This window comes from Trachurus trachurus, assembly GCF_905171665.1.
Source record: "Trachurus trachurus genome assembly, chromosome: 4".
In the NCBI taxonomy this organism is placed as follows: domain Eukaryota; kingdom Metazoa; phylum Chordata; class Actinopteri; order Carangiformes; family Carangidae; genus Trachurus; species Trachurus trachurus.
Window position 1 is genome coordinate 22,809,070 of NC_139898.1, and position 72,089 is coordinate 22,881,158.

General features: G+C 40.2%; 4 protein-coding genes across 5 annotated transcripts; 1 reads left to right on the top strand and 3 right to left on the bottom strand.

Moving 5' to 3' along the window:
* Nucleotides 1–20,218: 20,218 nt before the first annotated feature.
* Nucleotides 20,219–24,883, bottom strand: cist1 (colon, intestine and stomach enriched 1). Its single transcript, XM_083969778.1, has 4 exons — nt 24,794–24,883; nt 22,846–23,208; nt 22,513–22,676; nt 20,219–20,486 (listed from the first exon to the last, which is right to left on the bottom strand). Exons 1-4 carry the CDS (start codon nt 24,861–24,863, stop codon nt 20,442–20,444), a joined length of 642 nt encoding a protein of 213 aa, XP_083825904.1. The 5' UTR covers nt 24,864–24,883; the 3' UTR covers nt 20,219–20,441.
* Nucleotides 24,884–25,431: 548 nt separating this feature from the next.
* Nucleotides 25,432–31,653, bottom strand: mpv17l2 (MPV17 mitochondrial inner membrane protein like 2). 2 transcript variants are annotated; one of them, XM_083970162.1, is made up of 6 exons: nt 31,405–31,653; nt 30,153–30,373; nt 28,400–28,561; nt 27,952–28,028; nt 26,880–27,008; nt 25,432–26,488 (listed from the first exon to the last, which is right to left on the bottom strand). In XM_083970162.1, exons 2-6 carry the CDS (start codon nt 30,340–30,342, stop codon nt 26,399–26,401), a joined length of 648 nt encoding a protein of 215 aa, XP_083826288.1. In that variant the 5' UTR covers nt 30,343–30,373; nt 31,405–31,653; the 3' UTR covers nt 25,432–26,398. The 2 variants fall into 2 exon arrangements, with proteins under 2 accessions (XP_083826288.1, XP_083826287.1); XM_083970161.1 differs by having other exon boundaries at nt 28,400–28,585.
* A 2,281-nt stretch (nt 31,654–33,934) lies between these two features.
* rab3ab (RAB3A, member RAS oncogene family, b) lies at nt 33,935–50,996 on the top strand (the record flags this gene model as incomplete). The annotated part of the gene is made up of 5 exons (XM_083970472.1): nt 33,935–33,979; nt 44,256–44,480; nt 49,117–49,235; nt 49,855–49,979; nt 50,806–50,996. The coding sequence occupies exons 2-5, from the start codon at nt 44,256–44,258 to the stop codon at nt 50,994–50,996; spliced, it is 660 nt and encodes a 219-aa protein (XP_083826598.1). The 5' UTR covers nt 33,935–33,979.
* A 6,362-nt stretch (nt 50,997–57,358) lies between these two features.
* LOC310985089 (transcription factor JunD-like) lies at nt 57,359–58,493 on the bottom strand. Its single transcript, XM_083970541.1, has one exon. The coding sequence runs from the start codon at nt 58,332–58,334 to the stop codon at nt 57,513–57,515; it is 822 nt and encodes a 273-aa protein (XP_083826667.1). The 5' UTR covers nt 58,335–58,493; the 3' UTR covers nt 57,359–57,512.
* Between the last annotated feature and the right edge of the window lie 13,596 nt (nt 58,494–72,089).

Sequence of the window (72,089 nt, forward strand, 5' to 3'; positions counted from 1 at the left end):
TTACTTTAAGAGCGGTTACCGTTTCAGCGAGGAGGGCCAAGACATGCGGGGCTTCCTCAGCCCGGGTCGCAGCTTCTCCAGGGTCCGGTTGCGGCACAGGTAGCGCTCGGTGTCCGAGTTGAAGCGCTGTTTGATCCGTATGTGAGTCCTGGGCTGTCGCCACAGATGTTTGGGCGGCTTGGCGAGCCCCGCTCCTTCTCTGCTCAGCGTGGTAGTACACTCCATTTTTATTTAGATTTTTCTCTTTTCTTTTCTTGTTTTTGTACTTTTTTTTTTTTTTTAATGACTGTTTTGTTGTTTTCAATTGAGATGAGGAGCAAATAAAAGCGGAGAGAAAGTAAGAGTGCGGAAAACAGACCGACTGCGAGTCAGAGGAGGAAACCGCGTTAACGGAGTGAGAGCGTCATGCTGCTGCTGCTGCTGCTGTCCACAAGCCGGAGTGCTGAAACCAGGCAGTCAGCCGCGCGCTCAGGACCATCTCTCTCTCTCTCTCTCTCTCTCTCTCTCTCTCTCTCTCTCTCTCTCTCTCTCTCTCTCTCTCTCTCCTGTCTGCTGTGTATATCCCTCCTTCACTCAACGCTCTGTGTCATCCCCTGCTCTCCATCGTCATCATCTCACCTCCTCTCCTTTTGGTTAAAATTTCAACTTAATTCTTTCCCCAATTAAATTTGCAGCTCTTATAGAAATCTTAACCCACCTGGATAATTCACGCGATATCAACACACTTTCCAGAGATATGGATGGATTGAGAAATGACGGGCTCAGAGAAGTAGACAAGAAAAGACCTCCACACAGTCAGGGGTCCTATAGGTGTCTGAAGTTGTTTTGACACAGTGGGTCAAGTTATCCACCCATGGACATTATTTGAAACAATGGCACCATGAGACTGAAGACTTCTCCACCGGTCCCCACCAATAAAAAGTCATGCTGATTTTGTTAAGGCTCTCGATGGGCAACAACAACATTTTAATTAGAAGGTAATCAAAAGTGAAAAGTCAGAAACAACCAGTAATTTCAGCCGAAGTCCTAATTGTAACATGCCATGTCACTAGATTTGGCTTCGCTGTTTTCATCACAGCAACTTGAGAAAATTATATATTATAACTAAATTTAACTGCTAACTTTAATAGGCCATGGTACATTTTATTTACTGTGTAGTCTACCACCAACAGGATGGATGAGGTGACAGTTCCTCTCAGAAACAACAAAAAGAGATTAAAATCAACTACACAGTCTCTTTCACTGTCCTATCGGCTGCTGCATGATAGGCCCATATTCAAATAAGTCTGCTTTAGTAGCACAGCAGGAAGCAACAGCAACATCGGCCCGTTCAAATTACTGGATGTCACCAAACCCACTGTTTACCAGCCTGGAGGAAAATCTGGGCTATATCATTAGCTAACAAGCTCTTTATCCAAAAAAAAAAAAAAAAGGGGGGGGGGGGGTTATCTCTAAAGTAAATCATTGTTATGTGACAGAGTCGAATCCTTTGTCATTATGGTCTGGACGGCACACAATGTGTCTAAAATGTCTCACCATGAATACAGTCAAAGTCTTTTTCCAAAGAGAAGGGGGAGATACAGTGGTGTACTCAAAGAGGTAGGGTGACACACACACACACACACACACACACCATGACCTTGCAGTGATCTCTTCCTGTTCCTGTAATTACGAGGCATTCTTTATCAGAAAGCTTTCATTGTCACCTGAAACCGCAAAACACATTCCCCCTAGAGCTGTTGGCTTTACTGTTGGTCAAAAAGTTTCAGTTCATCAGACAGAAACCCTGCTGTTTCCTCGGTGTCCACCTGGACTAAACCGAACACTGACATACAACAAAGAGACTGAGAGCTAATGAGCTGAGGTAACTCTGCCCTGCTGACCTTAGAGAGAAAGAAAGAAAGAAAGAAAGAAAGAAAGAAAGAAAGAAAGAAAGAAAGAAAGAAAGAAAGAAAGAAAGAAAGAGTCTATAATTATTGGATTTTCACTTGACTGATCAACCAAATATCCTGCCTACCAGAATAACAACGCCCAAGATGATCTGCGATAAACACAAGAAACCTTCCTCTGAGATAAACTTTTCACAAGATAATCAGCAGAAATCTTTACTGCACTAATGTGAATTAGTGTTAATCGAGCAGGAGAACCAACAGCATGAACACTTACTAACCAGATGTGCATTATTCACCCACACATCCATCAGAGCATCACAGCTCCATCTACACAACACATCAGGTTTCCTCAGTATTCATATTCAGCCCATTAAACCATTAAAAATAATTCCTCCCTCCATCCTGTTGCACTTTCTGTCAGCCTGACCATCATCGCCCCCATCTTCCCAAACACAGCTCATTCATTAGAAATGTGATATAGACACAGACATTTGTTGGCTGCAAACCCTCCCACGCATGAAGGAGGAGCTCATGAAGACGGAGAGAGAGAGAGACAAGGAGAGTGATATAGTGTTTGTGTTTTACTGACCGGTGCTCATCGTGGCTGGCCAACGCTTTGCTGTACAACACTTCCAGTCGTTCCAGGGGCAGGCCGTGTGCTCCAGATGGACGTCGGGCGTCGAGCGGGCGATCCTGGCAGGAGTGTCGTCTCCACAGTGGAGGGAGGAGCAGTGGGCCGGAGAAACGCCGCCGCACGGCCTGCTGGGCCACGGGGAGAGACTCCCGACGACCCTGCACCACGAGAGAAGTGGAAGAAGAGTATGAGCGCCCAAACTGACAGTGCTGTCTACAGTAATACACAGGATTAATGGAGTAGGACTTAGAAACCATATTTTGTGCAATTCAAATTATAGTAGATCCACCTGGTTGATACAGCCTAAGACAAACATCGATCCTGCAATCAATGTATTATGAAAGAGGCCGTTCTGGAGGCTGCAGTTTGTTTACAATGCTGTTTAATTGTACTGAATTATACACATACTTTAACCTACTTCATTTATATTAGTGAACAGACAAAATATTTGTAATAGCAGAAACAATAATGTTCCCAAACAGCTTTTTTTCTGCTTCACCTACCTACTTCTACATTCAGCAGAATAATCTTTATTATTACTGATATGTTTCATATGGCCACCAAGCAAATTGTGTAGTCTATCATATAAATTAGTGAACAGCGATACAAATTAACGAGAGGTCCATAAATAAAAGATTGGAGATGAGACTTTAGTGTGCAGAAACGAACGATGGACGTTACCATATGTTTCCAAAACATCACTGTTGATGCATGAATGCATTATGTATACATACATAATTTATTTTCCTGCCATAATAAATTCAAGGCTGAAAATAGTTTTTGTTTTCTCACCAAGAAGATAGTTCAACAAATAACTTGGAGAATCGACAATGAATCAACCTGTAACTCTGGGACATGTGGCGCTGTGGGCGCTGCAGGTGTAACACACTTTTCACATCTGACACTAAGTAAGCAGTTTGTCTTTTTGCCCGAGCAATAAATTGGCCTCTTTTGCATTCTCTCTCCTTGCAAATCCATTTCACATCCACACTGAGGCAGTTTAATGGATAGCAGCAATGAGGGACGACAGGTGGAGAGACAGCAGCTTTGTCTGCCTGCATGAAGATGTGTGTGTGGGTATGTGACCAAAATGACATCTCCCCATTAAAAAATACCAAAAGAGATTGAAGCACCTAAGAAAACACAGACACCCCTGAAAATCCATGTCTGTTGTGGCCGAGCCCCCGACAGCTCAGACCCCCTGTGTCTTTGTAATCGGTGCTGCAGCAGAGTTCAAGAAGTTGTCACCTGGAGCTTCAGTGAGAACTGAGTTATTGATCTGCTTCTCTACTGGCTACAAAAGTTTTTCCCGACCGGTGCTGCCAAACATCAAAAAACAAACGTGGCATCCATCCCGTCAGACACAGTCTTTGTCTCCAGCGCTACTGGATATCGAGCCGACATTTTATTCCTGAGCTTATTATTTTTGAAAGATGTGTTTTTCTCCACCTGCTGCACCATTGATTATTTTCTCCCCGTCAATACAAACAAAGTCAGCCCAAACAGAGTGTTTTAACCCATGTATTGCAAATAATGCTCTGCAAACTAAGCGAGCATTTAAGTATTTTATACCTGATTCAAATATAAAGCTGGACCCTCAGACTGCAGGAGGAGACGTGATATTGTTTAAATAACGGGGATGATGATGACGACGATGATGCACCTATCCAGACTGTCTCTTCTGGAAGATGCTCATGTTCTTGTAACAAGACAGAACACAACAAGTCAGTTGTGTAACGAATGAAAAAAGAGACATCGAGAGGGACGATCAAACACTTTCTCCCCTCTGCACAGCTGGTTAACCACAGTGTGAAGAGGGTTCGATTGTCAGGCACAACTCCCCCAATCACACATTGGAAAAGTGTGTGTGCGTGTTTGTTTTCCAAAGCTATTCAACTGTCGGATAAGCAGCTCCAATAACAATAATACACTGGCGTACGGGCAGGGCTAGCGCTGCATATATAATAAGGTTGGATTCCAGCATACAACCTATAGTGCCCATGAGCCTGACCTCACTTCAGAAGCATTTTATACTTGTGCTTGTTGAAGGAGTGAGTAATTGGACCACGAGTTGAAATAGTTCTATAGGCTGCTGTCGAACAAAAATGAAGCTCATCTTTAAAGCACAGACAGATGAGACAGAGCCAGAGTATCGAGTGTCAACTCCTGAAGTAGACTGTGTGTGATAAGGACACTCCACAACAAATGGACCTTGAGTTGAGGCCAGGAGGCAACCATCAATCTCTGGACATTGAGTTGTCATCAAGTTGAAGAAGTTGAGGGACTCGTATGGTCGCCAAGGCAGCCCAGGCCCAGGAATTAAACCGCAAAAAAAAAAGACAGAAAACAGAAAACAGAAAACAGAAAATAAACTTCTTAGTCTTTCATTATATCAAAATATAAAGATATCTCACTGCTTGTTACAATCTTTTCTTCCATCCAGTCGCTCATCTGTCACAACTCTGTTCTCACCATGTAGCCTTTGGCTTTTACAGCCGCAACGTTCAGTTATATAAAAATAAAACCTGTAAGAAAAACCCAACAACGACCTGGTTACCTATGCACACCTAAATACCCTGCTGGTTTTTGGGGTTGACACACACATACATAGCCTATTACAACCACCCAAACCTGAAAGAGGTTACTAATGTACTAACAAGAACATAGCGTGGTGGCTGCCTGCGGCTCAGGAGGTAGAGCAGGTCATTCACTAACCACAGGGTTGGAGGTTCAGTCTGCAGCTCATCTTGTTCATGTGTCAAAGTGTCCTGGTCCCCCACTTAGCTCCCTTGTGTGGCAGCTCCGTCGCTATCAGTGTGTGAATAGGTGAAAGAGACAATCTGTGACTTGTTGATTTAGGTAGACAAGTGCTATAATAGTAAAATGCATTATCATTTAATCTTCTCACTGGCACAGACTTTTGTTTTTAGTGTCACTGACTCAAAACGAAACTTCACAATCAGAGATACCATCATCTAGGTATTTATTTTTGCTCTTTCCCAAGCATTCATCTGATAATTTCTCTCTAAAAGTTGTCATTTTGTTGCGTATAAAGCAGCCCATTGACGTTTGCTTCAGCATTTTCTATTTCTCACCACATTTTCCTCCAGCCAATCAGCAGCAGAGAAGGAGCAGCTGGCTTGAGTTATCACCTGGCAGATCTCCCACCATGCCACAAACAGGACGTGAGAATGAGATGCAGGCAGTAAGACTGGCATTGTGTGTGTGTGTGTGTGTGTGTGTGTGTGTGTGTGTGTGTGTGTGTGTGTGTGTGTGTGTGTGTGTGTGTGTGTGTGTGTGTGTGTGTGTGTGTGTGTGTTCAGACAGGACGGGAGATTCTCAGTAGGCGTCTGCCTCGAAAAAAACCAATGAGCTGACGGCACTCGTCTTCGCTGCACACCTGTCCCTTAATCAAGAGCACAGCTCAGAATCGATGCTCACGACTCTCAATTCCTCCTAAACTGCCTGTTGTATTTTCAGTGTGGTGGCACACAGTGGGAGTCAAACCCCAAACCTCAACTTTCAACACTCTGGTAACTGAATCACACAGTCATTACTGCGCCAGCATCTGATTCTGCTGTACCTTTGTGCTTAAGGCTGTTAAAAACAGTCTGTGCCTCTATGTGTGATTTCTGAGCACTGCAGTAAAATTGCAGTCCTATAAATAAGCCTCTCCTTGTTAATACTGAGGGACCGGCGCCTAAACCTGATGTTAACCACTGATGTTTTAGGTCGCCAAACAGTTTCTTTTGTCGAACTCTGCTTCATTTATTGGTTTAGTCAGTGACAAATGTGTTTAATATAACATATCATGACATAACACTGTGTAGATATTCATGGTTTCCAGAGGATAAATCCTGCTGATGCTCATCTCTTAAAAGTTTAACTGTTAACTTTGTCATCGAGGTTGTCCTCCGATTCTGCACTCAACACATGTTTGGAGATGTGTAATGCTTTGGAGTTGACAGGTCTGTTTGAAATAACATGACATTTAAATGGCAAGATGAAAGTGGCAAAGGAAAGAAGAGGATATATACTGTAAGGAGTTACAGGTTCTTACAAATGACTGGAAATTTCAAGTGCATGGCCAAAATGTGAACAACCACTGCTGACTACATCCCACACTGATGATGTCATGTTTGACTGAAACACCATGCCAACAAGCAATAAATGCTCTAATATATCAATCAACATGAAAAAGCTCACTTTCAAGTTCATGCTTGAGTCTGAGCAGAACAGGTTTAACCACTTTTTCATGCATCACTACATGAAAACACACAACAGTCATGATTCAATCACAGACCCTTCACTGTGCACACCCATCCATGATAGATTTATCTAAGAAGCATCTTCTTCTGTCAGTCTGGGACAGTTGGATTGTTTTATTATACTCTGTCTGCCCAGTTGGCAAAATGATCCAAGTGGAACAATCCATTAGCATGCCTTCAATCTGTTGCAGCAAATACAGATTTAATTTAGCTGTAGCTTCTCAAGCAAATCACAATCTAAATTCATATCCATTTATCGTAATTATAGCTCATTTACATATTTATTTGTCGTCTTGGGTTTGTGATTTCATGAATCTTTTTCGCCCCTTTAATGTGTCTGACACTCTCTTGCTCTCTTTTTTTATTTTTGTAAATTTGTTGTTAGCCTGTGTAAATGTGGCAGCTGTCCTCCACTGCAGTAGATCTTCATCACAGCTCTTATGTCACAAAACAGATGCTTTCAATTTGGTCCTGGAAACTTTCCACTGCTCCTCATCATTTTCTTACAACACTTTACAGAAGGTCCATATAACTCAGCGTCTGAGCTCTGAACAAACAGCTCGATCGGTGTCAGGGGGCGTTTTTTTACCTAATCAGGCAGCGAGGCTGTGTAACATTTACGACTGGTCTGTTTCCTGTTATCAATAGGAGTAATACTATATAGAAAGGAGGATACTGGTTGAGATAGAAAGAAAACAAAAACGAGTGAAGGTTTTCTGCCATCTGAGGAGGCAGAGCCCAATAGTGTGTATTAGTATGTGTGTGTGTCGAGTGCCAACAGCTCAGGCATCTTCCCACTCTGACCATAGTTCATCTTACAAGTTTAACGCAGCAGTTATCCCACAGTCCACTGGGCTCCCATCTGCTCCACCCAGCATGCACTCACTAAAACGCTGTGTGCTCGTACATTAAACACATATGCTTACACATATAGACACACAGATTGTTGTTTCACTACACACACACATTCAGACAGCACACTGACACAGATCGGTGATGTAATCAGAGACGGTAACAGCATTTCATTATGACATGTTGATCTTTCATTAAATTATGAAAGCAATCAAAGCCCGTCGCTGTTTTCCTCATCAGGAAAATGAATATGAACTCATCATAAAGACGAGAGGAGCAGAGCTGCATGGATTAAACCTCCCACTGTGTCTGTGATGACATGTGAGTGTGAACAGCAGAAGGGCCAGAAGCTAAACCTGTAACATTCACCTGTAGGTATAATGAGTGTAAAGAGCATGATTAGCTCGTCTCCATGAATAGAGTTAGTCTCCAATCAACCGCGTCCTTCTCACCCTATAGGTTTGTGTGCCATGATTAACTCTGCAGGAGGACAGAAGGCTGAATGTTTTCACCAAAGAAGTTCACTTGGAGAGCAGTGAGAGAGGGGGAAACTCTCAGCTCAGTTTCTGGAAACTTGTCTGTGATGATAAATATGAGAGTGAGTCACAAGTCAAGAGTAACTTCTACAGTCATTGTGAACATTCAGCACCAAAAACCATGGATTGTGCAAGAAGAATGTATTTAGTTGTATTAGCTTTTACATTGCAGAGTTATGGATTTTATTGTAAATATACTGTATATAAATATAATTTTAATCAGCATCTGATATGAGCATGACCTGCTTGTGGGCAAGCTGAGTGCGTTTCTGTAACTTTTGAACCCAACCAGCACACGCCCTTGAAAACGGATTTGTGTCCTAGTTTCTACATCTACCTGACAAATTAGGCAAAACAGTGAAGCAAGATCAGCCTCCTGTGGAAAGGAATAATTAGAAGGCATCATTATAAAGCGCTTCTACTGTAGCTTTTCAACAAACCACAACAGATTTGACTCTGTTCATGTTCGTGTGTGTGTGTGTGTGTGTGTGTGTGTGTCCCTTGTGTCTTTATTAACTGTGAACAAAGCCCTGAAGTGGAGATAAAACTTTAATGGCTGTGAAGTAATCCAACTCCAAACCCACTCATCATCTGACAGAGACACAACGTGACGCACAGCTGCAGAGTCACACTGAGGTTTGGATCTCACGTACGACTTATCAGCAAAGTAAACTGCAGGCTTGATAAGACTGGTAAGAGGGTGTGTGTGCGTGCGTGTGTGTGTGTGTCTGTGTGTGTGTGTAAGAGGAGAAGCCATGAATTCATTTACCTCAAACCGAGACATTGGTGTTGGTAAGATGTTGCAGCAGAATGGCAGCAACTAAAAACAAAGATGAGAGGAGAATGAGAGGTGGTTTTTAAAATGACATCCATCACAGTTTTGTCAAAAGACATTGAGACACATTGATCATCATGCAGAATATTAATAGAACTGGTTCAGTCTTAGAGAAAACAAAAGAGACCGATAATGTCTCAGAGGACGAGACGAAGAGAGATCTTCTATTTTTACTCTCTGGCAAATTCATCATCTGTAACTGTCTATCTGCTGTTCAAATACAAATTATACTCCTCAAATCAAACTCACGTCATACTTTTACATTAGCAAAAGCACAGAGCATCAATAGGAACTTATAATAAAGATTTAAAACAACAAACAAAGAAGAATAAATGTGGTTTAAAAGGCCTATAAAAAAAAAAAACATTAATGGCTGTGACTTATCTATTAAGAATTCATATGACTCATCATCAACACCACCTGGCATTACCATGTGATTGAGTGAGTGATGAAGGATGGATGGATGGATGAGGATGCCAGAGACACCACAGAGGCTAAAAAGCTTTTTCTACCCAGACAGAAAATGAACTGGATACAAAGCACTTTTATTACTTTGATGGGCTCATTTATTGATTTTCAAGCCACACACATACCACTCAGCAGGCAACAAACATTTTAGTACAATACACACACATTACTCTACACACACTTGACAGCATGGACAAAAAGCGTGGTGTTGTCTTTTGAGCCAGATTAAATTAGGAGACACTAACGTCCTTTCTCGCTTCATATGAGGGATAATAACTCATAAAATGGTGGATGAACTGCACTTATGTAGAGCTTTTAACCCAAGATCAGTACAAAGTGCTTTCCAACGTGTCAACACTGAAGCTGTGCCCGCCATTAAGGATGCTGACGTCTTCTTCAGTATGTTTGTTTGGACTTTAACAACATGGCTGTGAAGTTTGTGACTGACTGACTGTAGTTCATCCATTGGTCAGTCAATCACCACGTGACTGAGTTGGAGATTGCCAATTGGCTGTCTCACTTTCCAAATTTATACTGGATCCTACTCTTTCCATACTGCAACAAAATACTGCTCATTCTTTGCTCAGAGGCGTCCTCCTAAAATTATTTTTATTCTGCCACCACTGGTTCATTTCATCATCAATATCTACACTGACCTTCAGTTTCCCTTAATACATGTTTAGTCATCATGATTTACAAACATAAATAGTATAATATTTGGCTAGGTTTAATGGCAAAATCTGAATATACTACCCATGAATATATTTGTATAAGTGTATAATCACTATAAATTAAAATTTGTTTGGTTTCGTAGCCTTATCATTATTCTTTTATATATACATATAGCAAGTGTCTTGCTTAGAGAGTCGCCATCTTGTGTCACCATGTTTGTATTGGCAGGCAGCCCAAACAGATTAATAACAGCGCATAAATAAACCAACAAAGAATAAGGCGGAAGGAAAGAAGAAAAAGGAGGAAACAGCAGAGAGAGTGAGTTGGTATCGGTAGAGAATAGTGAGATGTTTTTGAGTCATAAACATGAGAGTTTGTGAAGGGATCAACAATGCACACGTTTTTTTGTCCTCTGAGGCCACCGTCACTTTGCCGACGGGAGGGGTGAGCGTGCGCGAGCCAGTGAGCGATGCAAACTAGAATCTGAACACTATAGATGTCAAGGTTTCCCCCCATTTTACATAGTGGACCTTTAAGAAACCAGAATGCTTGTCAAATACCACATCCAAAAATGCACATGGCTGAAAAGTTCATCTTTGTTTGTAGCATCTTTATATGAATCGGCCAACTACATATCTGCATTTCATTCAATTCCAACTGGTGCTGGATAAAATATTTCAAAAAACATTCCCATATATCTATACTGTAGGGTATATGTAAAATCAGTGAGGTGCCCCTTAAACAGACAATTCCCTTCACCCACCTCCAGTCGTCTTTGTGCTGCTGTATTAATGCTTCACTTGATATTTCTGTTGTGGCTCCAGGTCCATTAGATTATTCTACACTGGAGTCCCAATCTGACTTTGTTTGCATAAGTTAAAACCTACTGTAGCTGCAGGCGACGAGACATGATGAGCTGAACCAGAGATTTGTGTCTGAGGTTTCAAATTTTATCTGAATAATTCGACAGGACTCTATAAAGGTCATGGATTATTTAACTTCCCTCTAGGCCACAATTGTCCATTCAATCTACCAGTTCGTTTTTCTTCTGCATACATAATAAAAACACAACATAGAAACTTTCACAATAAACTTCTTTATCGACGCTTGCCATCCAAATCTGTCAGCTAACGGCGTATCAAGTTCTCAGACATTGTCAGACAAATACAACTAAATCAACATTTATGCTTTTGCAGAGTTTAGCCGTTTAACATATCGTGGACTTTGCTTTCCATCTTTTATTCTCAACATTTGCTGCCTCCTGCTACTGAAGGTCTGCTTTGTCATAATGACATCCACTGTTGTTTCTACCAATGACACACAAGCTTTAGATCTACATGCTGCTCATCACTCTCCTGCAGCCTCTTTAACTAAACATGCACGGCTCTGTGGAAAAGCAACCTGCATGCGCACCTCCCCAAACCCAACAGTAAACAAACCCTGCTGCTCACATGCTGGAGGCAGATCTTTGATTACACATTCAACGTTTCTCAAGTATGATGTGGTGTGGGATTGATGATGTGGGATTGTCCGTTAAAAGGTAAAGGAATGTGGTGGAGAGTGACGGGGATGTTAAAGAGTTAATCCTGAATGTTAATCTTGAATCTTAACACAAAACTCTACAACAGTTTCAGTTTTGTGTGACTGAATTGAATGAATTCAAATATTGTTGATTTAATGTTTATTTAATGGAGAACAGACACTTCACTTCAGGGTTCTCCTCCCTCCACCAATGTTTTTGTTGGCACAATATCTCAGATTCTTGTGCACAGATTTCAGAAAAATGTTACTTCTGTCCCTGCTCAGTTATATCTTAAATATAATTAATTTTGACATGTCACAGTAATAAAATCAATGAGGGATGAATTCCATTAAGCTGCTACGGTTTTTTGCCCTTGGTATTGTTCATGCTGGTCACTGTCTCACTTTAAGACACTTTAACAGAGCCAAGTCTCTGTAAATGTTATTATAGTGGGAGGGTCAGGAAAATGCTTTTCCTTGAGTCTTTATCCCCCGTTTCAAAATGTTCTTTAACAACTTTAATTAACTGTGACTGTGAAAGGGAAAGTAAAGTGTCTTGAAGCCTCAGTAATGTGACATATTGAGTACCAGGGAATATGAACTCATTTACTTTAGAGTTGAATCATTCAATTTTGTTGCTCCAAAGCTTCTCAAGAAGTTTTTTAATCAGCTCTCTATGAATCATTAGTTTCTTTAGCTCCCAGACCCACGCATAACAAAAATTCAAGCTCTGTGATTGGACGTTTCTTAAGCAAATGCACTTTGGGAGTTGAAGTCGGTTTCTTCCCTTCCTACGTTTTTATGGATTGAAGATTCATTCAGTTTCATGCAGATTCAGGCCTATAGAAATGCTTCCAGCTGTCATGTAATAATGTCGATGAAAGAAATGAATGGGACTCTCACTTCCAGAACCAGAGGCGCCCCAAAATAGCTCCTCCAACGACTGTCAAAATGTCATCTGTGAAAAAGGCCTATTATTGAAATATCAAAGTTAACGAATTGTGCAGCTTTGACAGAAGTGTGTGCAATCTGAGATATCCCTCCTTGTATCTCACTGTATTCGTTATTTCTTTTGCCTCTAAGAAGAAAAAAAACCTAGAGTAGATCTTTGATGATTTCTGCAGTGTGCCGGCCTGGAAACCCTCTGCCTCCTGATCTGCTCCACAGCAGTCTGCCAGAACCTTTTTTGATCACAGCATCTTCCCAGCTTCAAGATGCTCTTTGACAGCGTCAGCCTCTGACAGCAGCCGTGACATTTTGGTCAGTTTCTTTTTAAAGAAGTCTCTCAGTTATTAAAACAGTGACACAGCCTGCCTTTTCTCTCTTTCTGTTTCGCTGCTGTCAAATTAGGACAACAACAACACATTGTGTTCAACCAGATCTCATTAATCATAGCCCACACACTTATTTATCTCATGTAAATAACAATTTAAACTCTGTTTTCTGTTTAGTTGGACCAGCTTAACGGAGCAAGGCCATTAATAATGTCATCAGCTTAATGCCTGCTGTGTGGTAGGTGTATAGCCCCTAATTGGTGAGCTCTCAAGTCCTAATGAGGGTATAATTAGTGCTTCACTGAAGGCTCGTGCATTAGGAAGGTCAACCAGTGAAGGTCTCATGATAAAACATGCAGTGCTCAACACTAACACAAACTGTTCTTTCTACAAGTAATTCATTCATTTTTAGAGCAAAAGATGGCGAATTGGAGAATGGAGAATACGTTCTGATTAAATAAATTCAAAGCAGCGTGCTCTGTGTGGTGGTGCAGCCGCGTCATGCTGAGCGAGTGCGTGCAGATTGAGCCGAGCGCTCCCCTCTTCCCCAGCACAGAGGAGTCTGTCTGTAATCATTAACTACCTCAGCAGCGGTGTCCTTAAATTCAACAATCAAACCACCATAAAGTGAACACCCAAGGCGTCTTGTGATGCCGTCCTCGTGGTGACGCACAGCAGATAGAAGATAGGCTTGTTTAAACCAGAGCTGATAAGGTCTGCAAAAGAGTCTGAGCAACGTTCAAGAGCTTCACTGTGGAGGGAAAAGGACTGAGAGCGTGATCCCCCCACCCCCCTACACACACACACACACACACACACACACACACACACACACACACACAGGGCTCTATGATTATAAACTATGGCTTAGCTCTAATTCAAATAGAATAATATTTATAATATATTAGAATAATATTCTAATAAAGTATTAAATTAATATTTATAGAGAAAGTATGCTCACCCGTTCTCTAACTGTCAATAGAAAGTTGTCAGTCAACTTTAGCAAAGTAACTGATGCAGCAGAGAAACGGTCTGAGTAAAACACATTCTTCTTACCCTTCCCCATTTTTTGTACATGCTAAACAAAGAATAATATAATGTGTGTGAGCTTTAGAGGTGCTGGTGGGTGGATTGTTTTACTTTTGGACAGATCCAGACTAGCTAGCTACCTGTATCTGTTTGTTTAAGCTGAACTAACCAGGTGTCTGCTGCATGGAGCTACATATACATCACACACATGCAGACATGGGTGGTGTCGACTTTCGACCTTTTAAATGTCAAACTTCAGTTTTTCTTGAACGTTTAGCTGCTGTAGACTTTTAGTTGTCATTTAACTGCTACAACATGATTTTGTATTCAGCTCCTTCACACTGCAAATGTCAGTTTATCTGAGTGTACTTTCACATCCACCGTCACTTCATCTGTGCTCTTCTCAGTTCAAGGCGACATGTCTCTTTTTTTTTCTTTTTTTTAATAACATTAATTTCATCTTTTATTTATATCTGTTAATTTGATTCGAATTAAATGTTGTTGTTGTGTGCTAAAAACAGTAGCGCATGTTAAGTTAAAATTTAACTAGTTTCAAGAGCGTATAATGAGAGCTGTCTGACCTCCACTGTGACCAAATGTCTGTGTATCATACAGGAAAGGGCTCAGCTATAATAAACACATGTGGGTTTTCCACCGAACACTGAGTGAGTGTTACTCAGACGTCAAACTCAAACAGAGGATAAAGTACCTTGTTCAGCTACGGGGGGATAGTAATGACTGAAGGGCCACGGTGAGTCACAGTCTATCTCTACAGGTGTGTGTTTCTTCTCTGTTTTCTCTTCTGGTTTGCTCTCTGCTCTAGTCGTACTTCCTCAGACTCATCTCAGCTCAGTCTGCTCTTACTTCTGGTTCTGAGTTTCACCCCTCTGCGTTTTCAAGTCACAATCTCCAACCTCCAGTTTGTCCTGTTGTTTCATCACTGCCTCCAAAACACACACGCAGCTACACATGCGATCTGACTGAGCACCACAAGGAATGTTGCAAAAGCCACAACAAATTGCCTCACTCCTCGTGAAACTGAAAACAAAAATGCTGCTGATGTGACAAACTTGAAAAACTGACAAACCAAATCTCTTTTAGTCACCTCCTCCTCCTCCTCCTCCTCCTCCCCTTATTCTTCTCACCGGTGATTTCTGAGGAAGTTGCAAGACAAAACCACTTTTTGGTTAAATTACTTAGTGAGTCACGCAAGAAGCAGACGAAAGCAGATTTAGGCTTTAGGCTCTGGAAATGTTTGCAGATGAAAGAGGCTGAGATTGTGATGGATGATAAGAACAGGCGTATAGCGCTGGAGGAGGATGCCATCTAATGGACGCCAACAGAACAGGCACGCTCGGCTTTTCTGTGCGTGTTGTTAAACTGATGACACTGAAGGATTCACAAAGTTTCCCACGATAAAGAAACGGCTCAGACAGAACAGGGTTTAACCCTGCAGAGACCTCTCAAGGCTCCGTGCTGAATTATGTAACTCCATGGGTGGATGGCTAGAGGCTGGAAACAATCACTGCTGGTCCGACAAAAACATTTCATAACTCACGACTTCACAAATGACATGAACACACCAACCGGCCCTGACTTCTTAGACGGATGAGTTATCACTGAACCTTTCTTTGAATGCGTGGATTTTTATTCAGACACGTTTTCTTGCTCAAAAAACAGCGAAATCCCATCTTGGATTTAACCCATAAAGCTGAAGGAAAACAACATTTGCAAGTCCAATGGGGAACATGCTGAAAACACATTGAATTCAAACAGGCTAAACACAGTCAGGACAAGTCTCTTCACGCTGAATCCAGAGAGAAATATATAATAATAATTCTTCCTCTTTGACATACAATTTGGAAAATGTGTCAGTGTGTGTGAAAGAAAGAAAGAGACACACAGTCATACAGAAATGACGATATAGCAAACAGAAGAAATGATGATAGCAAGATTAAATGAGATCAGATGTTTCGGCTAAATCTTTCCCTCTTCCCTTAAGGCACAAATAAAATTTAAAAAAAAAAAGAACGGAAGGGATCAGACTTTGTCAAAATGTGGAGAGACAGTGTCTCTGACCATCTGTGTGGGGGGTTATAAAGACAGAATGAAGGAAGCAGATATGGAGGAAGGAAGCAGATAAAGACAGGAGGAGGGAACGCATAAATATTTTGGGGAAATACATTCCATGTTGGTTCGGTCATGAAGCTGAATTATTCCAGCGGCTTCTCTGAGATGACCACGGCTTACATTACATCAAATACAGGACCACACAACACAGTGACTGGAGACTACTGCAACTGATACTAATGAATACGTGCTGCACTTATGTTATGATAAACACCACAGAGGATATTATACAAATATCAGTGCAGGGCGAGGCCATGTGGGAGTATTAACAATGATCCATAAATCCTGGGAAGAACTTCCATTCAAGTGTATCATGTTTTTTTTTTTTTAAGGCATATTATGGGAATATTAAAGAAAACACACTAAAATACAACACAAACACTTTATCAAATTATGTATAGTGTTTAAAAGTGATTGGCTTTTGCATTCATTGAGATAACATCCCTCAAAAAATCAATGTTAAGTGTCACAGACAGGCTTCATGACCCTATAGGAACTAAACAGGTTGTACAAGTTTCTCACAGAGACATCAGTGCTTTTAAGGAACTTAGCTCCGCAGCTTTCTCACACTGTTTTCATGGGATAGTTACGTTGTTTAGACACATCAACCGCATCTACGAGCGCATCTACCGCCACTGATGTGAGACTTTGGTGTTATTATGATACGTGTTAAAAGTCTCATTTGTTTTAAAACTCACCTCAGAGACCGCGAGCGTCTTCTCTCGCGGGGCTTTTTTCCTCGCAGGTAAAATGCTGCTCCACCAGCCCGGAGGTGTGTGTGTCTTTGTGTGTGTCTGTGTCAGGTAACGCTGCTACACTTATCGCCGTTGTCCATTTTTTATTGCTGCAACTTAAGTTCCTTACTTAGTAGACTTCAAACTCTGCGACATGCTGAGCGACGTGCCCCGAGCGTCACCGTGACGTCGGCCGTCGGGGGGGTCACATGACAGGAAACGTGGCGGTAGGACGTAAACAACTTTACTACACTAACCACGAGGTTTGCTGAAGCAGCGCTTTACTGGCGCACTCTGCTCAGCATTGGCCCTGGTGTTACATCCAGTAAATGAAATGACACTTCACACCTCACACATGCTGATCTGTCCTTTTGTCTGCTTATCTGAGGTTTATTTAGGTCACAAAGGCGTGTGTCGTCTTTTTCTCCATTAGTCATATTTTGACCTTCAGTCCCCAGTTTATGGCTCACAGCCACTTTATTTTTATTTTTATTTTATTTTTTGCAACAAATCCATATTTTATTCACAATAGAACATAAACAACATATCAGATGTTGAAACTGAGATGAGTTCATGAAAATATTAAATCATTTTGAATTTGACGGCAGCAACATGTCTCAGAAAAGTTGGGACAGGGGCAACAAAAGGCTGGAAACAAGGAGGAACATTTCACATCTAATGAGGTTTAGGTGGCAACAGGTCAGTAACATGACTGGGTATTAAAGGAGCATTTGAGAGAAGCCAAGGCTCTCTCCTGCTGTAAAGATGGGCAGAGGTTTACCCATCTCATATACAGTATGAAGCTATTGCTTAAAGAATCCACACTGGATCCACACAGCCACTTTATTAATACAATGTATAGTCCTGACTCAAAGAGTGTGGACTCTAGTCAGGCTATTCAGTAGTAAAATGCCAAGTTAGTAGTCTAAATGAATATATTGCACTTTTGATGTGTCCGATCTGCAAGGGCAGGTGAATATTTCTCAAGTAGCTGTGTGTGTATTCAACATTGACTGTGTGTGTATTCAACATTAGTCAATGCAGAAATGAGTTCATTCAGACTTGACAGAGTCTAAACACTGAAGTGAAGTTGTCTGTCCAGTATGAGGACTGTAAAAGTGACCGTGCCTGCAAAAATAGGCTATTGAGTCTCAAGCAAAAGTCTGTGTATGTTTTGAATAATGTGTGCATGTGGAAGTTATAAAAATAGCCATCAAGGTGGTCCACAGACAAGAAAACCATTTGCATGGCGAGGAAATAACACCTTCTTTCTATTTTCTTTTTTTTACTGTGTAGTGAGTCAGTGTGCAGCAGGATGTACGTTTCCTCCATAACCTCAGAGAACTAACCTCAAGATGCCAACCAAGATTCAAAAACAGTTACAGGCTACAAGTCACGCAGTTTGGACAACAACAAAAAATATCAACATTGTTCTGGGCACAAAATCAGCCTTTAAATCAAAATGGTGCATGGAGAAAAGTGAAAATTAAAAAAAAGGAACAGCTCAGGCCCCAAGGTCACAAACATGGTGCTTGCTTTAGGTTTGGCATACACAGGCATTTATTGATGATCCCTCTGTTGAAGGAAGTAACAGGGAGAATGCAGAGCAGCTGAGGTTTGCAGTGAAGGCCTGGGAGAGAGTGTCACCAGGGTAGATCAAAAGTTTTGGCTGATCTCTTTTTGTATCGATCATTTCTTTGTTGAGAAGGAAAATAAGGACAAGAAAATGCATTATTAAAGATCAATCCATTTACAGTCCTCATATGTTAGATGGAAATAATGTTTGTTGTTAGATGCAATTCCCTTGTGCTCACAAATGTTATCAAAAATATCTCAGTAGGTGAGTGAGGTTACACACCCAGCAAGACCAAGGCCATAATCAGATCAGACACACATCCAGTTTGACCACACAGAGACACAGGCATCCAGTGGCTCTTACCTTTTTCGGTAATCGACACAATCAAGCCCTGCAGCCAACATGCTTTATCGCTGAAGTCTGAGTCTCCTATCTGGGGAAACTTGATATGTTCAAGTGTGGCTGACAGCAGGTTTGTGGGAGTTGTGTCTCCTGTCCTGCACAAAGTGTACTGTAGGTCAGGGATCTGACAACCACATTACCAAAATACAACACATTAAAAGAAAGGAGAACAAGAAGAAGAGGCACATTTGGGGAATATTCCTTTTATTTCATTGAAAACATTAAAATTATGTACTTTACATTTCCCTTATGGTGAATGCATATGGCTGGGGTAAAACTCTTACTGTTTACCTGAGCATTTAAACACTGTGTAATATGATGTGTGAAAGAAAGAATGTGAAAAAAGAAAGTACCAGTAGATTCAATATTTCATTCTTGGAAGAGGAAGGCTCTGTGTGTTGGTCATCAATACAGAAAACTGTATGTTGGATTAAATTAAGCAAAAATAAAATTCAGTAAAAGGTCAGAATGACATTTTAACAGAGGGATAAAGACAATATAATATACCGAACAGTTGTAGACAGATCTTCACCTGATATTTCCTGGCCATAAACGCAGCATGCTGAAATTTACTGAAGGCAGTGACAAGTGAAAATAAAATTATAGTGGTTAATTTTGTAAGTCTTGTTTTATCTTCTGTCTTCATGACTGAAGAACAAGTTTTTACAGTCTTTCCAAGGATCTTAATTTTCTTTTAAATTTGAAAAAACGCAGAAAAAGTTTTTCCAGGTAGAAATAAAAACGCTGTCATTTCAAGACTAATTCTGGCCACAAGCAGCTTGAGTGCACTACTACCCCACTAGCTGTGGGCTATGATGAGCAATGGAGTCCACATATCAGGGAAGTGCTGAATGAGTGAATCAACTAGGAGGTTAAAGGCTATTTTGTTTTCCTTGACCATAAAAAAGAAAGAAAGATTTTCTAGGACTCTGAGAACTGTTTATAGGACTTAAATTACAATCTGCAGTGGAGTTCCCAGGCCAGAGAAGACATTATTTATATATCAAAGATGACAATAAATAATGGGATTTTCACATGCACTTGTATATTGTAATCTTATATTATTTTAACCCCAAATAAGTTTGGACTTTAATTGCCCAAAATGTATGCACATGCACATATGTTAATTTCTTGTGCATTTTCAATGCATCTTCTATTCTATTCATGACATGCAGGTGTGCATATCATTATGGAAATACAAAACATGTTACATGTAAGGGTGCATGAATTATAAGTGCTTATGTTGAAGACATATGTCACCATCTCACTAACACCATGTCATTCATCTGGGAAACATGACATTTACATTTCTAATTTCTAGGCCGAAGAAACTACAGGGGATAAACTCCAGAGCCTAAATCAGCACAATTACAAACAGCCATATTAACAGGTCAAAGGTCAGATCTACAGCAGAGACATTTCACCGTCAGTGACAAAAGTGCTTTGTAAAGAAATAAGAGCCTAAAAGAAAACCATAAAAGTTGTCTTTTTCTTGTGTTCCTTGAGTCAGAGTCTCTGCTGGTGTGGACGACTTGTCTGTTTTTGTGTTCAGAAACATCAGACTCCCACAGCAGACCAGACTCCTCCTGGACTCTGGTGTCTGATGAAGTCTCCTCTTTCATTTCGAGTACTGGGCAAAAGGAGAGTGTTCATTGACTTTGCTCTGCAGAGATGAAAGAGAGACACAGTAAAGAGAAGGGTTAAGAGAAAGAAACAACCCCTAATAACCTGCGACTTGATGCCGATGTCTGTACTGGACGTGTGATATTACAAACCTACTCTACCAAACTGAGTTTGTTTTACAGTGAGTGGGTGCGTATAACTGCTGCAGTGCCACATTTCAGTCCTTCTAGACATCCACCTTAAATAAATAGTGAAGTTGAGCAACAGCAGGGTACAGAATCTTCTTCTCTCAAGACCGACACTGACACTTTCCAACATACCTGAGATAGTTGGCGAATATTGTGAATATTCCCCTTGAAAAAATCTGGTAAATGTTAAAATGTGTTTGATTTTTGTTGAAGAGCTCCGCAGGCAAGGAAAATGAAATTCAACATGCCATAAAATTCCTTTGTGTTTTGTTAGTTTTTTAAAGGCACAAATCTTTTCTGTGTATTTGATTTTCTCATACAGATAAATATAAACAAAAATGTTTTGTCCTTTCTCGGGCAGAAAAAGATATAAGCAATATTAAAATAAACCAAGTTTGTTGACATACTGCAAGAAATTTAATCCATTCGATTCTTATTAAAAATAGTCCACCAACAACAAGACCTACTGCAATAGTCTGGTCCCTCACTTGTTTTTGGTGTGTGTGTGTTTTTTTTTTAAAGGTAACGGGTCCAGTCACTTATTAAACCTATAAGTTATCTTTAGACTCAAATATTGTTAATAATGAGCTGTGGTTTACATTGTACACTCTGTTCTAACCCAATGCAATGTCCTGAACATGTTTTACAGCATCTGCAGTCGTGTGGCAATAAAGATTTATAGACAGCTGCCAACAGGTCTCAATGGGGTGTTTTGCTTTTACTTCTGCAGAGACATTGTCTCATTTATGAGAAGCCCTGATTCTTAGTTACACTTTCACTTAAATCATTTAGGGTGTGTGAATACTTGCTGACACGCTGATGGAGAGCCAATGATAAACTTTCGTTTCCCAATGAGGTGCTTAGTGGTCACACGTTCACCATACACTGACCTGTTTGTTAAGACTTGAAGTCAGCTTTCCTGTTGTGTAAAAAATAAGAGAGCAACAAACCACTGTGCTCACTGCTGAGGGGAAAGGAAGAAATGACACATCCACTGCTTTAAATGCAAGCCTTCACACACTGCCAGGGTTCACAGTTCAGTATATGAAGTGAGACTAATGTACTGCTGCCAAGTTACACCTTGTGTGTGTTGTTGGTGTTGCCCCCTGCTGGTGTAGATACAAAAAGGTTGCACACACCAGGAAAAACCTTTCAATATTATTTTTGTCATATCATTGTTTACTGTGTTTTTCCCTTTGGGTTTTTAGTTTCATGCATTTTATTTGTTAGTTTCCTTCTTGCCTTGTCTAAATATGGTTGCAACTGGACAAGATGCTCAAGTGTTATGCAAGTTTGTGTCATGTGAAAATGGCATTACATAAATACACGGCCCGTCCCAAAAAAAAGTCACCACTTGGATTTAACTAAGCTAAAAGGTAAGAGCCTCCCATTGGATAATTACTGCATGGATGATTATGTTTCAGCTGGCAACAAGTTATTTAACCCTAACTGATGCAGTCTCATTTCTTAAACAACCATGTTGGAAGACGCACTCTGTGGTCGTGGAGAAGATGTTAATCAGTTTCAGAAGGGTCAAATAAAATAAAACATCTAAGGAGATTGCTGAGACTACTAAAATTGGGTTAAGAACTGTCCAACGCATTATTAAAGACTGAAAGGATAGTGAGGAACCATCATCTTCAAGGAAGAAAAGTGGTCCAATGTGACCACAGAGTCCAGTCCTTGACCCACTGAGAATATTTGAAAAATGAATGCAACTCTGGACGGAAATAAATGTTGTGACATTGCAGATATTGAATCAATGCCACATCAATTACGTGCGAAAATCAAAGCTAAAGGCGATCCAACAGAATATTAGGGTGTGTTACTTTTTTTTTTGGACGGGTAGTGTATAAAACAGTAAGTTTTCTAACTCACCATTGGCACATCTTCAAGCCTTTCAAAGTTTGGTCTTGATGATCTGACACATTTCACAGTGGCGACCACCAGCACGAGGGCGAGGATAATACAGAAGATGCAGATGATGGCCACGAGGCCGGGGTTTTCTGCCAAGTCACCTTTTTGTTGCTCGTGTGAAACACCTGAAGAAGACACAATCACATCATGAGCTCCTTAACAGATTAAATCGTGACCACTGGATGAAAATATCATCACCTCCATCCCACAAATAACACAGTTACATTTCAACTCAGTGCGGACAGATGGTGGTGATGGATGATGCAGAGTGATAAGTTAACCTTTGGCTCTGACCTGGGCTGGTCGTGTTCACGGTGGTTCCGGTGTTGTTCGGCGAAGCTGAGGCCTGTGGGGTTGTCGACCCGTGGGAAACTGTATCGTTGGGCGTCTGGTTGGTCGTAGTAGTCTCAGAAGGACGACTGGTCTGGGTCTCACTTGTCGTACTGGGTGTTTTTTGAGAAGTCGGCGGTGGTGGTGATGATGACATTTTTTCTGAAGTGACTGAAGATATACTCGGGTGCATGGTAGTTGGATCCTGCGTTGTGGCAGTTTTCATAGCTGATGAAGTGACATCAGTTTTCGTTATCGCTGACGAAGTAGCGGTGGGATTAGCATCTGTGGTTGAACTTGTCACAGGTTGAGTTTCAGGGGCGGTACCTGCAGAGAAACAAATCGCAATAAGTGATCAGACCTAATGGAGATAAGGCTGGAAAGAGTGTATTTGTAGGCCTTTCAAAGGCAAAGCTGAAATTTTATACTAAAAGCAGAGATGCAGCGGATGCACAGACGGCGGCTGTGGATCAACCTTAAGTCACAAAACTAATAGAAAAACTCCATACAGCTAAACTTAACTGAAAAAGAATAATTCCAGGAAGTGATTCAGTTTAGTTTGTTCACTCAAAAGATTCATTCTTATAAATTAATTGTTTGCAGATGACAAAACATGGTACATCACTGAAGTTCCACCACTGAACATCAACAAAGGCTTCACCGTCAGGTGGTGTTGACAAAAAGTGTTAATGTTATTGTGTTAATTAAGTGTTAATGCTGAACTTGCATCATTTATTTAAAGCTCTTGTTGTAGGCTTTAAAAAACAAACAAAAAAAAAACATGTTTTATTTTCCAGAGGATCCTCCTGTGCGTTTTTGATTTAATTGTTCACTGAATTACCTGCCACCACAGAAACTTTGTTACCGACACCTTGCTACTGTTGCTGTGACCTATTTACGGTTTCCTCAGACTCTTGTAACCATGTGGATTAAACCTGTTTCTAAGGATAGCTGGAATTGATTTATATCCTGGTTTTTGAAAAACACAGGTAAAATGTATGTAGAAATAGAGCAAGTTGGCAGAAGAACTAAACTATGACAATAGAGGAAGCATCCACTGGTGAAGACTGTGTGGTATGACCGAAAGTCACAGCTTGAAAATCAAACTTGAGGTGACGGTGACATTTTGTCTGTAGGGGCTGTATAGTAACAGTCCTGTGTTTGGTAGCTGTAAGGTGTTACTGGTGGTTTTCACAGTAGATGAAACGACATAGTTTTTCCTTATCACGGCCAAGGCGACTCCTGTCATTAGGTCTAACACGTCTTACTTTGAGATTCAGCTGAGACTGTTGACTGTGCTCAGTGAGGTAAAATTAATTAAAAGCCTGTAAGGTAATGATTTGTGGTCGCTCGTAACGCAGGTGGAACGCTGGTATTGTGTATGTGTGTGTGCATTTATGTGTTTGCATAAGTATCAGACACCGCAGTAAGTTTAACCAAGGAGCTCTCTCACTGATCAAATATTTGCATCAGCTTCCCGCCAGACGTGACCTTCCCATTTCCTTTAACGTCCTATGATTTACTGTTCGCAGTTCATATTTCACCATTGTGAAGTATATTGGATAAAATGCTGAGTGACAAACTTTGACATGGATTTAAGAGCAAAACATGTGCTTAAATAAAAAAGTTTTTGCATTAGTGTAAGAAAGGTTGTTTTAACAAAACCCTGGCCTCAACTACTGATAAATAATTTAATTCTAAGGTGTCAAAACTGTTAAAAAATCCAAGTATTTCCTGCATATTGAAGGAAAACCTGCAACCAGACTACCTCAGACAAACCGACTGAACCTCCCACTCACAGCGGTAAGTTTCCTGTTTGCATAACTTTGCATCTTTACAAGACTTAAACCTAACGTTTAGGCAAATTGTCAAACAAGCAAACCAACAGTGAAAGTGTGAAATATTGACTTACTTCTAGAAACTGTCACAGCAAACAGGAACACCAACACCAACACCACAGTGAGGTGCATCGCTGCAGGCATGTTGAGACAGGGAAAAGACTGACAATCATCACGGCTACGATCAACCACACACAGACGCACAAGCGCATTACATCCTTGACAGCAGGATGTGTTGAGCACCGGAGGAGGAGTGCTCTATAAGTTGGGTTGGTGCATATCAAACCTTTCATCAATGTTTAAACAGGGCTCTGTGTTTGCTAATAGCTCCATTCTGCTATTGTTATTCAGACCAATGCAGCCTGCAGGTTTCATTTCTAACACATTCAGATGACATTTAAGTTACATTCATGATTACTGCTGCTGCGTGCTCGAACGGGTGATGATCCAAATTACCCCAAGGTGAACACTGAAGCTTTTTTTCTGTTGCATATAACTTGATGTCTTATTTTCTGTGCAGAAGAAAGATGACGGAAAAGATTTAAAAAAAAAACAAACAAAAAAACATAACCATGATTTATGTTAAATGCAATTTATTTTACATTATGTGTTAAATTTCAAGTTGTTTTATTTTCTCGCTGCCATGTTTTTTTTTTTAAATAAATTAAACTGATCGTAAAATAAAAAAAAGCAAAAACAATAAAACCAGTATAATTAAATGCATGTAAGTCATTACAGACCTCTGACACACATAAAAGGTGCATATTTCCTGTTGACACAATTTCTGCAGTTTATTATTATCACGGAAACTGATTATGGTCTGAACTGCCAAAACTAAACTGGAGATATGGAGTACAGAGTATCATGAAATTTTTACAGTCACTGCTGTAAAACTACCGTTTGAAAATACTGTTAAGTAATTTCACATCTTCAGTCCATCAGGAATTCAGTTATACAGTTTAGGATTATGTGAAATATAAAATATAGACCTTCTTATATTTAACAATAACCAGGTATAGTTTCACAATCATGCAGCATCGCATAGGGACCTCAAAGAGATAAACTGAAGACCAGGTAGAGATCATTTGGCGTATAGCACTGACACTGGACCACATATTAAGGCAAAGGTTATTACAGGTAAGATCAGTTGGCATTAAAAACACAGCAGCTGTTTCACATCAATAATTATTCTTACATATCAAACCAGAAAAAAAACAACAAAAGGAATGATACTCTGTTAGATTTGAGCTGTTCAAAAGTTTGGGTACAACAACACAACAAAGACAATACTTTGTTTAGAAGTTAATCAGCCTCCCACTTTAACCAATCCAACAACTGGAAAGTGGATTCAGTTGCAGTGGTTTAGGGCAGTGAAGCAGCTTTTTCTTCCCTGAATGCTCCTACAGGAGTAAACATCAGTCAGACATAGAGAGAAACAAGGGCGATGTGCTCCGACACCTCAGTATCCACATGCCCTCCGAGTCCAGACAAACACATGGTCGATTTAAACATGAGAGAGGAGTGATTATGTTGGATGGAGAAAAAACCATCAGAATAATTTAAACTGTAGTGCAGCAGACAATGGTCTTACAGCATCTTGCAAAGGAGGAGACGAATTTAACAGAAACAGCAAAATGTTCTTTTGCTTCCAATGGAAACCTCACAGCTGAGCAGGACTGTTAAGTTTTCTCCTTCAGAGGTTCGGACGCTTCCTTCTTCACATCCACAGCGCTGCTGTCTGACGCCAGGTCAGCGTGCGGACTGTCGTCCTGTCGGCACAACACAAACCAGAACACACAGCAACCTAATCAATATCACATCACTCATTTAACTTATCAGCACGATGAACAACACAATTAATGAGAAAATTACAATGCGATTATTTTAAAAAGGAGTTACTCTTATAGTGATTTATTATTTTGCCACTTAAATTACTTGATGTTGTGTAGACAAAAGAGGCACAATGATAAACAAAAACAGTGTTAAAAACATATGATTTTAAATGGTTAAAATAATAATAATGATAATAATTCAAACACAAATTTCCCTGCAAGTTACATTTGTAGGTTAATGCTTCAGTTAAATAACAAGTGAATTATGGAAACTATCCAGAACACATTGAGGAGAATATCCCTTTATTCACCCGTGACACTGACTTACTCTGTGCTTGAGGTAGGAGAGGTACGTGTCCCACCCCAACGTGATAAAGTTGATGTACAGGACGCGATATTTGGGCGAGAGGAAGTAAAAGTTGATCATCTGAGCTGCAGGCCAAACACACCAGTCCGCCTGCCGGGGGAAGAACAACACTGATTAGCATAAACAAACCCGGACAGATTACCCAGCGCAAACATTGTTAAACTGTGAGAAGAGGAGGGAAGTGCACTCTGTCAGCTGCCCAAGCGAAGAAATCAATCCAGGACTCGGGCCAAACTGGTAAACATGGGCAGTGTCTGGGAGGTTGTATTTGCTCTGTCAGTCACTCTCCAACAAGCCGCCAAGATTTGGAGGAACAGGTGATTTAGAGGAAACCACCATTAATGTAGAAAAAACACGACTGTCAAGAATCAAATAAAAAGGCATTCATTTTATGTTATCACGTTCACAATTAGCGTATCAACTGTTCAGTGGTCATAGATCACTGACTTTGATGTTTTACCACTTTAAGTCAATTCATTGGTTCCCAACCTTTTCTCCCATCCACAACTCCTTCCTGCACAGATGCATCAATAGTATAAAGTGATCAGTTTCAGTCTTTTATTTACAAAAACAAACAGCAGTTGCAGGTTTTTGTTTCCATTATCTTGGTTTTTACATAATTTTGATTATCCAATTGGGTGTGTAATTAGGATTTTAAAAATGTTGATATGCACAAATCTAATTTTGATAACATCACAACCTCAGAACAGACAAAGCTCTGTGGACCCCTGAGAGGGGGGCCTGGACCCCAGGTTGGGAACAAATAATCAGTTCATATACTGAACAATTTGTGCTAAATTTAATGAAATCCCTTCGGGGAATTACTGAGATATTGGGTTCATGAGTAAGGGACAAACCCACATATGGACAACCCAAATTCCTCCAGTTATGACTCTTGCAGGTGTGGAGGTATGAAAAGCTGCCATGTCAACTTTCCATCGAGTGATAAGATGTGATGTGACGATAAGGTGAATGATAAGGTGTATGCGTGAGCATCTCCATCTGCAGGTCGGACCCCGACAGATGTACTTGCCTTATAGAATTCCCAGAACTTGTCTCTGAACTCCTCCCATCCTTCGGAGACGGTGTGCCCCTCCATGACTCCCATGCCTGCAATAACCAAAGTCGTCTGTCAGATGTGCGTCAGTGCCACGCTTCAGAAAAAACAACTTTAGATAAGCTTCGAGGCTGAGGATGGACTCTTATAAAACAATGACTGACGGTCTCAAACACAACATCGGTCAAATTTACAGTTTATCACAGACGGCCTTTGGACTCCACCTCTGATATTGACAAACGCCTTCTTTTGTCTTACCTCAGCCATGTCTTTAGGAGCGACCTTTGACTCTGTAGACTGTGTCTTACGTGTATGTGACTCTATGAGTCAACTGCTTGCGTGCTAACACCCTGGTGTACGTTGAGGGTGTGTATGTGTGCGCTGAGAGTGGAAAGGAGATGAATTCTTCTGAAAGTCTTCTCACCTATAAAATACCACAAGCCGATGGATGGCGAGGCGATCAGCTGGTCCACCAGAACCTTCTTTCCGACCGTGTGCATCGCTCTGCCCACGTAGACTCTGTCCAACCAGGAGTACCAGTAGTGCAGCAATGGACCCATGGAGCAACCCACTGCAATCATACGACCTGTAGAGGGACAGTGATAAGAGACTGATTGATTAATGGTAATGGATCAGTCAATCACAACTATCTCTTATTTTTTATTAGGAGATTTGAGAGGAGTGACGTTTACACTCGCGTTACTGTTTTGATTCAAAGTACACACAAAGCATACACCCAGGTCTGCTGCACCTGCAACTTAAGTCAGCAGTGAGTCACAAAGTTGCAGAGTGCACTCGTGCATCACTGGAACTACGGCTGACACAGTCATGAAATCTCAGTTGACGATTAATTGCCATACAAATAACTGCAATGAAACATTTAATTGTCTTTTTCTAATCATGTTATGCCACTATATTAGCCTAAATAAACCTAATTAATACACATACACCTTATGAAGAAGAAGAGCCATTTATGGGCTTTAAACATTAGAACACAATATAAAAACTGCATTTCTGTTTGACTTTAGGCTTTGCAACTAAATCCATGATAGATGCTTATCGAAATGCGGATGTCAATTATTAGAAATGAAGCCACTCGAGATAAACAGTTTATAGTGCTCCACTCATGTGTCATTAAACCATAGCAGAAGAAGGGGGCGCAACGTGATGATGTCATTAAAAGAGCGCGATTCAAGCCTCAAACAGTGGAAAATGACGAGGAAATAGTGATGGAAATATGACGTTTCTGTTTAGTTTCATCCAGCTGTTTTTATACAGATGAAAGGGAATGGATTGTGGACAAAATGCAAAAATAATTGAATTGGCCCAAATAATTGCAAGCAGGCAGTTGTATAATAATTGTGACAGGCCTAACTGTAACAAGGTGAGAAGTTCAGCAAAGACAAGATACGGAAAATGTTCTTTAAGAAACAAAAATGGGCTCAAAAAAACATGTACCCAAAAAAGATTAAAATAATTATGAATCACTATATAAAGACAATATTTATGGGTGCCACTAATTAGTGGACCAAAAATGAAGATAACTGAAAGTATCCAGGGAATTAAACATGGTATACTGGAGAGCGTTTGTGTGATAGTAGTTGAAGTAGCAGGTGGTCATTACTCAAATCTAAGAAATTTCACTGGACAACTGAGCAGCCACCCAGATGCTGATGCAACTGTAGGTATATTCATCATCATTAAAAGTGTATTCAACTTAACCTCAGTGTGCAATCATTGTTTGATTTATTACTACAGAAACTGTTTAATTCATCAAAATCACCAATATTGCCAAAAACTAAAAGCCATTACAAATGATTTCCAAAGCGACTGTGAGCTTTCAGCTTTTGTCAAAACCAATCTTTTATGAAGCTACAGCAACTCATTACAGGTCAGGAAATCTCTGGCGTCTCTTAAATGTCAGCCAAGAGAGGAGCTACTTCATCAGTTTAAGAGAGTCAGGGCCAAACACAGGACGCGTGACTGTGACAAGCTTGTTTTGTCTACACAGGATTGATTAGAAACAGTCTGAGAGGACTTTGACTGAAGGGCTAAATCTGAAGTTATTCTCTGGGTTATGTCAAAGAACGGAGATCAAAGAGAGATGCAAAAACAGAAAGATGTGAATGTTTGAGGATTGTGGCACAGTTGGTCGTTTCATGTGAGTTGTACATTACCTGTTCTGCCCCAGTCTCTGACTTTTCCTGGCTCCTTGCGGATCTCCCGGCTCTGCTGCAGCAGGTCTCCCAGCCCCAGCATGCCTCCTCCACTCAGGGTGTTGGTGAGCAGCAGGTACCGACCCTGGAAAAGTGGTCGCCAGAAGAACTGTATACGAACCAAGAACTCTTTACCCGCCTGGGGAAGCATGATGTCTGGACCGCAGAGGACAAACTGTCATCTGCAGAAGAAAAATGACTTACTATCATTTTCTGTTGATCTGCTTCAAAATACCACACACAATACAGATGTGCTTGTGCTCAGTGTGCGTGTACAAATGTATTACTTGTCTGTTGATATTGATGTTGGCAATATGCAATGCCTCCAACACAACGGTATCAAAATAAAAGTATCTAATATTCCACATGCCCCAGTCACAAAATATCATCACAAAAACATGATAAACAAATTAAACTATACAAGGACTTCAAACTGCTTTACTATATATAGGCTACATGTTTAATATAACATTATTTAAAAAGTAATTTTAGACAACTTTAAATATCTATTCACATAATTCATTTGGGAATCAGAGATTAATTATGTGAATAGATATTTAAAGTTGTCTAAAATTACTTTTTAAATAATGTTATATTAAACATGTGGCTTAATCAATTCAAGGAATTGATGATGGTCTCCCCTCTTGGTCCTAAACTGATCAATACCAATACAATTTATCAGTGAATGTTTAGTCTCAGTAATAAACCCACTAGTTAATTTCAAAGGTACCACTGTTTTTGTTAAACAGGTGATTGATTATACTGATATTTTTACATCTTGCTTGTGATTGGACAAATGAAGTGTTTGGTCTCTTCAGGTAATAAATACTGACACAGTTTTGAGTTAAGGTTTCATCAGTGCAGCAACAACGAAATTAAACTTTCACACATTATTTTCTTTAAATGGTGAAGAATGTGTTTCTGTTTCTATTCTATTTATATACACACATTGTTCTATATTGTGTGTGACTGTGTGAATAAGCCTTTAGAGTTAATTTGAGAGTTACTGTCAGACAGACGCTGTCAGTACCTAGCAGCTCCTTCTCCCGGTGCTCACGTAAAGTAATTCACGGCTCTGACCGTGGAGTCACGTTTTCTAACAGGCAAAACACAAGCACTGACACTGACCTCGGTGTACATACACAAATATATAAATTAATCCAGTTTGTTCTTTACAATAATAAGCACATGAACGTTGTTGCGTGAAACAAACCGATGAGTGACGTGAGGTCCAAGCCGGTGCTGCCGCTGAAGTCCGTTTCACAATCGATGCGTGTTTCCCGTCTCCTTCTCCCGGGTTTAACCTTCAACCACTCGTCTTTACGGTGTTTAGCCTGACTCCCACCTTAGTACAAAAACAAATAGCTATATTTACTTACACAAATATTTAACTTTACCTAAGCACTACCTACAATTTTCATGCGATGCACAATAGCTGAAGGTGGAACAGACTTCGGCGCAGACCCGGTTGACAGTGTTTGGTAAATGTTTGAGCGCCATCTGGTGGCGTGGAGGAACAATGGTCTGCTGCGCTCCCATAGTAAATACATAGTAGCCTATACTGTAAATGTAGCTCTGAAAATGAACTAAATTGTTGTTTTTACATGATTGATTTGAAAATTAGAAATAGAAAACATCTATTGGTGGGACAGCTTTTCAACAGAGAAGATATTTTACTAACCTATGAGAATTTAATAAGAAATGTTAGGTTGCCAGATTATGGAAAATTCTCCTCCTCCCCAAGCATGATGTTAATTACAGACCTCTCTGATTAAGTATGTGACCACTTATTTTTCCTCAGCGGAAACAGCTGCAGTAGGCCTACACCTGGACCAAAATTCATGCTTAAATTCAGATTTACAGTCGCTGACTTGATGGATTGTAAAACTACTGACAAACTCATGACTGCAGCTGACTAACTTTTTGATCATTAGCCACAATGACCCATTATTAATGTCAGACTAACATTTATCACCGTATACCTCCTTTAGAACAATATATTAAACTTTTTGCTGACATAACATTGCAGTCTGCAGGCGAGTGGCTCCTCCCTGTGTTTCCTCTCTGTAATTGCTGAAAATCATGAATAAAAGCAAAACTATCATCATCATTTTAATTTTTGAGATATGATTGTTGTTTTGCAATTATATGTTACTAACTTTAATATTGCAATGAGTGTATTATATTCCTGTCATGTTGCCCTAACTGTGCAGCAGGGTGAACTAAAGATTTTTTGTTTTATTTTCATCCCTCTGTTGTATGGTGGTGGTTGATCTATGGGCAAAAGTCCAATGCTCAACCCAAGAGTTTTAATCAAAGAAATCAAGGTAAAAATCCAATGACACTATACTGTTCCTATACTTATCTTGGAGTGCCCACATTGCCACCCAATTATTACAAAAATAAAACTAAATAGACCATATACCTATTATATAGCCTATACAAAAAAAACTCTAAGAAAAAATAGAACACTACAATACTAACTTAAATAGCCAACAAAATTAATCAAGACAAAGAAAATATTCAGGAAAATCTTATATTCAAGACAAATAAATATAATAAATACAGCAGACAACACTATTACTATTACTATTACTACCTACTATTACTACACTATTAGTAGCCTATAATTCATGAAATGTTTATGCAGTGATATTTTTACAGGCATAAGACAAGGGTCCGTTATTGGATGGAAATGGCAGTGGCTACTGCTGACCTCTTGATCAATAATTCAACCACTCAGCCAAAGCTCATCAATAATAAATGACAGGTTGAATATTTGAGGTAGAGTGTTTCAGGACAGTTGTGACGGCGCGTCTCTGGATTTGTCAGACAAGGCCGTCAATCTCCCACACAGCCTCCCCCACCGCCCCACCCACCTGTCACTCATTTTACGTCGACGTTTTCTGCCTGCGTAAAGATGGCGGAATTTCAAAAGGACAGAAATACATTTCCTTTCAAAATAAAAGAGTTAAGTTGTTTGCATTCAAATGCTGAAACATACGAAGATTCAACCCTGTAAAGAGGCTTCATGTGTGACTATTAACCCCCCACCCCCACCCCACCCAAAAAACAAACAAACAAACAAACAAAAACCTGCAGTAGCCTATCGATATAAAAAATAGCCTACCAGAAATCTCATCTGGCTCTATAGGGTTTAGCACCCCAAGGCTACATTAGCCACTGGTTACGACGGCTACACATCTATCCAACCACAAATGCATTGGACCAAAAAAAAAATTGGGGTAGGCCTAATGCTGCTTTATTTTTATATTAGCCTATCCATTAGCCTATTACTGTCATACTAAATTGATGGGGCTCTTTTTTGGCATGGAGTGGCAAGGTAAAAAGGCAATATAGCCTGTATGGAACCAGTAGTCTGTGGCCTACTATATTGGTTAATGATAGGCCTATGTTCATTGTTAGATCACTATCATATCAGGCATCAATTTTCCATTTTGAATTTGAATTTACATTTTGAGTTTAAAGCTAAGATTGATTGGATTTTGGTTCTGACACTTATATGTAGCCTAGTTTGCAAAAAAGACAATGCAGGAAGCAAACAGCAGGATACAGTAAAACAAGGATATCAATACGCATTGCTTCAGAAGAGTGACAGAGAGGAAATGACAAAAATTCTAACTGGCGCCTTACTTGCGCTCCTTTACAGGCTTTTATTTTGAAACTGGTACCCGGATGTAGTGTTGCGCGAGCTTCTGACTTGACTGTGGTGGTGTTTCTGCGGGTGCTGGACGCGGTGGATAGCAGCTGGATATAAATCTATAAAGGTGGGATTTCTCTCTTTATCTATCTATCGCACATGAAAAAAAAATCACGGTTATAATATTTAAACATATCACATCTTGTATTCATCGTTTGTGACTGCGTATACTGAAATATCAAGAGAAGGATTTCAGATTAAAGAACCAATAGCGTATAGATGCTCGCTGTAGAACAGCTGTTTTCGATGTGAAAACCCATTATATCGTCTCGGATGTATGAAGTAAATATTATTTGGTGATATGTGTATGGATGGATGTGTAGGCTGATGCTCGTTTAGTGCATCTCTGGTTTGACTTGGGGCCTGTCCTGCAGGAAAAGGCGTTTCACACCGTCCGATGGTCTGAATAATGAAAAACGGGGGGGTAGCCTATAAAAGAATATGGGCTAGGCACAAATAAATATAAAATCCAAACACCGATATTCATGCAAAACTGTAGGAGCGTAATCAAATGTCATTTTTGACATGCATGTGTCCAATTACCAGTCATTTAGTAGGCCTATTTAGTAGGGTAGATTAGATGAAAAGAGCACCGGGCCTATCGTGCTATAACCTAAGGTCACAGCTGAATTCACCATTAGTCCGAGTGAGGATGATTATAGGAATATAACTGAAATTTAACACATTGTGTTGAGCCATATTTACATGTAAGACCGCTGTGCTCCTTGGTAGCCTTCAACGATATGTGTCAGTACTTTCATATGAATGGGCTTGAAGGTGTGTGCTCGCAATAAACAGAAAAAAACGACACAGCAAAAGAAAACTGAGAAATTGACTGTATATTTTAGGAGCTCTCAAAAATTCACAATATATTGTTTTATAGTAGCCTCTATAACTTTGAAAATAGACATGTCCCTATATTGAGTATGGGCTGTACATGGATGAGAACTGGCAAATAAATGTTTTGTTCAGGATTTGCAGATTTTGAAATTGGTGTGCAGTTGAGGCGATAGATGAAAGTGTGTCCTGTGTGTCTAAGGGAGGGGGCATCTGTTGGCTTTAAATCGCCACCCCCAACTGTTTTCAAAGCTACACTGTTGAAAATTTATAATGAAATGATTCAAGCCTCAATGGTCTGTTTGTCTGTAAAGTTAAAAGATGTTGGATACTGCAAACATAAATGGATTACTTAACAGACCTATCTGGCACTGGCCCAGGGGCCCAAAGGATCAGGGGCCTAAACCTCAGTATGAAGTGACTGGAGATATTCATGATTTGTGAGTCAAAGAGCTGAAAACACCCACAGCGAGACACAAAGTGACTGCGAAGAGACTAAAAAAGAACACACAACGACCACAAACAGATGCAAATAAAAGTCACAGTCAACCGTATAGGCAAAAACAAAGCAAATGCAAAGAGACTCAAAGGGAGCACAAAGAGACACAAACGAGTACACAACGATGCCAAACTATCAGAGTGATTATGAGCTCACAGTCTACGAGCCGCATCTGCACTTCCTCTGCTGACGGTAAAGTTACTGGCAGTCAGACCTGAAGGCGAGAGTGACGCATCTGCTGTTTCTCATGGGAAAACAGAGGGGCGACATCCACACTGCCTGTGACGAACGCTGCTCGAGTACCAACCAGTGCCAGGCCGGTGCGATGGGTCGATATCTTGTATTGTGTTTTAGATGTTGAACTTCAGAGTCTGAGAGATGCTTGTCTGACCAGTGAAACCCTGTTAAGTATTTACCCGTCATGTCTGCGTGTCTAATGGAGCTGCTGCTACTGAAAGAATCATTTTCAGTGAATTGTCTAAAGCTGCTTGAGAAGCATTTTACATATTCATAAGAAAACCAAAACAGCCCTGAAATGGAAACAATTCTTGAATTCCTGTAGGTTGTAGAAAGAGAGAGATTAAAACGCTGGAACATAAACACAAAATATTAGATATCAACAGCTTTTGGGCAAAAACTATAAATTATTAGAACTGGTCTATACGATCTAATATATTACCATGACCAAATATTACGTGACCATTTGAAAGAAACACATTTTGATGAATGTGTTTTTGAATATTAAAACAAGAGACACATGCAGTAGGACGTATGTGAAGCCTATATTTGTGAAATAAAAATAAACCGGCTCACACAACAGACCCACGTCCTGGATTCACCTGCAGACTCTAGCGCCCAAAACCATCTCTCCCTCATCCTGCCTGCTCCCCGCTCCTCTTTCTGTTTGCCGTGAAAGAAAAAAAATGAAGTGATGCTATTTTTAGCTTCCCATCCTCATCTGCATCCCCACGCTTCCTAGAAAAGGAGGCACGTGATTGGTGGAAACAGGGAAAAAATGCCGTCTCAGGCAACCTGGGAGCAGGACAGCAGCTGCGCAGCACCACTGCTGTGTTGGTGAGGAGACATCTTCTCTTCTCCGAGACCATTGTGACTTATTGTTTCACAGCAAAGGCTCGTTAGTGATACGTCAGGTGATAATCAACTGTGAAACCTTGACGGGAGATTAGATTTATTTTTGAAAGATTTTTGTTAATGAATTTCAACAGGCCGCGGTGAAGTGGTTCACTTTTAGTTTGTAATCCTTAAGATTTTTAACACATTGGCATCAAAAAACATTAAATAGCCTACCTTTCATTTATTTAGCAAAGAAAGAGAACAGCATTAGTAGGCAGTAAGGAAAGATGCCAGTGGTTTGTGACAGGGGTCAGAGGTCAAATGGCTGCTGCTGATTTCACTTCTAAACAACTAAGTCCCCTAAACTAAATAGATTTGACTGTAAAGAGTTTTGTGGCAGTTTTGATATGACCCAAAGGATTGAGGATGGAACGAGTTGTACTTCATTATCCTCACATATGATATCAGCATAAAATGGAAACCCTCCAATTAGATACAAGTAGCTCAATGTTGCTGTTAAATGCAGCACTTGAGTAAATGTACCTATTTGTTCTAATGGAGGAGGCAACGAGATGCATTTGCTTACTGTTGTAAATAGGTGTCAAACCTTATTCACATTGTACATCGTTCTGATTGATCTTTAATTTGTGAAGCAGCAACTCTCATTAACAGTTTGAGAGTGATTGACCCCTTGATTAGGAAGCATTAATGCTGCCCTTTCAAAATAAGTGTCTGTGTAACTGTGATTAAAAAACAATTAGTAGAAAAAGCAACCAATTGTTTTGATCTTGGGCTGCAAATAACAATTATTTTGATCATTCATTTATCCACAGATTATATACAAAATATTTCCCAGAGTTCACAGTTTGTTCGACCAGCTGCCGAGAACAAGATATTCAGTGAATTATCATGGAAAACTGGGAAATGCTGACTGTTGCCCTTCAACGTCATGACAGCCACCTGCTCGCTTGATTGTTACAAATCTATTGATGTAAATTTACCTCCAAGTGCTCATATACTGCCAGTTGTTTGAGTATGTTTGGTGAAAAGTACAATGAATTAACATTTGAGTGCTTTTTAATGTATCACATAAATAGATCTCATGAATGGTTTCTGATTTCCTCGCTATTGATCTTTTGGCACATGAAATGGATTGTGTTTTTAGATTTCATTTTACATCGATTAGATGATCCCGCCAAGTTAAACTCAGATGTGCTTTTTCCTCTATGACTGTTTATGTCACCACAGTGTTGTCAGGTGGTGCTGAAGACGCTATCTCAGCAGGTTTCTCTGTAACTATCTTTAAGCAGGAAGGTGTTTGGGTGATCTGGAATCAGCTGGGGATAAGCTGTGAGTCTGCAGGAAGCTGGCCAATACTGATTAAATGGGCCCGACTGGCCGGCCACAGCAGCACTTAGCTCTGGATCAATCCAGCTCCAGTAGGCCGTCAATCTTCTTTAGGTGACAGGTTTAGGGGAGAGTTACATGATGTCACTGAAACTCTCAACTCTTAGTCATGATTAAATTAAATTAAATAAGGATAAAAAATATATATATTCCCTCTGGTTATAGAGGGTGGCTTGAAAATCCAGGCAGAGAACTGAAGAGAGGACTAAGATCTGTGTGCTCTTGAGTAAAGCAGATAACACTCAAGAGCCCTCATGGAGACGGATGGACGTTAAATTGCATGTTAGTGATAAAGAGTAGTTTTAGGAAAAGTCCCGTGGTTAACATAGCGTTGTCATAATTTCAGGGCTTTTTAATCGTCATATGCAATGCGTTTTTGCTCATCTTCTATAGAAGTCTCACCACCAGAACTGGCTCAATCGCATCTCAGAAGCATAAAAAAACTGTGTTGGGACAACTAAGGCAGCAAATCCCTTGTGAAACTAAACTAACAGCAGCAACCCGGGCAACAGATGTAGACATATGTGTCCATTTGCCAACATTATTATCAATCCAAGTATCCATCTCTCCATCTACCCTCCCTCCCTCCATGATGGAGGAGCTGTGTTATGTTCCACAGATGACGTCAATGGCTATTTCGCAGTTTTTGTCCCTCCTAAGACTCAGTCTCGTCTCACTGTCTCAACTGTGATTGTCAAACCATGTAAAACTATGATGACACTTTATTCATCTCGGTGGGAAAGCATAGCCAGTCTGCACATGAATTAGAAATAATATATACGCTGACCAGGCACCACTAACAGGTGAAGTGAACAACACTGCATAACACTTCAGCATGGCACCTGTTAGTGGGTGGGATATATTAGGCAGCAAGTGGACATTTTGTCCTCAAAGTTGATCTGTTAGAAGGAGGAAAAATGGGCAAGCGTCAGGATTTGAGCAATTGGACGACGGCCAAATTGTGATGGCCAGTCGACTGGGTCAGAGCATCTCAAAAACTGCAGCTTTTGTGGGGTGTTCCCGGTCTGCAGTGGTCAGTATCTATGTAAGTGGTCCAAGGAAGCAACAGTGGGGAACCAGCGGCAGGGTCAGGTGCGACCAAGGCTCATTGATACACATGGGAAGCGAAGGCTAGCCCGCAATCCAGCAGACGAGCTACTGTTGCTCAAATTGCTGAAGAAGTTCATGCTGGTTCTGATAGAAAGGTGTCAGGAATACACAGCGCATCGCAGTTAGTTGTGTATTTGGCAGCAAATGGGGGTCCAACACAATATAAGGCAGGTGATTGGTCTATGTGAGAGATCAAGTCTTTAAAGGTGTTCAGAAATGGCTGTTTGTCCTGTTTGTTGCGCTTCCTTCTACGAGTTTCCACGAGTTGCCGCACGAGTTTACCCGAGTAAGGAAAACTAATTTGATTGGTCGTTATCGAGCGGGCGGGAGATTCAATGTTTGGGGCGGGACTGAGCTCGTTATGTGTGTGTCTCAGACGTTTGATTGACGGATGACGGATCCAATAGCAATGGCTGATGAATCGTGAGCAACGTGACGCATAATTCGTGTGCCTGCATTATCCAATGCGAAAAAAAACTACCCCACATCGTCTGATAGATTAGTTATTACACTAATTTTATGACCCATAGTGGAATCAAATTCATTTTTCTTGTCTGTACACCTTTAATGTAGTCTCGCTTCAGTGTGAAAAATCTAAGATGCTTTTGACAAAAGTGTCAATATGAACAGACAGACTAGGTATTGGCACACCTGATTGTAGCTTTGTTCAAAGACAGTTGAGGCATCGATTCGAGGCCAAATGAAAGCAGCAGCAGTGTCCTGCAGCCTGGTAGACATTTGCATAATGAGAATTTGTTAATTGCTTTGAGATTAAGCACAGAGGCCTCAGTCTGTAAGCTTCTGTATCAAATTAGTGTTTAGTGAAGGTTAAACCAACTCTCTTCTCTGTAGCTAATCTCTGAGACGCAGAGGAAAGGCTGCAGTAATCTCACCGCACCATCACACACAGCAGAGAGCGAACAGCCTCTTCTGAACACCAACAAAAGGCCTTGGTGGTGTTTGACAAGACCCAGACTTCCAGCAGTGGCTGCTAATTTTTAACCTCCCCTAATCACTGCTATTAATAACTGTCCCATATTTACTTTTCAGTTTTAGCTATTTGGTTCAGAACAAGCTCAATAAAAATAAGTTTAAGATGTCCAAGTTTTTAGGAAAACATTTAAAAAGAGGTTCAGGGGAAGGTCAAGCTATAGCACTCACAAGGATGCAGGAAATATTATTGAGGAGGTAAATGAAGAAAGTGCTTTGGTACGCAAGTGGAGTTTTTGATAAGTATTCAGTTGTGAGCTTGCAATAAATAGTGCGACACAGTGTAGAAGCAAAGATAATCAAAAAAGTTTTGAGTCCTTGGCTTGAATGTTTGTTTCCAAGTTTAAAACTCGGTCTTATTGTGTGATGTGCCATTGCTGTAACACAGCTGACTCAGCTCGAAGGAACTCATCGATGGGCTGAAATAGCTGCTGAGCTGAGTGGACACTTTGGTGCAGCGGTAGTGCAAGTTTTAATAAGGCCGCCCAGAGAGGAAATCGAACACCGAACCCCGGCTGTGATCAAATGTCATCTCACCTTCAGCAGCTGTGCTTTTGTTAGAGCCAGAGAAACAGACTTTGTTGCATTTTTAGATTTAGTCTTCGTGTGGTTAAATTTAGCCAGTTTCTATGAAGCATGTGACGTAAAAGATTGGTTAAGAATAGAGGCAAATCAAAACATAAGACTGAAATGTTCCTGAAATTTATATATGAAACTAAACCAAAGGCAATATTTCTATAACTGCTTTCTTCTGCCATGGCTCAGTGGCGCCTGAAGAATTAGAGCTACCAGTTGTTTATCTTGAAATAGCCCACTTCTAATGTGGTGCATTGAAATACATTTGTTCTCATTTTCCTTGCAGTCAGACTGTTGAATGTTCAGATGACTGAAACATATAAAATGAAAACATAAACAGTGAGAAGAACCCTTAAATTAAACTAAACTGCATTTTCGTGTGTCGTCCTAATCAAACAGTTGGGTCAGTGAGACGGCAGTTATCTCCTCCCGTGCTTTAGGACGACCTTGTGTTTGCTTTTACACTGTTAAACTCGCAGTTTGATTACCGTTGGTTCACTGGATACAGTTTGTAACGTTGGCTGTCAACATAATATGCATCTCTTTCAACCTCTGTGTTTGCACTCGCTCTCCCTGAAGTTGGTTTGGAATATGCTCTCTCCCTCAGTGAGTCACACTGCAGGTCTCTTGTTAGAGCACTGAAACTAGCGTTTGCAATCATCTAGAGTGAAAACGCTTTTGGACGCCAACAGTGCTTAGCAGACTTCAACAGACAAAGTGATAAAAATACCCTGTTCTAATTTGAGTTTGTTTACATCTGTTGGCTCATCTTCTCATCTTTGGAGATCATGAAAATTGGACAAATTAACATAAAAATAAACAGATGTAAATATTTATAGATTAACTATTTAGTTTCTAATCATTTGCTGTAAATTGGCTTGGCAGTATCTTCTCTATGCCCTGTTCTCCAGCCAGCAACACTTACTGCTTGTATAAGTGTTTTCATAAAACTAATAATACTTGTAGAAACTATTTAATTGCCTTTTCTTTATGTTTTGTAAAATTGGTCTGGGGCTGTGCACAACAAGGCTACAGGTCTTGTTGCTCTGAACACCATGAAAGAGATTTCATTTCAGGCCTAAACAGTAGAAGGCATGTCACCGTCACTCTAATACTTTTTGACTTAACAGTATATAATGTTAAGTTACATTTTAGGTGATGTCAAGCACATTTGAAGTTGATAGGTAATAGGTGATTTGGTTATGATACAAAAAGCAAACAAACAAAAAAACTGAATAAAATATTGAAAAACTAATGTTGTATTCTTAATTAAATTTTATGCCTATGATATATATGTTTTCAGGTAAGGGTCTCCCATTTTCTTTAATTTTGGAAGTGAACAATTCAATAATATAAAGCATTTGCTGTATGTGGTGCAGTCTATTGAAGCACCCACAGGAGCTTCAGGCTGCAGATTTGTGAGGAGTTATTGACGTCACAGGCAGAGCTGAAGTTATCGTCAACTGAATAGAGATCGATAACCATGCTGCTGCAGCATATTCTGATGTTCTAAAATTAGAAACACGAAAAGAAAATCCCATTTACATATAACCAGGACACCAGGAATTATCAAAAACCATTATCTCGATAATTCCTGCTTCTATTATTCTCCTTCTCTTCAGTTTCCTGTCTGAACCCCACTGGCCCAAAGCAGGTTTACTGGCAGCTTTATAAGTCAATTGCATAACAAATCACCAGTGTGTTGAGGAGGGGTCGGTGCTTCTTCATTATTTAGCAAGCTTCTCTCTGTTTCTTCATGTAAACTGATAGGCCAGAGCTGTGAGGAGGGTGCGCTTGTTTTGTTTGTGCTTTATTCCCTGAGAGTTCTAGTGTTCCACTGCAGCTGAGTCGAGATAATGGTCTAAATATAGAGCAGGGTGCAGGGACTCAACGTCCTGTGGGCTCAAGTCATTGTGCAGCAAGCTTTTCTAAATCATTTTAGGTCTTGTATCCTTAAAGTCTTGTAGCTCTGTGAAAGCTATTGTGGCTATTTCCTAGCAAATGTCAGTCGGTCTTAAGGGGAAACGATCCAGACGATCGACAGTCTCACTGCGAGATGATGATGAGGACAGAAATGTTGAAATCCATTTAAGTTAAATGCTTCATCTAAGTTGTCTCCAATAGGCTACACCCCGCCTCATTTCCTCAATCTCAAATGTTTTAAGCTAAATTGCCTTCATGAGGGTGGTGATAACTATAATTGTTTATTGACCAAGAGCTATCTCCATTCAAACTGGAATATAAACTCTTTTCTGCACACATTTCTTCTGCTAAAGTTAGCATGCTGATAGCGACTCCCTGTAGCCTCCAAACTGTCCTAATGATGTAGTTCTACTCAACACAACAAAGCAACAACCACCAGGCACCAGCACAAATCCAACAAGAAACAACATTCGGCAGCAGTGAAAAACGTATAGAAAGCCCTTTTAATGACAGAAGTTGTGTTTGAGTGTGTCTAAGAGGAAACACACTGTAATCCCCTAAAAATCTTCAGTAGCCTATCAGTTGTAAGAACGTCTGCAACAGTCATAGCTCAGCTAACCTCCTACCTGCCACAGTTTGTTCTGTGAGTGTGTAGTAGGTTCCCACAGCTAAAGTTACCACAGTCATATTCTGTACTTACTTGTTAGCAGTGTCAGGGTTGGTTTAGATGTCAGGCTACATCTCCCCCGGACTGTAACTTTAGCTGTAAGTATGAGACTCCTGCCATCGACAACATTTGCCAGACCTTTTCCAGAACAAGTTGTTCACACAGGTACCAGCATCCACCTGTGTCTCTGGCATCTGTCTCTGGTCTTGACTGACTGCTCTGCCTCCACTGAACAGCAGTGAATAGTTACTTTTGTTAATCACCCAAATGACAAAAGAACATCTGAAATAATGGTTTGGGATTTAAAAAAAACCCCGACATAAGACCTTAGCTGATGATACTGACTTTAAATGACATCCAGCTGGCGAATATCAAACTCCAAACTAACTTCTTGGTGCACCATTCTGCAAGCACAATAAATTATTCCTCACACATGCTCAGCTGATTTTGACTGATTGAGCCATTTGCCTCCGACATTTCACCAAATGGAGAAAACTCAGATGGGCTTCCTGTTTTTCCCCTGACTTGGCAAAATGCTGCTTTGATTAATTACCTTGAAGCAAATGCCCAATGTTTAAGCCTGACTAGTTAATCAGTATCATTTGTAATACTTAGCCTGACAGATGCTGACAGAATCTCATCTTTTGTCTAAATACTCATTAAATAGATGACCTTTTCTGCATGAAACCATGCCTCTGTTGTTGTTGTTTTTTTTTCCATTGGTTTCTTGGGTTTATTTTATAAAAATGTCTCCATTAATTCAGCCAGGGTTGGCTGCCTGTGTTAACAACCAGGAAACCCCTGCATTCTGTCCTAGAAATTATGTTTAAATAAAACTAATTTGTGGAAAAAGTAATTGCAGCCAAATCATATTTTCTATTAACACAATGAGGAAACATTACATTTAAATAATTAAACAAGCTGGACAATAAATCTGACTATGCCATGAAGTGTACTACTCAGCTACTTTTGTTTGTCAGTTTTCGGTAACATCGATTCACTTCCCATGTCCCATTGCGTCCCCTCAGGATTAAATTCTGCAAGTCAGCATCCAAGGTTCTGGGTCCATGCACCATCACCAAGAGATTTAGACAGTTCAGTCCATATCATATCTGCAAGTTGAATTGGCAGAAGTCCTCTCCAATCTGTTTACAGCCCATGGAGAAGACCGAAGATTTTGTTTACTACCGTGTGTTTTTGTACGATAAAGGCAGTTAATTGATTAAAGTTTTAATATTTTACCTTTCTCTCTGTCCATAGATGGCCTCGGCAACAGCAACCTACGGGCAGAAGGAGTCCTCGGACCAGAACTTTGATTACATGTTCAAGATCCTCATCATTGGAAACAGCAGTGTGGGAAAAACCTCCTTCTTGTTCCGCTACGCCGACGATTCCTTCACCCCGGCCTTCGTCAGCACGGTGGGCATCGACTTCAAGGTGAAGACCATCTACAGGAATGACAAGAGGATCAAATTACAGATCTGGGTAAGACTTCCGGCTATTCACAGTTTATGGACAAGAGTAATTGAAACTAAAATCTATAATTTAAATCTAGAAGTACTTGTGAATGTGCTGCTGCAGCTCCAGTTGGATGAGTATGTAAGTGAATGATTTACCTGAGTCGATTAGAATTAATGAAAATATCTTATCACATGGAAGGAAAATCTGCAAATGGACTTAAACATTTTATTTGAACAGGAATCAATACAATATTAGTGATGCTGTGAGACACATCAATTACATAAGTTAAATATCACAAAGATGGCAAAATTCATTTTGCCTTATTTGAGTTGTTTAGTTTTTTTTATTGTTCCTGGAACCATCTTTCATTTATTGCATATTCTTCGAGTGTAATTCATTGCCTTGCTCACAGGAGCTAATGAGAACAGGGTGTGAAGGTGGAAACAACTAGAAACGACTTGCCCCATTGTTTTTCTTCACTGTGGTGTGCAAGCTCATTGAGCAAAATGTTGTTCTGTTTCCCACATTACACCATCACCTGCAGCTGGTTCAGTGTCCCTTGGCTAGCTGCATTTTAACACATGACCTTTGGCTCAGTCCGACAGTCCAAGTGCATTTGTCTTTTTTTCCCTCTGTGTATTTGTGAGATAAAAAGAAAAATATTTGCATAAGTGTAGTTCTGTTATATAAGTTCTAATTAGAGACAGGGGTTACCAAATTGGCTCTTCTTCACCCCACCTTTCCAAACAAAGTTGCACACTATTGCACATGGGCAGGGTACATTGTCCAAAGTACCTCACCAAAAGTCTGAAATGATCACAACATCTAAGATGTTTCTAAGCACACAAAACATTCCTTTCTCCTAAATTTCCTTCACAAATGTGTTAAAATGAAGCCTCTTGGATGAGAGGTGAAACGTCTTCCTAGACAAATAACTAAAGTCCAGTTGCTTTCGACTTAACCTCCTTTGAAATGTTAAAATCCTTGTTAGTGAGCACTTCTCCTTTGCCAGCATCATCCATCCACCTCACAGGTGTGGCCTATCAATGCTGATTGCACATCATTATTATCACACAGGTGTGCCTTGGGCTCATCAAAAATAAAATACCACCAAGACCGTGAAGTTTTATTTGGAAACAAGGTATGTATTAGGCAATGGACTGTGGATTTCATATATCACAGACTTGTGTTGATCGGGTTGTTGATGCTGTGGAGTCATGGCCAACATATGTTTGTTCAGTGGATCTCTGCACGTTAAAACATGCAACATCTGTGGAATTGTTTTATGTGATAAAACTACCACATTTTGGGCGGGCCTTTGATTGTGACCAGCCCAAAACACACATGTAGCATGATCATCATGCTATGTGATCAGCCTTGGATACGGCACACATGTGACGTTGGGTGGATGGAAGATCTTGGCAAAGGAGAAATTGCTCACCAACACAGATTTAAACACATTTGGAAACAAATTCTAACAAGAATAACCTCTCTTGGATCCTGTATTTCAAAAAAGATGAGGTTCAAAACAAGTGTTGCGTTCATACTTTTGTTTGGTGTGGTTTGTTTTTAGCACACACCTCTAGCTCTACATCTGAAGCAGGATGTTTGCTCAACATCACTGACAAAAAGATATTTCTGCAATGCTTGAGTCTGTAAAATAAAACTTGAATTAGCTAGTAGCTTTAAGAATATGGTTAAGTCATGAATTTGAGTGACTTGCCATTAAACAGCAAATAACATTTCATAAAATATAGTAAGATAAGTCATTTGCTGCTCTGCGAAAAACCAGCGCATCCTCAGATCACGGTCAACATGCAGGCAAAGGGTGTTTAGTCCAGCTGACCCCCTGGATGAGTAGAACGGAGTAGAAAGAGTCAAGTATGACATAAGCCCAACCGTCACAGTCACAGTTACGACGACGCGCCCTGAGGAGCAAACAGGATGGTGTTTATTCTGATGCTTTTGTTACATCAGACGTGTGTTGTCTCCTGGGGGGCTCAACGGTAAACACAATCATAGAGTGAAGACAGGCCGGCTGAGGGAACAGGCCCCCCCAAGGTGAGCTCAGCAGCAGGAGCCTGGTGTTTCAGGTTCATGGTATATAGAAATAGCTTGTCACATAATTTCCACCTTAACTCCGTGTTCGACAGCAGACCGAGCTGTGATGGCGAGCGAAGACTCTGTATGTGTGTGTGTGTGTGTGTGTGTGTGTGTGTGCCTCTGTTGTCAGCCTTTGCCAGGTCTTGCCTCCAGTGAGGAAGACATCATTGGCCAATCAGAACATGAGAGGCGAATGGCTGGGTGCTGCTCTCCCCTCCCCCATTACTACACATCTCCCTGAGTAGATATCCCCCTCCCCTCCCTACGCACACTCGCACACCACACACTTCCATACAAATACACACAAACACACACACACACACATGAAATTCCCATCCCCCATATCTCTACATCTCAGCTGAGACTCAAGTAGAGTAAAATACAAATGGTTTGAGTCGTGGGCTCAAAAGTCATCACACCGTAAGATGTACACTTACACTCTCTAAATAGGGTCATTTGTGGGTCTTTTTTTATTGATAGATCAATAATTTTGTCTCATATGTTATGTAACCATCATCTTCACAGTGAGCACAAAGATGAGTAGGCTACGGCACCGTGTTCATTATGAAACGCCACTCGGTGCTACCTACACCAGCACTTTCAGGTATGGAGATGATGCTCTCTCATCGTGAGCGACCTGCAGCACATTATGCTGAGTGCAAACTGCAGTTACAGAGCATAATGAGGAAAGTAAAGGTCAGAGCTGCGGCATGCTAAAAATACACGTCATACAATATTTTTGTGACCTGAGACCGATCATGTGTGATTGAGTGAATAGATACATTGATTAGTCCAAGAAAAGCTAGGGAGTGTATGTGTTTACAGCACAGGCCTGTCAACATACAGCTGAAGCACCGATACAGTTGTGTCTTGCTATTGCCATCTGTATATTTTGTGTATTTTTGATTGATGTCACTGCTTATGACAATATATAATGCATATAATTATAATACTCAAGCAGCCTATACACATTGTTTGATAAGAAAGATATGTTTTTCTTCGTATGAGGTAAACAATGGTTTAAAAAAATACAGATAGCCTGGCTTTATTTAAATGTAATTAGATCCACTGTCAACACCTCTAATGTTCACCAATTAAATTGTTTTACCCCACTTTATTTAACTTCTTAGTCCAAACCTATGAATGCTATATTAAGCTATGCAGCTACAGCCTCATATTTACCATATTTGCACTATATATCTGTCATATTTACACATCTATGTAGCCTATATATAAGCTTCACATTTCATGGTCATTTTAAGTGGCTGTGCAGTAGATGTCAGTCTCTGTCTTTCGGTCTGCTGATCGCAGAGTGATGCTGTTCAACCAGAAGCTGCTCGGCTCAGAGAGCGACACAGGGTGTTGGGTATCAGAAAGCACTGAGCTTTAATTCCCTGAGCATTCATCAGGGCTTAGCACTGAAATTCAACCTCACCAGAGTCTGTGGCCAAGGAGAGAGCGAGGGAGGGAGAGACACTTTCTTGGCAAAGCTCACAGCGGAAACAAAGACAAGAGGAGGAGCTGATGAAGTGTCACCTACTGGCAGATTTTAAAACCACCAGAGGCCCTTTAATACGCTGGCTTTAATGGAACATGTGGGCAGTCTGACATGTTGAATGCAATGCCTGATCCTCAGTGTGTGTGTGTGTGTGTGTGTGTGTGTGTGGGGGGGGGGGGTTAGGCTAGATCATCTTTTGGCTGTGGTTTTCTGAAATCATGGCAGGAAACTCTGTCACAGTCCTCTGGCATATTGGCAGGTTTGAAACATCTAAATCCATGATAGACGTTTTGTGTGGAGGACTCTGAGGATTAAAGAGGAAACTTTGCTGTAACTTTGAAATAAGAGGATACAAAAAATAATTCAGTGGGTCTGGATTTGGCTTCTGCGCCCTGCAGATAGTCTTTTATCATTTTACAAGCCAAATTCATTAACTGAAAACAAGAAATCAATGGTGCGCTATCTGCCAAAGTGGCTGGTATAATTAACTGAAACCTTTTCAGAAAGAAGGTGCATTGCAGACTCACAGGATGGAAAACTTAGTCATTATATTTAGTTAGATTTTAGAATACTGTCTTTAATACATTTGCTGATGCATCAAAACTGTAAGCGCAAAGCAAAAGTTTGTATTTCTTTCTACTCTGCAGCGGTCAGCACACTCAGCAGCTTTGCTGTGTGTGGGCTGTAGTTTTTCCCTAGCATAGATAAACTTACCAATTACACTAAAACAACACACACACACACACACGGGCTGTTTTCAACTTAACTGTTTTCTAGACAGTACTTTGATTATGTATTATAAACCACGAATGCTAATTAGAGAATTTGAACTCTGATCAGATTGTAATTACTGCACGACACAGCAATATTATGATATTTATGTGCCTTTTTAAGTAGTATAAAATTGTGGAAGAATATGATGTTTGTGTTTTTTTTCTCCTAAATTGTCCTTTTCATGGTGTGTCTTTGAATTTAGAAGCAAAAACTGACATTTCGATTCAGAGAAAAAGCTGTAATGACATTACTGTTGTATAAAAATATTGCCTCCGTCTTTTCCAGGACACGGCGGGTCAGGAGCGTTACCGAACCATCACCACAGCTTACTACCGAGGCACCATGGGCTTCATCCTTATGTATGACATCACCAATGAGGAGTCTTTCAACGCCGTCCAGGACTGGTACGTGACTGGCTAAGGGGTGTTGTCACATGACAAACGACACCGTAGAGCATTGTCCTGTGAGAGGGGGCATTGCGTGGTATCTAGATTAACCAGCACCAGTGTGGAAATAGATGTAGAGATAACTGTGGATTGATAAACAGGTTCATCTTTCACTCTGTATTGTTTTATCGGTCCACTGCATCCATGTCCTGTGTGTCTTCAGGAGGGCCGCATGCAGGGATCTACTGTTTTTTGTGTCCTAGCAGGACTTTAGGTCGCTCCTTCATCTTCTGTTTTCTGTGCAGCGTAACATTTAATATCAAAATCCTGGGAAATAATCATCATAATCTTATTTCTTTGTTTTAGTGTAATTTATGTCACTGTCAAAGTTTTACCTTTTTCCTTCCAGACATAGCTTTAAACCAGCGTTGAGCTTGTTTGTAATCAATGTTAAAGTTTTGTTAAACCAAGTGACTTGAAATGAGATGAAGAAAAAAATTTTTTTTGGTACACGGTAAACAAAAAAGAACTTGCGTTTTTGAGAAAAAGAAATTCAGACTTCCGGACAGTTTCAGCAGCAGTGTGTGATCACAGCTTTTGAGTTTCCTCTCTGACAGCTGAGTGTGTCGGTCCCCAGGTCGACCCAGATTAAGACGTACTCATGGGACAACGCCCAGGTGCTGCTGGTAGGAAACAAGTGCGATATGGAGGACGAGCGTGTGGTGGGTGGAGACAGAGGCCGGCAGCTGTCTGAACACCTTGGTGAGTTCATGGTGTACACACACTCTACAGTACACTATACAAACACTGTACCAACACTTCATATCTACAAGTCACAGTTATGTACAGTGACCTGAGTTTACAACAAGAAGTTACATGGTCATGCTATTTCATGGCCAAGCACAGTAATGGTTGTGATGGTGATTTTATTATAGCCTTTAGATGCTGGTTAGAGGATTTTCTAACCTTGTGACAGAGCCAGGCTAAGTGTTTTCAACTGTTTCCAGTCTTTATGCTAAGCTGAGCTATTTGCCTGCTGAAACTTTTCAATGTACTGTGTAGGTTTTATGCCGTATAACATCTTCTAAAATTTTGACTGAGGAACATTCACACTCATCGCCAATCGTCAAGTTGTATTTATCATGTTTACTATATGAAACAGTTGGTTAACAAGAGAAACCAGATACAAAAAGAAAAAAACTGCCTGTTAAAGGTAGATGTCTTTCTCCTACTTGGCTTGCACAGATGAGGATAGTAGTTAAAAAGGGGTATGTTAGACTAAGCAACGCAGTGGACAGGTGGACATTGTGTCCCATTAGTGTTGCTCGATGAACTGATTGGGGATGATCAAAGTCGTAAAGACCAACCCTTTTAGGAACCAGAAATGTATCTATATAGATATTTCAGTGTGGGCTGACAGGCCAGCAGAAATCACTATAGACATGCTACTACCATGATAAACGTTTGTATATCACTTGATTTACTCTGTGCCACATACTGTATCCACCACTGCACTACGCAGCTCCAAAGGGGACCGTGTCCTCATTAAACCTCTCTGACCGTCTTTCATACGCTGCGTCCCCTCCAGGTTTTGAGTTCTTTGAGGCCAGCGCCAAGGACAACATCAATGTGAAGCAGACCTTTGAGCGTCTGGTTGACATCATCTGTGAAAAGATGTCCGAGAGCCTGGATGCTGGAGATCCTGCCGTCACAGGAGCCAAACAGGGGCCCCAGCTGACAGAGCAGCCTGCTCCACCTCACCAGGACTGTGCATGTTAAAGCTGACTACTTCCCCGAAACCCTTCTTCTCCCTCTTCCTCCTCCTTCTCCTTCAGCTGGACCCCAGGGCCTCCGTTCCATACTCCATCATCCTTTTCACTTACTCTCCTGCTTCTTTGTGCAACTTGGGAAAGATGATTGACAGATGGGCTCAAGAACACGGTTGAAAAGTGTCTGAAATACTTTGTGATTATAGTGGACCGGAACTTGAGGTGTGTTTGTTTCTTGTTCCTCCGCATACCGGAGCTAAAATGTGTTGTTTTTTTGTTTTTGTTTTTTGGATCAGTGCGGGTGTTGGTCTGATGCCAAAGCGAGTTCAGTTAAACTAAAGTGTTTCAGACTCTTTGTAACCCGTGTTCTTTTCTCAATCCATTTTCTGTTGTCTCCCTGTTCCTCAGTGTGGTTTTACAAGAAGGATTTGACGGCGTCCGTCCTCAGAGTGCCATTTAAATCCTTCCGATGTTTACAGTACTTTGTTTCATGTCAGTCAAATGTTTTGAAAAGATGTCAGCCTTGGATTTGGTGACCGAGGAGGTCACAATGGAGTTACCTGTCAGGGGGAGGAAAGATTCAGCTGAAAGCTGCTCCACACTCATGTGCTAGTTTCTTATGTGATTCTGGATACAGATGCAGAATCAAGCATACATGGATCTGTTCTGTGTCATCTCACCTGCTATCTAAACATGGATGCTGCAGGTATTAGAGTTTTGTTGTTCATTATTCATCTTAGCCTTTTCATTTGGCCTTTTTTTTAATTTAATTTAATTTTTTACATTTCTTCAGCAGACTTTTTTTATATTCTGGTGCCCCATTTATTCTTTTCATACATGAAACACTGGGTGGGGGAAAATATGAACAAGGTATATCTAGGTTAAAAAAAATAGTAAAAAACAATAATGAAGAGACACATTTTATTTAATTATATTTATTTCAAATGTACATATAAATGTTGTGCAATATATATAATATCTACAGGTATGCATTTCTGGAAATGAATTTTAAAAAGTATGAACTTCTATGAGGATAGTATCAAATATATATAAAAAAAGGTTTATGCTGTAGGGTGTTTGAAAGCTGTGTGGAGTTGTTTGCCTCCTCCGTGAATCGCGTCATTTCCCTGTTGGTTTGGAAATTCAAACTTCTTGTTAAGAAAAAATGCAGTGCAATGGCACCTTGAGCATGAAGTACAAGTCAGAAATTTTGCAACATGTTAATCATCCTCCAAATCTACTCAATGTGATTTCCAGCATTGCTGCTGCTCATGTGTCACATCTAAGCAGAGCTTTGTTATCAGTGGAGGGAGCTGGCTGGAGAAACTTTGTGCTGTGTAATTTCGGTTTAGCAGAAAGATTGTAATTATGGTGGCAAATTGAAATTTCGATGTCTTCAGTCCTAACAGCCTCAAGCTACTATTGTTCTTGCTATCACTTATGGACAATATAAAAATCTAAGGACATATGAAAAGCATCCCGTGACCCACCATTCAGTTTAGCTATATATTGATTGAACAGTATTTTATGTCAGGCAGAGAAAATCATGCAGCCCCCCTCAACTCTATCAGAAAGACAATTATCATTGACACATTTTAATGTTTTCTAAAACATGTTGAAATGGGTTTGGAGGATGCAAACAATGATATGTTCAATGATTTTTTTTAATGGTATTTTGCCTTTATATGATAGTAAGACCCCAGGGAGTGAAAGGAAACACCAAGAGAGAATAAATTAGCATGTGATAAAGATCAACAACTGGGCCAGAGCTAAATTTGTTGCTTTTATACGGCGCAAATATGAGACTATTAAGCCACTATGATGTGCAGGCCTGGTTTCAACCTCACTGAAACTACCACAACAATGGCAGTTTCTTTCTAAACGAATGAAGGCCATAATCGCTCAGCTGCAGTCATTGTACAAGTAATATTTGAGACTTGAAGACCCAGAGAGCAAAGATAATGCAAGACAGGAAAACAATCATATGTAGCATGCACTGCATATATCGGTCTCAATCCAAACAACAGCCAGGCAAGATATCGTCTGTTTTTCATCTTTTTAGATCTTAAATCTAGTTTGAAAGGATCCAGGCCTGTGTTACTGTATGTTTGCAGCTCACGTATCGTGTTATCTTGAATTATTTTTTTTTTTGAGATACTGAGAGACGAATGTGTCAAACTACACACTATCGTAATGCTTCTCTGCTTATTAACCAACAATGATCATAGTAAGATGTCTTCAGTATCAGTATTACAGATGTGTGGACTTAGGTTTATTTGTCTGTTTGTGTGTAATGTTATCTCTGACGCTTAGTCTTCAGGTGAAAAACTACAGACACCACTCTTTTAAATCAAAGAGGCATCAAACAGCTGCAGGTGGATTGATTGCAGATGAAGCAGCTGTTAGCCTAAACTTGACTCTTCTTTTGAATCAATGCAGGCATCAAATATTAATATTTAGGAGGTTTACTGTGTCATCAGAACACAATTTTGTTGAAGAGCTGTTTTTGAGTAAGCATAGCATTTCCTCGTCTTGACATGCACCACGCCCCCTTCCCTCAGAAATGGTCATACAAGCATTTGTACACTTGTTTTAATACAGTTTACACAGTTAAAACTGGATTGCCAGGTATTCTTTAATTTCACTTCACCAAAGATCCAAAGCTCCCGGTTTATTGCTGTAGGATACCAGAATGAGCAGTGAGACCAGTTTTAAAAGTTTAAATTTGTAATAAAACAAGTGATGTTGGATGTTAATGTGGACTGAGAGGGACCCTGGTCATTAAAGAAAATCATTACCTGTCATTGTTATTTAAGTCTTGCCAGTGTGAAGTGCAATCTTAAAGTCTGAAATGCTGTTATTCCTGATAAGACATGGACAAGAGGGAGATCACCTATGGATTGAGAGGGCAAAGCATTATAAAAATTACTGTGGTTGTCAAAATCATGATTACTTGATGAAGTAAAGATAATCTGAATCATAATTGTTAATATTGAGAAAAACCACTGCGTCCACTGTAGCATACAGTAAACCTGGACTCACTGATCAGCTATTGGCGATTAAAGTAGGAAAAAAAGGAGGCCCCAGGCACAGTAATGATGCCGTTATATCAGAAAGGAAGTGAAGTCTTGGTTAAGAATTATCACAACAAACCCGGGAGACGATTTTGATCCTGCATATATTTTACTGGTTGTGACTGTTTCCTGGTAAAATCCAAACTTTTAAACTGTTCTCCTTTCTAATATGTCTTCCTCTCTATATAAACCAGATCTGTAAATATTGTACCTTTGAGTCATATGTGTGGATTGTGTTGTATCGACTCAGGCTTGCAACAACAACAAAAGAGAAAAAAAAAGAGTGAAAAAAAAAGACAGTAAAAACCTGAAAACCCTAAAAGAGCCATGTTGTACTGTATCTGCATTAATTTCTAAGGCCTGCTTGTGAATGAATGTGTCACTCAGTTACAAAGCAATACACACTACAGTATCTACACAAAAAGAAATGCCATCAAGCTTGGTAGAGGTTGCCGACTTTAGATCTTCTACTAGCACGCAGAAACATGTAACTTTATTTGGTCTCGTATCACTGCCTCTTCAAATCCTCCTCAGTTTGGGCCATTAAGGTGAGAGAATATGCTGTGGATGTTTTTATCTGTACTTTGTGGTAAAACAATAAAAAAAAAAGTTGCTAACAATCAGATGACTCTTGTTTTGAAGACTTTGTACCTTTGGGAGTGAGAGGGAAACAGTTATCTGCAATGAAGTGGCAGGGTGCAAAGGAATGTGTTATCTTATTTTTAAAGACAAAGTTGAGATTTTCACATTTTGTGGCTATTACAGCTCAGTCATGTGTGTTTTGCCATAAAATTCTCAGTTTATCAATTCCTTTATCACTGGCAGAGCATCTAGAAAATTAAAGGAAAGCCAAGTCAGACCACTCTCTTTAAATACATGAAGGATGTGTACAATAAAATGTACTACGGTTTCAAATAGGTGAGAGACTTGCAAATCTTGCTCTCCCCAGTGACTTTTACTTCCTCTATCAAAAGTGAGGTGTGAGTGAAGTTTTTGTTTCTATCCAGGTGGTGGTAACATGAAATGTCAAATCTTGGTCTTGTTTTTTGGGGGGTTTCAGATTTGCAGCCACTGATTGCATCCAACAAAGTACATAGGAGCATGCGTTCAAACATGTACAAACAGATATAAATACTTTTTCTTCATACTTGCTGCTTATTGGGAATATAACTGACGATAGTAACTATAACTATAACCAACCAGGTCACTTATGATCTTGCCCAACAAATAGTCATCACATCATATATGATGTCATGATGGCTGTAAGATTCAGGAATTCTACTATTACTTATGTTACTGTTTGTGGTGTTTTGTCAACCTCATCTTTTTGTGCCTCAGGGACTAAAGGCATGTTACCTGCGGCATGAACTACTGTATTTATCTCTCTGCCATCTTAAGTTGTTGCTCAGAGGTCAACAGGCCCAAAGCAATCTCTCTGTTAGTGCTTGTGGACTCTGCAGTCTCACAAGGGGGAATGGTGGGGAACATAAAACAGAAATTGGTATAAATATTTCAGAGCTCTCGTCTGTGAACGACACCCTCTTCCTTATATCTTGGGTCATTCAGAGTTTAGGCTACCAGACGATTAATCCATATTTGGATGAATAAATAAAATCTAATAAATACTCTTGAAGGCACGGTGGAACCATACCACCGTTTGTTTAGGGATAATAAGGAAATCAAATTGCATAAGCAACTGGCTAATAAAAAAAACACTTGTGATTGCTTCCTCCAATCTAAAAAGTCTCCTGCTCATACCAGCTGGGCAACAATGGAGGCTGATCAACAGTACTTTATCAAACCCTGATCTTAAAAGATGTTAAGATGCCCTGGATATAGGCTATACTTTTATGTCAGATTTAATTCTGTAAGCTGAGGAATAAACTAGACCAGTACATATCAGCCATATTATTCCCTTTAACAACATGCTGACAACAAGTGAAATCAATCTATTCTTCCTTTTAAAAACAGACAACCTGGAGACTTTTCAGTGATCCTTAGGGACAACTACACATCTACAGTTTACATCAAAAATTGCATAACTGCCTCTACAATGGCCTGAAAACCAGTGGTGCAAGATGTATTTTTGTTGCAATTTTGCAATTAACCAGCAGATGGAGATAGACACCATGGTGATGCTATGACGCTCAGAGCAGAAACCATGCAGTCAAAATCCAGTTATTATACAACACTGATTTTATTCATCAGAGGACAAAGGGAAAAACCTGCGATGTGTTTTTACTGTCTCTATGAATGTGTTATTCCTAAAACACCATAGAAAATAACCCACGGGGGCTATTTTCTATGGAGCAGCACCTGAAGGCCTGGATGCACCTGCAAGCTGCAACATCTGGTTTACAGCTGCACACTCTGACTTCATCTATATGAATGTAAATACAAGAGATTCACCAAAATAGAGGAAACAGTGTTTATTGCCGAGCAGCATTTAATTCAGAACACACCGTCGTGAGGCCAAATAACTGTAGGCTAGAGGTGACAGCAACAGTCAGTGCAACAAAAAGGTTACGACTTTTCACATTTAAAATGAGGACACACGGAAATAAGACACAGCAGAGTAAAAAATATATAATTACAAGTGTCTGTAAAGGTTAAAGATAATAAACACTGACTAATTGCGCCCTGTGACACCCAGCTGTGGGCAACATTCGAGTTTGTCAACAACATGCAAATTGTTCCCTACAGAAATATGTGGTAAACAGATTACATGTAGATTATCTCTTACTTATCAAATATGGGTGTATACATTTTTCTTACAGCCAACTCCTCATATATTAAGGATATATGTCACAAATATGCATATATAAATATTTTTAATCTGCTTGGTCCAGGTATGAGACTGTAAGACACAGCCAGTCTGTAAACATTTTTACAAGAAAAATTTATCGACATGTGCCATCTGGCCTGGTTGAAGCTGAGCATAGCCTATTTTCTCTTTTTTCCCCCCATCAGTGAAGCCTATGGCCAAACTCCATTGAAAATATATAGCATTTTAAAGCTGCCTTGTTCATCAGTAAACACAAATACAAGGTAGAACAGGATTGAACATATCAAAGGAAAACGCTCTTTATTTCTGCATAAATCCAAATAAACCAATAGGCGGCTGTTAATTTAAGAAATAATACCGTAGGCTATTTTAGTCACAGTAGAGTAATGGGTATTGAAAAAACTGCTTAAGGAATAACATTTGTCCAAATAGATCAATATATCTTGTTCTACCACGTAGCCTGTGTTTACATTTTGCCAATGGTCAAAGCATTTTTAAAACAGTCTTGTACAATTTGGCCTAAGTGGCCTGGCACTGGTTCCACCAAGAACAGCACACATCTGGGCAACGCTACATACAGAAAAACAAAAACACCATTAACAAAGTCCATGAAGCTTATATGCTGGTCAGTAGCCCAACTGCAAGTCTGTCCCTCAGGCTCTGGCTACTAGTGCACTTGAACTTCGTGTGGCAGTAGCTGACAGCCGCTATTAACATGGGTGAGGACTTTCTGTTTCAGCTGGGCCACTTGCTCTCTCAGCACGCCGGCCGTCGAGGCCAGGTCGGTGTTTTGATTTTTCAGCGTTTTGACCTTGTCCTCCAACCTGGAGATGCGCTCCAGTTTGCGCCTCCGACACTTGGTGGCTGCGATCCTGTTCCTGAGCCTCTTCCTCTCGACTTTGATGCGATCCTGCGAGTCCATGTCGATGGGGGACAGCGGCGGGCTCTCGCCGAAGCTCTGCACGTCGGGGACCGTCTGAGGCTCCTCCTTCAGCGGCTGGACCCGAGAGAGCTCCGACTGCGGCGGGGCTGCCCCCAGATGGTGTGACGGAGGAGGCGGGAAAGGGACCGTGTCTGTGGAGTAGTTGACAGTGGTTCCCAATGGCCCGGTGCCGTAGCTGTTAAGGTTCGTGTATACCGGTAGATCCGGCTGCACGGTGACCGGAGCGATGTTGGCGCCCAGGTCCAGCGCGCTGTTCGCCTGCACGTCTCCGCTCAGCTGGTTCTGCTTGTGCAGGTCCTCCAGCGCCTTCACGAAGCCCTCGGCGAACTCCTGCTCATCCGTCACCGTCTTCGGGTAGAGGAACTGGGAGCTGGTCGGTGTCGTGGTGACCATGCCGTTGGACTGGATGATGAGCCTCTCCAGCTCCGGAGAGGCCAGTTTGAGAAGCCCCAGGTCCGGGGAGCTGAGGATGCTCTCTGCGTCGCGGAGATGCGGTTTAAGGTCTGCGTCCTCCGCCAGGCTCAAGTTAATATCCTTCTTCATCATAATGTCCGTGGGTAAAAATGACAGAGTGGTGCTGCTCGGCGCTCCCTCAGAGCCGTGTCTTGTCCATAACCTAACAGGAATACTCAGCAGCGTTGAATATCTTCTATTAAAACAATATTTTTTTATACTTTTAATATTGAAACCGGTGCCTGTCCTCTGCTCTCGAGCGGAATCTGAGCGTACTGTACGCCCGCGCGCACCGCCTCCAGCTTTTCTATGCTCGCACGTGCCATTACGTCACATCAGGGCGCGCGCATTGGGCAGAAATTACGTTTTGCAGATTTTTATTTGAATAAGGGACGAACCACCCAGAGAGAGGGGAGACAGATGAGAGGTCTCACTCCGAGTCTCATTCTGGTGTCTGACTACTACAGTCCTGAAACCAGTGGCCATGGAAGCAGGCTGTTAGTGTGTTTGCTATCGTTTGTATTGCAATGAGCACTGTGTAGGCTAGAGGAAACAACATTAAAAAGGCAAAAAGAAAAGAAGTTTGAATTCCTACTCTAAATTGAATATTCACTTACGGTATTTCAGGGACTCACTAGACCTTTACTTCTACTGAAGTGAGGTGAAGCTATAACTGCCTGTGGTCACCGAACTTTAAGAGTCCTTTAAGTGAAGTCATGGGAGTGAAAGATATCAGTCAGTCTATAATGTGAGTTGTGTAAGGAAGTCCATGGTGCTTTTTTCAGGCAGACCACGAATGACGAAGCCACAACTTTCCAAACTCAGGGGCTGACTTTTGTAGATTTTCTGAAAACACAGCAGCCATATTTTCCTTAGCGAAATATCTATCCCCTCTGCCTTGAAAAACAACTAAGATGAACACTAAAGATATGAACTTCAATCATGCTCAATCAAGGTTATAGTCTTGTTATAAATAACCAACCTTGCCATGAAAAAACAAGGTTGAAAGCTCTGGGAGGTAAATGTACAGTATTTGAGCCTTGTATTAAGATTTTTCAAGGACAAAAGTGAAGACAAAGTTTTCTTTGTATGGAGTAATTCATTTCCTTCATAGATGATCTTTGGTACCAGTTCTATTACCATGGAGATGAGGATTAAACTACAAACAGAGAGGTTGTACATTTATGTTTGCTGTGAAAGGAAGTATTGACTAGTACAAGTCTTGTTTTCATTTTCAAACTAATAAAATGAAACCAGGAACAGTGGGAGCCACATTTTTCACCAGTTTGTCATTATGTAAGACAGATAATTGTATGCTATAAAATGTGCTTTTCAGAAGAAAGTTGTACCCACTTCTGTTTTATGTCTTCAGCCAAGACACGGTACCCTGCACTATGCCCGGCCTGCATACCCAAATTTGAAGAAGTTGAATCTGAAACTGATGTGATTTCGACACTTCCTTTGGTCAGTTAACAGTTTTGGGTTGTTTTTCCAGTCAGATCTGGTCTTACACCCAACACACCCATGTAATGAAACGCATAATTGTAATTTGTGAATTTCCAATTTAGGAGTTTCCATTTTCTTTTACATATTTTCCAATTTTGTAGACATTTGTAAAATTAAATGATAATTTTATCAGTATTTAAATTTCCCTTTTTAACATTTAACAGGTTGATCAACAGTTTTAAAAAATATACACATAAATACGTATGTTGTCATCTCTGACTTTCATTCAGTACTTTTGCTCTCTGCGTCTCTGGGGGATTAATGAGGTGGAAATCTTCAGTGTAAGTTTGGTGAGCAGTGAGCACGTCACATAATGGAAGCTCTGTTTGTCTACGGTTGGTACATTTTGTCAGGATTTTCCAGACTAGTCCTCCTGCCATGTGCAATAGACTAATTATGTGTGTATTGTGTAACTTGTACTCCTATGATTTTTACACCCTTTTATACATAATTCAAAATCACTATGCTGTAACACAACATACTTAAAACTACAGAAATTTGCCTTAGAAATGTTGCTATGTGATGTTTTATCAGTTATTCATCAATAACACTATAAACTGGACTGAATACTGATGATTTGTTCCTTGACTCTTAAAAATGTTGCAATGTTGTTCAAATTTTTCAAATTTTTTGTCCAAAACACAGATATGCCAAGAGCAGTCAGTCACTTAACAACAAATTCAAAGCATGAAATATAGTATTTAATTAATTTATGACAAGACAGCAGCCATTGTTTCCTTCATTATCTGTGCTCTGGCATGTAAAGGGTTACAGTGAGGGAGGCATGTGCGTCACAGGTAGGCCCTATCCATCAGTGAGGGTGGATCACATGACGGTCCCTGCAGTGTCAGATCTCTTAATGCTGAGGCGGAAATGGAGGTGGGGGGAAGTAAACCAACAGAGGAGAGATATTTTTGTCTAAAAGCCGAGTATCGGAGTAAAGAGTGGGGGTGCTGAGCCTGCACTCAAGAAAAAAGGCTGGCAGTAACTGGAAAAGGATGTACCACTCTCTCACACGCACTCTTTCATTTCCTTTTTCCTTTCTTTTTCAACTAACCAATACAAACTGTGAGCAGTAAGCAAAGAGTTAGATGTTTGTTTACTGAAGTTTTGCTCCCTGTCAGAATAACTGTCATACATGTACAGTCGATGATTCTCTTACTGTTTTTGTGTAAAACAAGTTTCAAGCTGATTTTCAAGGTATTAAAGCAATGTATGTGGTCCATCTTTGTTGAAACAGTGAGTGGTGGAACACACTCACAGACTATATAGAGTACATTCAACATACACAAATGTTTTGTGGTATGAGAATACCATATTAAGATTAAATTCTGCCTTTTTATATCATTACATTTTTATTTTACATTTGTGTAATTCTCAATTTTATTCCATGTCTTAAAATGTAAAATAGCATTTTACGTCATGTACATAGTGGGCAGTCCAAAACATCATTTTGGATGTTCATTTTCAAATTGGCAGGCAATGTAGGCATCCTAAACTATGCGAACTTGTTAAAACTGAATGTGAATATTGAGCACTAAATAACAACTGCTTAAGTAGTTTTTGCTCATACACCTAACTACAATCTGTCCATTTCACAGCCTCTACCATATGTTTATAATTTTTGTCATGACAATTTTGCGCTCCTTCTGGTATCACACAAGGTCAGGGACAAGCGATCTATATGGTGGTGGTTAAGGTTGTGGATTGAAGATGTCGAATGTTCTGGATAAAGACACTCTCAGCTAATAGCTTTGTTACAGCGTGTCATGAACTTGAGTCAGCATGAGTTTACGAGTAAATTCAGAGCTTTACCAATCATTTTCATCAGTGTCCGTGGGTTATGGCTGCAAGTCAAGGCACAAACTGATGGGCTGGGAAGGAATGCTTGGCATCACCTGGAAGGGTTCAGCTCCTGATGTGCCAGAGAACAGGAGAGATTAGGAAAGTTCTGTACTGTATTGGGCAATATGTGATTGATGAGTGGTTTGTACTTGAAATGCTGCAGTATGTATGATTCACAGAGATGGGAAGAGTAAAAGTGGGTATTAATAGAAAAAAAGATTCCATTAGAGATAAACTTTAAAGGTTGAATATGTAGAATATTTATTAAAAGCTATATTTTTTCAAAAATAATACATCCATGGGGCCTTTAGAGGGGTACAGAATGAAAGTATTGCTTTTCCACAAAAAAAATTTTTTTAGTCTGAATTATTATTTTTAATTTTTTTGACGGGCTCGACAATGACTTTCTGTCAACGTTCTGTTTACATTCGTACCTGCCTGTAGCCGACATGTGGCTCAGTTCTCAGCTGTTTTCCTGCTTCCTCCCGGTCGTATGCGTTTGTTTCCAACCAAGCCTTTTTAATAATCAATCGGTGGATCAATGGATTATCATATACTTGTTAGGATGGGTGTATTTGTGTAGTCTTATCTGTCATAAACACGTTTATCGTCGCGGACTTTCGGTGCCACGGAGCTTTTTTTTTTTTTTTTTTCCAACTTGAGGAGAGCAGTGACAGCGGAGGCTCTGAGCAGCAGCGGTGTGGAAGGCAGAGAGCCTCCACTGTCCCTGTAACAAGCTACAAGTCATTTATTAGGCTGTTAATGACGGTAAAAATGAAACATAAGGTAAATATCCTGCTTAGTCCTCCTCCTCTGCTGTCCTCTGTTCAGAGCGGAGTCCCTAGCAACGGCCCGTTTTACCTAGCAACGGTCTGGCAATCGACTGCTGGAATTCTTTTTCTGTTGTTGTTCTTGTATTTCTACATAGTCAACCTTTAAGGTTGGCTTACTTTCACCATCATTTCTATGAATTCCTTGGAATTCACTATGGAGCTTGAAAACGAGTGAAGCCATTCAGATGTGAACTGTTTTGTTGTTCTTCTTGCAACTGATTTGGCAAGTGAACATATCAATAAATATTGTGTGAGCTTGCAAAGCATTCTTTCAAAGTAGTTAAATAATGTAGGATCTTGCTCCTGGCCACTGGTGATACACTGCCTGAATGGCAGGTATGTGACTTTGTGTGGGCATGTGTGCTGAAAAATAAAACAGATGCCAAGCAAAACTTGGAGCTCATTTCCTTCCTTCCTTCCTCAATATGTGATGATCATGTGCTGCTCAGACTTCTTGACCTTGGTTGTAACATTGATAATTAAGGAACCAAAACCTCTGCTACTATCACAGTCACTATGATCATTATATTAAACTATAAATGATGATGATAATCCAAACTGTGTGCTTGTCAAATAGTTGAAAAGGATTCTTTCTGTAGTTCAGTGAGTGCGTATGATGGGAGGAGTGATGTGTCCATACAATATAAATCTTTTGCTACTCCTCATTTCATTAAGAGTCAGCATGGGTTAGTTTTTTGTTGTTGAACATATTTTAAGATGTAGTTCATTTCAGGATATGCTTTGTATTATACTATTTTACTATTGTAAATAAAGTAAATAGCAAACTTTGCAAGTACAGGTTGTGTGAGCCGACCAGGCTTCTCCACCCGTTCTGATGACGTAGTTTCACAGTGTAGGTGAAGTTCCACACAGCGGAGGAACCCCATGCACAAAGTGAGATTCAGTCTCTCTCTCTGTGTGTGTGTGTGTGTGTGTGTGTACTGTTGGTTTGCACAAAGCACACCTGCACCCACACAAAAACACACTGCTTCGAATACCTAACCACAAAACCACAGCAGGCTCACACCTTTTCACCAGCTATCAGACAAAATCATCTGATGTTTGATTAATATTGTTTCCAGAGAATGTTACAGTTACAGCCGCGCTTGTGGTATAGAGCAACATACATCACACCCTAATGTTTCCACATATTTATAGCCCATGACTCATGTACAATAAGAATACTCCAGGATAAATTAAGTTTTCCAACCCCTTAACTTTTCCATACTGTAGTGTTAATGTTAATTTTAAAATGGATAAATATGACATTTGGCCATTATTATAATTATTCATAATGACAAAGTAAAACACATTTTTGGAATTTTGTAACTTAAAACATTCATTCACAAAAAAAGTTCTGATTCTCCAAACTGTGGACACATGTTTATAGACCGTTTCAGAGAGTATAAACAAATACAGGTGTTACCAAGGATACTAATTAAAGCAGATATCAGTGGAATGTTTTTGTTAATATAAATCCTAAATAGTCCTATTTTCCGTCAGCAATCACTTACATGAAGTATTTCAGCCTAAACACGAGTCTCTCCGTCACTCTGCTCTGCTGTAACCCGAGGAGAAAATTTTCCTTGTGGGATACAAGTGTTATCCAATGAGGAGAGAGAACGGCATGAAGGGCTGTGTGTGCAGCCAAGGGATGCGCGTGAATGTGGTGACGTAGCACGAGGACCAATTGATGCCTGACAAGGGCGGGGGCTGCTAACTCATGGTGCGTTCAAAGAAACTCGTACTTTGTGTTTTTCCTTCCTGTGAAGTCATACCAGTTCGATCTGGTACGAGTTCACGGGTCGGAAGTTACGAGTGGCCGTTATAGGGAACTTTCACAGACAACAGGATGGTAAAAACACGAGCTACAGGTTACCTGGAACGCTACCAAGTCGTAGTTGTGACTTGAAGCTGTAACTTACAGTTTCAAAAGCCTGCCTTTGAACGCAGCATTAGCCGAAACGGCCGTGAAGCTGATATCTGCTTTAAGGCTCCATTCAATTTAGTGTAGCAGAGCGTTTTCTAATGAGCCACACCTGTCTTTGTTTATACTCTCTGAAAGGGTCTATAGAGACATGGAAAAGAGTATGGATGGACCAGATTATTACATACCTTTTCATGCCAGTAACAGTGGACAATCTCTTTCTGGGCCTGTCCTTTCTCATGATTTTGTGTTGCCAACTTGCCCATCTCTCTCCTTCATCTTGCACCTCTCTGGACACAGCTTCATCATTCACCTGAGTGAAGAAATAGTATCAGTCCTCTGAATTGAGAGTAAACATATCAAATGCATATGAAAAAACAAAAAAACAAAACTTTTATCAAAAGTAATTGCCATTATCTGACAATATGACAAAACTGCAGTGACAGCTTGTCTTCATGTGTAACCCAGACTGTTGTTAGCTTACTTGTTAGCCTTTCCTGGTTAGTTGGGAAAGCACTGGCGAGACACAGGAACTAACGTTACAGTCTCGAGTCAAAGCTTTTTCTCTCGACAGCTATGCGCTCTCAAAGCAGCTTGAATTAGCAATGTCTCTCATATAACAATATTCTGTCTCAAACCTATTACACGGAGATGATAAATGAGTGTAGTTCCTGTTTTACTTTCGGTCGTTGTCCGTTGACGTTTCATACGTACAGTTTGGTCTGCGCGTGCGTGCGTGAAATGCGTCAAACCGGAAAAATCTTCAACTAGCGCAAACGTGTCGTGTTTTTTCCCCCTCTCCGGTCTGTGAACGGGTTAATCATGATACATCCATTACAAAGGCGAAAAGTTAAGATCTTTCAGTTGGTCAACGGTGACTGCTAGCTAGGCGAAGCCATTTTAACTTTCAGGTTAACTTTTACTCTAGCTCTTTTGAATATGGCTAACTAGCCTAAATGCTACACATATGCATGGTTGGGTTTATTTTCTCCGTTTGCACCATAGACTGTAAAAAGAAGGTTTGGTTTGCACCTGGAGCTAATGAAGTTGAGAGGCAGGAAGACAAAAGCGGAGGTGACGTCACGCAAGGTAAATTGGTTTCCACCTGCTGAAAAGTTTTTGTTGTTGTTTTTTTTTACCTGCTGAAAAGTGGAGACAGTCAGGTCAAGTCTTGCAGCAGAGGTAAACTCACGGCTACAACAGCTGCACACAGTTTCTTTATACAGTCTAATACAATTTTAGTTATTAAATACTTCCTTAGAACATCATGGATTTCACACATTGTTGGAAACATTCATTCATTCATTCATTCATTCTGGTCCATGTTGATATGATTGCATCACATATTTGTACAGATTTATCAGATACACAATACACATTCAAGTTACTAATCGCCTGTCATCCTATAGATGTTCTATGAAAGAAACATGTGATTTAGGTGTTTGAAAGGAGGCCAGAGGTATGGCCAAGTTTTATTTTGGTCAGTGGTGCTAGTGATGTATTACAACATGTATACATGTTTTTGCTGGGTGACATTGTTCTTCATTATGCAGTAGCCTAAATGGGCACATGTAAACTGGTAATGGTTATTAGGTCAATTGGATAAGTACCAGGTGTGAAGGTGTAGGCTACCTCAAAGTTCTTGGTTAGTTTATGTATATAGCACCTTTTTGGATTAGACCACTTCGTTTTTTCGGTTTCTTACTATGGCAGCTCTGCTTACAAAAAAAATTCCACAGAGCACCTTGTTTGTTGTGCTTGTTGCACCGTTTTCAAATTCATCAGTCAGAAGTCTGTGGGCAATTTAATTTTGAACTTCCTTTACCTTTATCTTTCCCTGGCACAACAGGCAATTACTCAGCTAACGTGGCCTTGCGCAAAACTTCAATCATGAAACCAGCTCTGAGGCTGGTAGTCCCTAACCACTGACCTCTGACGTCTCGATGGAGGGTGAGTATGAGTCTGGAATTTCCCTTTGGTGACATGATACCGAGAGCAGATACTAAAACATGATTGTACGAAACCTTGAGAAGTGCTGTCATCTCACTCTAAGGGATAAAACATGCTTTGAAAGAAACAGTATTTCTGTGGGTTGCAGGGAGGAGAGAGACAGAGGTGCAGAGTGTGAGGAGGGATGTTTTCCTGGCAGGCTGGGATTAGACGCGGTTCCATAAATATGTTGGGCAGCTTGGTATGCTTTGTGCCCAGTGGTAAAAATAGGCCTCCTTCCCAAGGGAAGTGATGACGTCTGCAGCCTGCCTGCATCACCAGCCACAAGTCGGCTTCATCCTCATACTGGAAGAGGCAGTAGAGACAAAGTGTGGGGGGAGCATCAGTGATCGCCATGGCAACACATGCAGAGTGACGCAGGTAAAGGCAATAGGAAGGGATCGAGGTGATTGGCTGCCGAGTGCAGTGGTGTGTATGTGTGTGGCAGAGATGTGTGGGTGGTAAAGAAGAGGAGGAGGACTCGATAACCCAGCACTGAGATTAGGCCCAACAACTGCCACATATATAAACGCATACACACACACATACACACACACAGTCCAAGCCTGTTAGCACGGTCAACAATTCAGCCTTGCAATGAGATGATATGATTTAGCACGCTGTTTGAGCACTGACTTTTATTTTCCCCCCTCACAAATGCCATCTTGGATATTATGCATGCATGTATTTTAGGAGGAAAATATTCCCCATATTCGCCCTGCATGCACTCAAAATATCTCTGTAGTGCCATTAGAATAAACCTTTGGGTAATGTAGCTGCTTTGGCAAAGACTTAATGTTGAATTTAAATAAATTTCAAAGGCTATTCTGCCCTCTAGTCTCAGTCTTATAATATAATATAGTTGTCGCTCCCTCATCTTCTACAGCTTTTCTAGTTGTAATACATTTTATAGGATGATGACAACCTTCCAGCTTAACTGTTCACATCCAGATATATATAACACACAACACATTCATCTTTACACTGTTGGCGTTCAGTGATTTCTGCAATCTGGTATTTTAAGCACAAATCCTGTGTTTATTGGACCTGAGTTGGAACCACTGGTATCCACGTAGAGAAAACTTAAGCAGGATTTGACTCTTTTTTTCTTTTTCTTTCTTACATTGATCAGAGGGTTAGCAGATAAACACAGGAATTGGTAAGTCCAAACAAGCATAATTACCAAGAGGGTAAAGGAATGGGGAGCACCTGGCACCATGATAGCTCTCTACTGACATCTGCTGGACAGACAGGGAAAGGCAGCGTCTCAGATTGTAGGAGTGATTTAATGCATGGTAATGGTATTGATTAATGGGGCCAAAGATATGTGGCTAAAGGCAGAAGAGGTAAAAGGTGGATGAAACAGACACCATGTCAAAATCTTTCTTGTTCACCATCTATGGTATAATAATAAAATAAATAATAAAAGAAACACGTATTTGGTGATACCAAACATTAAAACATTTCTCAGTACAGAGTAATATGTCTAGTAAGACAAGGACTAAACATGATTTTTGAATAGGTCAATAATGAAAGAATTATTCTTATTTATCTCAGTTTTGTTCAGTTTCTTCTCAAGGTGTGTCATCACTGCAGCTATTACTTTACGACTAAAAGTACCGTCCATAGCTAGAACTAATGACAAAAACTTGTACAATGCCTTCTTCTCCATTCTTACCTTATTTTAATGACTGCATAGTGTTTCTTTTAACTAAATATTCAATTGAAGGTCTAATGATAACCTGTCTCTAATGAGCCTGAGATTGTCTTTCAGATTAGAATATGCTGCCACCTAAAGGCAAACATTGTGGAAGTCTGTGTGTGCTTTTTACAGTAAGATTGCAGAACATGTCACTTAATCTACTGCTGCTGGTAGAGTGTTCATCAATTCTTAAAATAATGAGGTACCAGTACTCTAATGTAGTTCAAGCATTTGCTAAACTTTACAATCACCATTAATCAGAGAACTGATATTATAATCTGCTGTAAAATAATACTTTTTTTTTTTTTTTTTTTTGCAAAAGATTGCACTTGAATATGCCATGTTATTTGTAAGTGTATATCCTCAATATTTACATAAACTATGCTAAAGGTGATGATGACATAAATACAGTAGAGATAAATTAGTAGTTGATTTGCTGAAGAATATCATTAATTAATTAATTAATTAATTAACTTTTTGATAATTATTTAAAGCAGAAGTAAGTGAGCCGGTCGTTTTGGCTAACTTCCTGTCAGCCATGGAGTTAGCAGTCCCCGCCCTCGTCCCTACGTCACCACATTCACGCGCATCCCTCGGCTGCACACACAGAGAGGACCGCCCCTTTATGCCGTTCTCTCCTCATTGGATAAAGGTTGTAGGATACAAGGAAAGTTTTCTCCTCGGCTTACAGCAGAGCAGAGTGACTGACAGACCCGTGTTTCAAACCAAACACTCTATATAAGTGATTGCTGTCGGACGATACAACTATTTAAGATTTGTATTAACACAAAAATTCCGCTTACTTCTGCTTTAAGTAATAGAGATCTTTTACCCTTTAAACTACTGAAATGTGAAGATTTGTGGCTTTTCTTTGTCACACAACAGTCTGTTTGAAAATAGCTATTACTTCAGGTTTTTAGAAGAAATAATTGTGTTCTTGCTCAATGAAAGCCAAGACAGTCACTCCTTTTCCTCATAAATGAAAGTGAAGTGCATAACCCTCAGTCATAAAGCAAGTCATCAGCTCAGATTTTCACTCTCAACCATGGAAGGGTGATGAGCAGACAAGGTAGGCTTCCCCAACAAATTAATGATTTTCACTTACTCATGTAAGACTATTGTGTTGAGGCAGGGTAGAAATTAATGAATAGTTTGTTTGAAATGAATGGTTGAGTCTGTGTTTTTTGGAAATGTGTTTGTTATTTGTTCAATCTATTTGTATTATCTGCGCAGAGTATTCTGAATTTAATTCGCAACAAGATTAAACTTAACTTTGTGCTCTCTGGTGAACTCTGTGTTTATCGGTCAGCCTGCGCTGTGTTGTAACAGAAAAATAATCACAGATCAAGGCGAAGAAGGAAGTGAGACGAAAGTAGTCCACAAGGCAACCTCGTGCATAACACGTCGATTCAGGGGTCGATGCGTTCTTAAGAAATAAAATTAAGTCTTCTTATGTTCAGTAGCCTATTGGTATTTTTTTTTAAGTATTTAAATTGGATTTTACGTTGTCAAATCGCTTTATGCAGACATTATTCTCTAAGTAATTGGTAACATCCACTTTTGTTGCATCGATGTTGTTGAGAACTTTCCGCATTAACGTCGGCCAGATCAGGACACTTTTAATTTGTTTGCGGCTTATTAGATGCTTTCATAACAGCAGGGCGCTGTCCGCCAGCTGAACGAGGCCGAAATTTGCAGAAGGCTGCGCCAAGGAATGAGCAGCCCCTACGTTCATACAGACGTTGTGTAGGGCTGTGTAAATTACGCACGAGCATAATCTCCCTTAGCCTCATAAACCAGCCTCTCCCGAAAATGCATTTCATTTCATTTTTGAGGGAGAGGGTTAACCTTAAAGCAGAAGTAAGCGGAATGTTTGTGTTAATATAAGTCTGCCCGAAACACGGGTCTGTCAGTCACTCTGCTCTGCTGTAAGCCGAGGAGAAAACTTATTGTATACTTCCTTGTATCCTACAACCTTTATCCAATGAGGAGAGAGAATGGCATGAAGGGCTGTGTGTGCAGCCAAGAGATGCGCGTGAATGTGGTGCCGTAGGGACGAGGACCAATAGATCCATGACGAGGGCGGGGGCTGCTAACTCCATCGGCTGACAAAAGTTAGCCAAAACGACCGGATCGCTTACTTCTGCTTTAACCCTCTCTGGTTGGTTTACGAGGCTAGATCTCCCTCTTGTGTGTAAAGGTCAAGACAATCGGAACGAAGACGGTTTATAGAGTATCTTTGATCGAAACTCAAAATTGCCAAGTCAGCTAGTCAACAGATGCCAAGTATTTCCTTATCATGTTCGACTCTGATCTCAACACCCATCTACCTGCACTGGGGCAAGATGTATCAGATATTCCGACAGATATCCAATCATAATTAACTGCAACATTGCTGACACTTTTGTATCCAGTTCTGAGTTGGTAATACATTTTGTTTTAGTGGCATCAAAGAAAATTGTTAAAATTCTTAAATCTGATTTGCCTCAAGCTGCAGGAACCATGATTATAATAATTATCCATGATTATAATAATTATCTCCCGGAAATGCATTTCATTTCTGAGGGAGAGGGTTAACCTTAACCCTCCCTCAGAAATGAAATGAAATGCATTTCCCTGAGAGACTGGTTTACGAGGCTAGATCTCCCTCTTGTGTCAACGCAAGTGTGTAAAAGTGAGGACAATCGAAACAAAGACGGTTTATAGAGTATCTTTGATCGAAACTCAAAATTGCCAAGTCAGCTAGTCAACAGATGCCAAGTATTTCCTTATCATGTTCGACTCTGATCTCAACACCCATCGACCTGCACTGGGGCAAGATGTATCAGATATTCAGACAGATATCCAATCATATAATTAACTGCAACATTGCTGACACTTATCCAGTTCTGAGTTGGTAATACATTTTGTTTCAGTGGCATCAAAGAAAATTGTTAAAATTCTTAAATCTGATTTGCCTCAAGCTGCAGGAACCTTGATTATAATGCTTATTATATTGCAACTGTGCTTGCTTCCTTTACCATTTTTCTGTTTACACAGGTCATGCATCATGATTTGCCCTGAGTGTGAAACTTCATTGGGAAAATTATTTAATTTCTGTCCTGAGTGTGGTATCAAGTTATCTGTTTCGAGTCAAAATAGCACCCAAAGTAAGTTTCCAATCAAACTCATCTTTATTAATTTCTTGTGGTTATTGTATGAAATATAACTAATGTAACACCCATCTGTTGATTATTACAACACAATGTTTCAATGTTAAATGACGTCTTAGCTAATGTTATTGATATAACAAAAACATTTGGTATTTTACACATTCATAAATGATGTATGCTGAAGTTTGCAATTTTTCATTTTCTAACTAATGCATTTACTGTGTTTAGAAATATGTAATGGATATGTCACATTTATTGTTACACAGATGTGAGCACATCAGCACCTCATCCCTTAGTCGGTCATGAGAAGAGCCAAAAAGAGGGTTCAGGTCAGGTGCTAAAAGATGTTAAAGAGGAACAGGAAACTACTGCCCCAACTAAGGTGAAAAGTCAAAGAAACGGTTGTTAGATATTTGTCATTAGTAGCATTTGAAAAAGAAATCAAAACAGAAAGAGCCAATGCAACATCCTTTCACAATTTTAAGAAACTTGAACTTATTCATTACTGAATCTGAAACATGGATTTGTCTGTTAGTTCACGCTGACATTAGTTAGGTTGGTAAACAAGGTCATAAAACAGGAGAACGGGTTTCTACCATTGCCAAAACTTGTTATAAATCAAATGAAACACATCTTTCAACACAAGGCAGCACTTTACAGTACAACATCGCCAGCAATCACGTCAAAGCATGGTAGAATGTCCCTGATAATGTCAACAAAATACAAACATACAATTTGAAAAGTGAAAGTGAGTTGTGGTGTTGGATGTCATTGCACTGTACAGATGTTCTTTGCTACCTATGAGATGTTAATCCACATTTACATATTTTTTTCTAATTCATATGTTTATATTTTTTCATGGACAGTTGGCTTGTGATGACTCAGAGCCTGCCA

What these genes read in the sequence shown, in the direction of transcription:
- mpv17l2 (XM_083970161.1), bottom strand. Translation starts at nt 30,342, where the DNA reads ATGCTTCCCCAGGCGGGTAAAGAGTTCTTGGTTCGTATACAGTTCTTC. An exon ending in AGTTCTGGGAATTCTATAAG is followed by an intron (nt 27,009 to 27,951) that starts GCAAGTACATCT and finishes TTCCCCCGGCAG; the next exon opens with GCGGACTGGTGTGTTTGGCC. An exon ending in TCTCCTACCTCAAGCACAGA is followed by an intron (nt 26,489 to 26,879) that starts GTAAGTCAGTGT and finishes TTGTGCCGACAG; the next exon opens with GACGACAGTCCGCACGCTGA.
- cist1 (XM_083969778.1), bottom strand. Translation starts at nt 24,863, where the DNA reads ATGCCTGCAGCGATGCACCTCACTGTGGTGTTGGTGTTGGTGTTCCTG. An exon ending in TGCTGTGACAGTTTCTAGAA is followed by an intron (nt 23,209 to 24,793) that starts GTAAGTCAATAT and finishes GTTTCTCTGCAG; the next exon opens with GTACCGCCCCTGAAACTCAA. An exon ending in CGTGAACACGACCAGCCCAG is followed by an intron (nt 22,677 to 22,845) that starts GTCAGAGCCAAA and finishes TGTCTTCTTCAG; the next exon opens with GTGTTTCACACGAGCAACAA.
- LOC310985089 (XM_083970541.1), bottom strand. Translation starts at nt 58,334, where the DNA reads ATGATGAAGAAGGATATTAACTTGAGCCTGGCGGAGGACGCAGACCTT.